General features: G+C 42.8%; 1 protein-coding gene across 1 annotated transcript; it reads left to right on the forward strand.

Annotated features, from left to right (window-relative positions):
• The first annotated feature begins 23,990 nt into the window (after positions 1 to 23,990).
• LOC101596824 (40S ribosomal protein S7-like) lies at positions 23,991 to 24,613 on the forward strand. Its single transcript, XM_045153203.1, has one exon. It carries the CDS (start codon positions 24,000 to 24,002, stop codon positions 24,582 to 24,584), a length of 585 nt encoding a protein of 194 aa, XP_045009138.1. The 5' UTR covers positions 23,991 to 23,999; the 3' UTR covers positions 24,585 to 24,613.
• Positions 24,614 to 72,089: the final 47,476 nt, after the last annotated feature.

Raw genomic sequence — 72,089 nt, forward strand, 5'->3', positions numbered from 1 at the left:
GTGAGCTTCAGGGTTGGGGCTCTTTCTTTCTGAATTCTACAGGAATTAGTCCATATCCAGTGCAGTACTTCTAAAATAAGATATGCAATAATAAGGTATGCAAACACGTCTAAACATGCTGCATTAACCTGATCATAATGGTTGCTGAGTGTGCAACAGTGTGGCATTTCAGGTTATTAAAGAAATATAGCCACGTTGCATTTACTTCTGCCATTGTCACCTGATGTTATCGCCATTTTCCACCTTAAAATATATCCTGTGACCTGATATTATAAATATATTTTTCATTAGTGTATCTCCGTTGCACATGGTACTACAGTACATAAGGATATTTTCATGCAAGTGTATAATGTACAGCTTCCCATTTTATTGATATTGTTTATTGACATTATTCATAAATATAATGTTTATATTATTATAATATTTATATAATATATGGTTTTAATATATGATAGGATATATATATATATATATATATATATATATATATATATACACACATATACATGTATGGTATTGATGATGAGTGTCCTTTCATGTTTTCCAGCATGACTTCCAAATGGCTTTTCCTCATGCTTGCCTAATGACCCAGGAATAACATTTTGATTATACAACTTCTTCTGTTTTCCTCCCTTCAGACCACTTCCATCCTTTCCTCTTCAACTCTCAGTGAGTACAAACACAATGATCCCAATCCCTTGTTCACCATTAATTTATTTGGGATATAGTAATAAAATGGTGGTGGCTGATTCCTAAATCCTGTTTTCCATAGGTTTAGTTTTATTTGAGGCCCATGGGAAACATGCAGCTAAAACTAAATGTATAATACCAAACCGAGATCACTGAAATAGGTGCATACTTACTAGTTTGTAGGGTACTTGATATGTTACAAATTCAGTGACTGTCCAACAGCTGAGCAGCTGGCTGAGGTCACACAGGTATTTAAGGGATGAGAACGAGGACCTCTGAGCTCTGACATACAATGACACCAAAGACCCTCCACATGAAGACACTAATTATGGCTTGATGAAGGACATGTTGTTCATTGGCGGGAGGACATCAAGTCTGTTTTCTGAAGCAGATCGTCTTGTTTACAATCGCCTTTCATTTGTCACCTATTGTTTTGTGGTTTTCTTTTCTTATTCCTTCTTTCTTTTTTATTTTGTGTTGATATGGGAAGTACATAAAGTATAGTTTCTTTCTTTTCTCTCTCTTTTCTTTTCCCTTTCTTTTTTTTTCTTTTTGTTGAGGTAGGGTCTCACTGTAGGCCAGCCTGATCTGGAATGCACTTCATAGTCTCAGGCTGGCCTCAAACTCACAGTGATTCCCCTACATCAGCCTCCCGAGCACTGGGATTAAAGGTGTGCACCACCATGTCCGGGAGAGGGAGAGAGAGAGAGAGAGAGAGAGAAAGAATGGGTGAGCCAGGATCACCAGCCATTGCAAACGAACTCCAGATGAATGCACTACTTTGTGCATCTGGCTTTACTAGGGAATCAAACTTTGCTCATTGGGCTTTACAGACAAGCACTTGAGCTGCTGAGCCATCCTTCAGCCCTAGTTTCTCTTTATAATGATCAGAATGCTATTTATTGCACATTCCTGTGATCAACCAAATCCATGAAGGAGGCCAAGTAATTCCTGCTCTGGAGCAGGCTCAGTCACACTATGTGCATCTTGAGGCCAGACACTGGACCTTAGTGTCCCAAGAATAAATTTGGGTCATATTACAGAGCATGGAAGGATTTTACTTTCCATTAGAAGTTATTTCCTGTTAGTGCTGGAAATAAAAATTTCTAAGATCTCTTACAAATTTCTAAGCATAGTAGCTAAATGTTGCAAAGAATTATCTTCATTTTTATGTGATTCAAACTTATGCAAGTTTGAAAGGAGTGACAGTGATCTTTAGGATTGGATTGGAGAAACACAGATGGCTTTTGCATGTTTTTATCACACTATGCATTTATTTGGTAATTAGAAGAACTTATTTTTATTGATATATAAACATCTCCCAGACAGAGTAAAGTCAGAATAAAATTACAAGTATCACATATTGTGCATATTTCCACAATTGAAATACCTTTTCAGTCCTTTGTATGAAAAAGGAGTGAGGAAGTGCAAGGTCAAAACTTGGTTGGTTGGACCACTGGACCAATGCAGAATCTGTCTAGTATGGAATGATTACAGTGAGTGTGTGTGTGTGTGTGTTAAAAATGATTGGATTAATGCCTAGTAAGGGAATAACTGGATCTGTCGGTAGCTCTATGCTCATCCTTTTCAAGAATCTCAAAATTGATTTCCATAGTGGTTGTACAAGTTTACACTCCCACCAACAGTAGGTGAGAGTTCCTCTTTCCCCACATTCTCACCAACATTTGTCTCTGTTAGATTTTTAAAAAAATATATATTTTAAAGCCGGGTATGGTGGCATATGCCTTTAATCCCAGCACTCGGGGGGCAAAGGTAGGAGGATTGCCATGCGTTTGAGGCCACCCTGAGACTCCACAGTGAATTCCAGGTCAGCCTGGGCTAGAGTGAGACCTTATCTCAAAAAAAAAAAAAACCCACAAAAAATATATTTTATTTATTTGAGAGAGAGAGAGAGAGAGAGAGAGAGAGAGAGAGAGAGAGAGAGGGAGAAAGTGGGAGAGAGAGAGAGAGAGAGAGAGAGAGAGAGAGAGAGAGAGAGAGAGAGAGAGAGATTGGGCATACCAGGGCCTTCAGACACTGCAAACAAACTCTAGATGCATGTATCCCCTTGTGCATCTGGCTTACATGGGTCCTGGAGAATCAAACTGGGATCCTTTGGTTTTGCAGGCAAGTGCCTAAACTGCCAAGCCATCTCTCCAGCCCAGCTGTTAGATTTTTTAAATGATTGCCATCCTTTTTTAAAAAAAATTTATTTTTATTTATTTGAAAGAGAAAGAGGGAGAGAGAGAGAGAGAGAGAGAGAGAGAGAGAGAGAGAGAGAGAGAGAGAGAGGGAAAATGGGTGTGCCGGGCCCTCCAGCTACTGTGCATCTGGCTAACATGGGTCCTGGGGAATCGAACTTGGCTCCTTTGGCTTTGCAGGCATAGGCCTTAACCACTAAGCAATCCCTCCAGTCCCCTGCCCCCCTTTTTTTTGAGGTAGGGTCTCACTCTGGTCCAGGCTGACCTGGAATTCACTATGTAGTCTCAGGGTGGACTCAAACTCTCAGCGATTCTCCTACCTCTGCCTCCCAAGTGCTGAGATTGAAGGTGTGTGCCTCCATGCCCAGCTTTAAAAATATTTTTATTTATTTATTTTCAAGCAGAGAGAGAGACAAGAGAAGAGAGACAGACAGAGGGAATGGCACACTGTGGCCTCCAGCCATTGCAAACAAACTCCAGCTGTGTGTGCCACTTTATGCATCTGGCTTTACATGGGTACTAGGGAATTGAACCTGAGTCATTAGGCTTTGTAGGCAAACACCTTAACTGCTGAGCCATCTCTCTAGCTGCATATATTATTTTTGATATCATAGGAGCTCACAGTTAAAGAGTTTGACAACAGGGCAGTTGCATTCATGACCTCATAGTGATTGTTGTAACTTGAACAAGACCCACAGAATACTGGGCCCATCAACATTCTGTAGCAGATTATGGAGGAGTACATGAGGCTCCCATCCCTCCCTCAGAAGTCATAGGTAGTTAATGGTGTCTGGGGGCTCTGTAGACATTTTATGTAGTGAGATAACCACTGGTATGACCTATACACTCTGGTAAATTATTCCCCACCTGTGCCTATACAGCAGCCCTCGTTAAACACAGTGAGTAACACCTGTATAAGGTAAAAGAAAAAGAAAAGACATCAGAGTAGAAGGGGATTAGTTTGGAAGAAGGAGTCCAGAAGAGGGATAATGAAGGGGATGAAGAGAATATAATGATATGGTATTATGATCAAAATGTGTACATATGGAACATTACCAATGCATTAAAAAGTTTGCACCTGGGGAGTGGAGGTGGGAGGATGATTAGTTCAAGGCCAACCCGGGACACACTGGAGAGAGAAAGAAGAGGGACAGAAACGATGAACAAAACTAGAATACGGGGCTGGGGAGATGGCTTAGCGGTTAAGCACTTGCCTGTGAAGCCTAAGGACCCCGGTTTGAGGCTCGACTCCCCAGGACCCACGTTAGCCAGATGCACTGGGGGCGCCATGTCTGGAGTTCGTTTGCAGTGGCTAGAGGCCCTGACGCGCCCATTCTCTCTCTGTCTGTCGCTCTCAAATAAATAATTAAATTTTAAAAAAACTTAAAAAAATAGAATTATGGGTTGAAGAGATGACTTAGCAGTTAAGGTGCTTTCCTGCTAAGCCTAAGGACCCAGGTTCGATTCCCCAGTACTCACATAAGCCAGATGCACAAAATGGTTAATGTATCTGGAGTTCATTTACAGTGGCTAGAGGTCCTAGAATAACCCTTCTCTCTCTCTCTCTCTCTCAAATAAATAAATAAAATATTAAAAATAGTATTATAACAAAGTCATCTCTTATATTCTACCAAAACATAAACGCCACGAGGCAAAACACAAACACCATGAGGATAGTAAAAATTGTCTTTCTTTTCTTTTGGTTTTTTGACATAGGGTCTCATTGTAGCTCAGACTGACCTGGAATTCACTATGTAGTCTTAGGGTGCCTTGAACTCATGGTGATCCTCCTACCTCTGCCTTCCAGGTGCTGGAATTAAAGGCATACACCACCACACCTGGCTACAAACTGTCTTTCTGATTAATTAATTTATAAGAAACTCCTGAATTTCTAAACACTCTTCTCCACTAAGAGGAACCAGAGCTCCTGGCAGGAATGATCAAAACTCATGAAAGTTCTTAAAAGATTTTATGCACATGCTGGTTAATCAAACCAAATAGCCAAAGCCACAAAGAAGAAGCATCACTGGCCAAATCAAGGCACAGTTTCAGCATGCTTTAAAAAGAGAATAAAATTGAGCATAAAATGATAGTAATAGGGGCTGGAGAGATGGCGTAGCGGTTAAGCGCTTGCCTGTGAAGCCTAAGGACCCTAGTTCAAGGCTCGGTTCCCCAGGTCCCACGTTAGCCAGATGCACAAGGGGGCGCACACGTCTGGAGTTCGTTTGCAGAGGCTGGAAGCCCTGGCGCGCCCATTCTCTCTCTCCCTCTATCTGTCTTTCTCTCTGTGTCTGTCGCTCTCAAATAAATAAAAAAAAAATTAAAAAAAAATGATAGTAATAGATCAGATGCTAGAGATGCAATTCAATGGTTAAAATTACTTGCTTGCAAAACCTGCCAGCCTGGGTTCAGTTGCCCAGGTACCCATGTAAGCTAGATGCAAAAAGCAGTGGATCTAACCTAACCAAGGAAGAGAAGGATCTCTACAGTGAAAACTTTAAAACATGAGAGAAATTGCAGAAGACACTAGGAAATGGAAAGACATCCCATGTTCTTGGTTGGATTAGAAGAACCAATTTTGTGAAAATGTCAATCTTACCAAAAGCAATCTACACATTTAATGCAATTCCCATCAAAATTCCAATGACATTCTTCATGAAAATAGAAAAAAAAAAGAATCCTAAAATTCATTTGGAAGCATAAAAGACCTCAAATAGCCAAAACAATTTGGAACAATAAAAATAAAGCTGACAGTATTTCCATACCTGATTTTAATCTATATTACAGAGCCACAGTAACAAAAACAGTATGGTACTGGCACAAAACAGACATGTAGATAAATGGAACAGAATAAAGGATCCAGATATAAGTCCAGGCAGCCATAGCCACCCGACCTTTGACAAAAATTCCCAAAATACTCACTGGAGAAAAGACAGCCTCTTCAACAAATGGTTCAGGGAAAACTGGATATCTATACGTAGAAGGATGAAAATAGATCCTTATTTGTCTCCATGCACAAGAATTAAGTCCAAATGAATCAAAGATCTTAATATCAGACCTGAAACTCTGAAACTGCTAGAGGATGAAGTAGGGGAAACCCTTCAACATATTGGCATAGGCAATGACTTTTTGAATATAATCTCAGTTGCTCAGGAAATAAAAGCATCAGCCAACCACTGGGACTTCATGAAATTAAGAAGATTTTTTTTATTTATTTTTGAGAGAGGGAAAGAGGCAGAGTGAGTGAGAAAGAGAGAGAGAGAGAGAGAGAGAGAGAGAATGGGGACACCAGGGTTTCCAGTCACTGCAAATGAACTCCAGATGCATGCACCACCTTGTGCATCTGGCTTATGTGGGTACTGGGGAATCGAGCCAAGGTCCTTTGGCTTTGCAGACAAGTGCCTTAACCACTAAGCCATCTCCCCAGCCTTTAAAAAGCTTTTGTACAGCAAAGGACATTGTGAATAGAGCAAAAAGGTAACTTACAAAATAGAAGAAAATCTTTGCCAGCTATACATCTGACAGAGGATTAATATCCAGGGTATACAAAGAACTCAAAAAATTAAATAATAAGAAATCAAACAACCCAATTAAAAAATGGACTACACGGGGGCTGGAGAGATGGCTTAGTGGTTAAGTGCTTGCCTGCAAAGCCTAAGGACCCTGGTTCGAGGCTCCATTCCCCAGGACCCACCTGAGCCAGATGCACAAGGTGGCGCATGCATCTGGAGTTTGTTTGCAGTGGCTGGAGGCCCTGGCATGCTCATTCTCTCTCTCTCTCTCCCTCTTTCTCTTTCTGTCTGGAGTTCTCAAATAAATAAATAAATAAATAAAAACAAACAAAAAACAGATTATGGAACTAAATAGTTCTTGAAAGAAGAAATACAGATGGAATCTAAACATCTAAAAAAATGTTCTATATCCTTAACCATCAGGGAAATGCAAATTAAAACTACTTTGAACCTGGGTGTGGTGTCGCATGCCTTTAATCCCAGCACAGGCAGAGGTAGGAGGGTCACCTTGAGTTCAAGGCCACCCTGAGACCACATAATGAATTCCAGGTCAGCCTGAGCTACAGTGAGACCCTACCTTGAAAAATTAAAACAAAGCAAAAAAACTTCTTTGAGATTCCATCTCACTACTGTCAGAATATCTATTATCAAAAAATCAAACGACAATAAATGCTGGCAACAATGCAGAAGAGGAACTCTTCTACACTGTTGGTGGGAACATAATTTGATACAGACATTGTGGAAATCCGTGTGGAGGTTCCAAAGATAGCTAAAAATAGATTTGCCATATGACCCAGCTATACCATTCCTAGGCATATATTCTAAGGACTCATCTCACTACCTTAGAGATCCTTGCACATCCATGTTTATTGCTGCTCTATTTACAATAGCTAGTAAATGGAACCAGACTAAATGTCCCTCAACTGATGAGTGGATAATGAAGATGTGGTACATTTATACAATAGAGTTTATTCAGTGGTTTAAAAAACCCCAAACAAACAAAATTATGAAATTAGCAAGGAAATGGATGGACCTGGAAAGGATTATACTTAGTGAGGTAACCCAGGCCCAGAAAGCCAAGTGTCACCTGTCACATGTTCTCTGTCATATGTGGATCCTAGCTACAAATGTTTGGACTTGTATGTGAATTGGAATGAAACTCGGTAGCAGGGCTGGAGGGATGGCTTAGCAGCTAAGGTGTTTGCCTGCAAAGCCAAAGGACTCAGGTTTGATTCCCCAGGACCCAGGTAAACCAGATGCACAAGGTGCATGTGCCTAGAGTTCATTTGCAGTGGCTGGAAGCTCTCTCTCTCTCTCTCTCTCTCTCTCTCTCTCTATCAAGTAAACAAAAATAAAATACTAAAAAAACCCACCAAAACCAAAAACAAAAACCTCAGTAGCAGACAGCAGTAAGCTAAAAGGGGCTGAAAAGGAGAGGGAGAGGGCCATACTTAAGGTGATGGTATTGGAGGTCAGAAGAGGAGACTGAGGAAAGGAAGGGTGGTAGATGGTTAATAAAAATCTAAGAGGGTATAAATAAGCCATATGGCAACCTACTTTTATGAACAATGGCATCCCAAAAAGGCATACATTGTGACTAGAGAACTTTTAGTGCCAGGGATGGGATACCTTCCAGGGAGTTTTGGCCAGGAAGGTCCCTGATGCCCCCCAAATATTATAGGTCATTGCCAAGGCTCTTGGTTTCCCACTAGGAATAGATGGTAAGACCCTATTGCTAAATCTCCACATGTTTGGGCTGCAAGATCACTGAGAAATCCTGCTGGAGCTGAGCTGAAAACCTTCTCCCTATAGACCAGCTGACAGAAAGCTGGAAAAAGTTATGTTGCATGTAGCTCCATGGGAGAAAGAGAAGTCTTCAGTGGAGATAAGCAACACTGGACACAGCAAGCCTTAGGTTTGGACAGCCAGGCCAAATGAGTCAACAGGTGCAACAGTGGCCTGTCTGTTGTGGGGGAAACCAGCTGCTCTGTAATTGGATTGGAGGCCCACTCCATGGGAGGGAATACATGCCTGGTACTGAAAACCTATGACAGGGGAGGTCATGAGCCGTAGGGGTGTAATTCCTGTTGGTGTCTGGCTAAATGCATACATTATGGCCACCAAACTGCCTGGTAAGCACTTCTCTTAATGTTCATACCCACATATTAATGCTATTCTCACTTTTGGTTAGAGAAGCTTCTCTTCTCAGATGGTGGTGACCTCTGGGATGACTCAAAAGGCACCTTAGTGCTGAGAAGAAGTGGCAGAGGAGTGCTCAGCACTGAAACATCTCTATCACACCTTCCAAGGCTCAGGGTCCATTGCCGAAGAGGTGGTGGAAAGAATGTAAGGGCCAAAGGAAGAGTAGAACTCCTGACAATGCACTCTTCCACACACAAAATGGCCTGGATACCCATGACCTCACAGTGCCTGACACTACCTACGCAAGGCCCTCGTAATAGGAGGAAAAGATGATGACATCAAAATAAAAGAGGCGCTAATTGAAAGGGGGAGGGGATATGATGGAGAGTGGAGTTTCTAAGGGGAGAAAATCCTGGATGTGGAAGTGCACACTTATAATCTCAGTACTGGAGAAGCAGAGGCAGGCAGACACCTCGTGTTCACTGGCCAGCCATCTGGCCTACTTGACAGGTTCCAGGCAAGTGAAACCCTATCTCAGCAAAGGTGGCTAGAGGGCCGAGGAGAAAGCAGGGCTGGGGAGATGGCCTAGCGCTTCAGAAGGCTTGCTGCACAAACATAGGGCCACGAGGGGCCCTGAGACCATTTGAGTTTGATTTTCTAGCACCCATATAAACAGCTGGGCAGGGCCACACATGCCTGTAGCCCAGGTCATCTGAGGAGAGCCTGACTGGAGAATTGACGGTGCTCACGAAAACTCCAGCTTTGAGTTCTGACAGAGACTCTATCACAAGAAAATATGTAGATTAACAAGAGGAAGCCATCCAATGCTCTCCTCTTGTCTCCACACAACGGTGCATGGGGAGTGCATCTGCACACACCACACACACATGCAAAAGAAGTGTCCAAAGAATGACATCAAGGGTATCTTCTGACTTCCATACATACGTGAATATATGGGCATATCCACTCACATATGCACCTAAACACCCATGAACATGCTCAAATACATAAACACCCCTGTACGTGCAGACAAAAAAAAAAAAAAAAAAAAAAAAAACACCCAGAAAAAAAGAGGGCTGAGAAAATGGTTCGGTGGCTGAAGGGAACTTGCTTTGGAAAACTTGCTGGCCTGGTTTTGCAAAGCGAGTTCCCTAGCAGCCATGTAAAGCCAGTTGCACAAAGAGGCACATACATCTGGAATTTGTTTGTAGCGGCAAGAGGCCCTGGCACATACATGTTCTCTCTTAAATAAATAAATAAACTAATAGTAAAAGAAACTCTCAAGTGAAGAGAGACACAGGGAGAGTGCCAGCTGATGAAGGGTCAAAATATGCAACAATATAACTGAAAATCTTGAACTGCCAAGCTCTGATGGCCCAGCAGCCAAAGAGAGGAAGAGCAAAGACGGATTCTGGCAAGAGTTGCAGAGGTCTCCTTGATTCTGGAATACTCACGTCTAGAACTTCAGACAGTCAGTGTCTGGTATTTTAAGAAACCCAGCGAGGCCACCCATTTGTTACAGCAGTGGCAGGAACTGGAAAGACCATTCCTTAGACTGGTTATTTTCCTGCAGGCTAAGAACGGGCAGTTTCTGGATTACATTCCGTCTTCTACATTGACTTACTGGAATTGTTTGAATAGAAGAACTTCCTCTTGTTCACCAAGGTGATTTTCCTTTTCTTTTTACATTATTTCTGAGAGAGAAAGAGAGAGAAAGCCGGGGGGGGGGGGGAAGAGAATGGGCATATGAGGGCTCTAGACACTGCAAATAAACTCCAGATGCACGCACCACCTTTTGCATCTAGCTTACATGGGTACTGGGGAATTGAACCTGGGTCTTTAGACTTTTCAGGCAATCACTTTAACCACTCAGCCATCTATCTAGCCCAGCCAAGGTGATTTTCAATGCATTAAGATTTATTTACTTGGAAAGATATAGTCTGTGATGACCTTTTTTCTTCTTTTCATTATCAAATTTCAAAGTAATGAGTTGGTACTCTTCAGTGATCTCCATTGAGTTTATTTCAGCCCCCTACCTCATTTCCCCCTTCTAAATGTGTTATGGATTTACAAAGAGAACTTATTTAAAGAAAATGTTCTTAATAAATTGTTCTGGGCCTCTGGGCTTCTCCCATTTGTAAATGAAAATGTTGGACTGGTATCTCACCCTTGAGTAAAATGTTCACCAAGAAAAATGGCCTTGTTAGTATGTCTAAGAAAATGTCTTTTGGTATCCCACTGGGACTCTAATAGCTATACATGTGCCAACAGAGTCAAAGTTAAGTTTGATTCAAATAATTCTCTGAATGCTAGTACAGTATTGCGTATCATTATGTTACTATTTGTTTTCCAGATCAATAAATCTTCTACTCAGAACCATGACCATCTTACTTGGACACAGTTAAACCGAGATGCACTCTTAGGATTTCTTTTCACCTTAAACCCATCATGAACTGTTAGTAGGATCCCTGGCATGGTGGTGCAGATAGGCAGCAGGATAAAATGTTATCTAGGAACAACTGAATGGAGGCTGTTTTTATTGTGACCTTGACTTCAACAGCATATGGATTAGTGTATTGGAGGAAAAAAAGACAGAGGACAGATTGCCTAAAACTGGAAATGTCCAGGAAAATCTAGTTAAATAATCTTATTCTGTTTTTATTTTAAATTAAAATTTATTTATAAGGAGAGAGAGAGAGAGAGCGTGCGCGCGCGAGAGAGATGGAGAGAGAGAGAGGAAGGCAGTGTGAGTGGTGCGCCAGGATCCCTTGCCACTGCGAATCAACTCCAGAGGCATACCCACTTTGTGCATCTGGCTTTATGTGGGCACTGGGGAATCAAACCCAGGCCATCACGTTTTGCAAGCAAGGGCCTTTAACCGCTGATCCATCTTGCTCTGTTTTAACTAAACTCAGGCTCCTTCATGTGTGTAACCTATTACAAGCACTGAGAGTAATGTTCTCAGAGAGTAGGTGCTCAAAAAGGAAATGATTTCAATTAGAATTTAGAGCAATTGAAGTTCCTCAGAAGGCCAATATGTGTTAGACAAATTTAGAGCAATGAACATCATGTGGGAAGATGGAATGGATCCAATTACCACAAAAAGGATATATTATCTGTATACAAAATAACATGGAGGTGCATCAATAACGATGTGTATAATAAAAGCAGGTTATGTCATGACACATTATCCCATTATATAAAGAAAAATAAGTTATATTGCCCTATGAATCATAAAATATCAGAAGATGATGGGCTTTATCAGATGCAATTAAGTAAAAAGAAACAAAATATTTCATTGTAAAGAACTTAACACGGAAAAGCGTTGTGCAAGGTTAGATTGTACGAAATGGCTCTGTGAGTGCTGGAAGGGGTGGAGGATGGGGGATGGACCAGCTGCAGCCCGGGTCATTGCTATGGCGACAAGGACAGGAGCAACAAATAACCGGGAAGTAGAAAAACTTTTTCCTGCCTGCCCCTGTCTCCTGAGGACCGCGAGGCGTGCCATCCCCCAGGAGCTCTCCAAAGACCAGAGCACAGGTGATGCAGGGGCCTAACCGCTGGGGGGCGCTCACAAGTCACCTTTTGTGCACCTTGTTGTTTCAGCTGAGTTCTCCGCCATCTCTCCTGAGATCTTATTCACATACCCCTTAAGGTACTTAAGTCAGCCATTCTTTTTATTCTACTCACCAACTTGCATACTTATCACAACTCATTACAGAATACTTCCAGCAACACCAAAAGAAATCCTGTAACCCTTTTAAATCTACCTAATTCCCTTTTCATCTACCTAATTCCAGCACCTGGACTAGGCCATCCTGAACCTACTTTCTGTATTTTGGACATTTCACATAGATGAAATTTTCTTTGCTTAGTTTCTTGTGCTTGATAAAATTTTATCAAGTTCATCCATGTTGTGGCATGCCTTAGTACTTCATTATTTTTATTTTTATTTTTTTATTTTTAAAGGTAGGGTCTCGCTCTAGCTCAGGCCAACAGGGAACTTAGGTCTGGTTCATATGAATAGGTTCCCTGGTCCTGGCCTTTCTGTTTGCTCTGTAACCCTTCATGACTTCATGACTTGGATCCAATATGCCTCATGTTCTTGTCATTTGCAAGTCTGAATTTTTTTTTAATTTTTATTTATTTTATTTGAAAGCGACAGACACAGAGAGAAAGACAGATAGAGGGAGAGAGAGAAAATGGGCGCGCCAGGGCTTCCAGCCTCTGCAAACGAACTCCAGACGCGTGAGCCCCCTTGTGCATCTGGCTAACGTGGCACCTGGGGAACCGAGCCTCGAACCGGGGTCCTTAGGCTTCACAGGCAAGCGCTTATCCGCTAAGCCATCTCTCCAGCCCTGCAAGTATGAATTTTTAAGTTTATTCTTCTGAGTTTGTTTTATTCTGTTACAATTTCTTTGAGGCAAAGTTGAGGATAATTGAGAACATTCTGTTTACTTATTTTTAATATTTTTATTTATTTGGGAACACACACATATACACAGAGAGAGAGAGAGTGAGAGAGAGAGAGAGAGAGAGAGGGAGGGAGAGAGAGAGAGAGAGAGAGGGAGAGAGAGAGAGAGAGGGAAAAGGAGAGAGAGAGAGAGGGAGAGGGAGAGAGAGAGAGAATGGGCACACTAGGGTCTTCTTCAAACGATCTCCAGACACATGTGCCACTTTTTTCATCTGGCTATACATGGGTACTAGGGAACCAAACTTGAGTCAGCAGGTTTTGCAAGTTAGTGCTTTTAACCACTGAGTCATCTTCCCACATACTGAGTTAATTTTTTCCTGTGGCTATTTAGTTGTTTTGGCATTGTTTGTTCCTACCTCTGCTTACCCCACCCCAAGTTCTGTAAGTAAAGGTGTGCGCCACTATGCCAGGTGTTTTGTTTTTGTTTTTAAAAGAAACTTTTTGACAACCTCCATACATGTAGGCAATATGCCATGATCCTAAGTCTGTCCCCTATGCCTCCCTTTCTCCTTCCCAGGTACTCTCTACTTGGAATCATTTCTTCCCGACTAGTTTCTTTCCTGTTTTGGAGTCATTTGAAATATATATATGTATGTATGTATTTGTAGGGTCTCACTCTAGTTCAGGCTGACCTGGAATTTACTGTGTAGACTGAGGGTGGCCTTAGACTCATGGTGATCCTCCTACCTCTGCTTCCCGAGTGCTGGGATTAAAGGCGTGTGCCACCATGCCTGGCTTAAAAATATATTTTAAAGTTTGGTTTATTTTGAGAGAAAGAGGCAGAAAGAATGTGTGTACCAGGGCCTCTGGTCACTGCAAAGGAACCTTGTGCATTTGGCTTTACATGGGTACAGGGAAACTGAACCTGGGTCCTTAGGCATTACAGGCAAGCACCTTAACCACTAAGCGTCTCTCAAGCCTGATGTCATCATTTCATCCTCCTATTATGCAGGTCTTATGTAGGTAATGTCAACCACTGTGAGGTCATGAATACCATGGCCACTTTGTGCCAATTTCAGCTTTTATAGAGCAAAATGATACAGTCAAAGCAAGCCAAAGGGAGCTGTATTGTACTGGTGAAAAAAATAAAAGAAGAAAGTAGAGTGACTGAAAGTTAAAGTGAGTGTGCACAATGCAGTCTGGTCTGATGCTTATGGAAAAGGAGAGATGGGATCAAGGGTCAAGGCTCCTGTGGGGAGCTGGGCTACAAAGGGTCTGGAATACAAAGTGGAGAGTGGACATTTGGCTGAAGGGAGGCTGGGATGGGAAGCTTAACCCATCTGCCCAGTTCTTGACAGGGAAGCAATGAAGAAGGTCCTTGGCTTGTTTCCCATTGTACTGGGGGACCAGATTGGAAGCACTCCAGGGCAAGGCTGCTTACCCGGTGTGAGAAGAGATGAGAGCAGCTGCAGACGGTGTGAAAACCTTCCACTTAGAAGCCATCACTGTGCCATTCACCCTTGTTAGGCTGGCCACGGGGATGGCCCGGGAGGGAAAGAAAATGACCCGCAGTGGTCCCTGACAGGCTGTGGGGCAAGAAGTGAGTGTTGGACAAATGGCTGCGGGTCGTGTGGGCAGGCTCTCTGACTCCCAGTCCTGCCCCTGTTCTCAGCGCTGGAGAGCTCACACCTCCTCAGGGTCTCTGGGCTAAATTACAAACAGAAGCTTTCCTGCTTACCCCATGCTAACAGCGGAGACTGGCTTTTAGAGCTGGTTCAAATTCCCCTTCCTTTCCTCCCTTTATTTTCCCCCTCCCTCCCTCCCCCTGTTTATCTCTCTCTCCCTCCTTCCTTCCTTCCTTCCTTCCTTCCTTCCTTCCTTCCTTCCTTCCTTCCTTCCTTCCTTCCTTCCTTCCTTCCTTCCTTCCTTCCATTTCACTTTCAACTCCATATTTTCCTTTTAAAGTTTTTATTTATTTGCTATGTATTGTCAGGGTGGCCTCGAACTCACGGAGATCCTCTTACCTCTGCTTCCCGAGTGCTGGGATTGAAGGCATGCGCCACCACACCCGGCTTAAAGTTTTTATTTATTAACTGTTAAAAATGTTTTACTTTATTTATTTATTTGACAGAGAAAGAGGGAGGGAGGGAGGGAGAGAGAGAGAGAGAGAGAGAGAGAGGGAGAGAGAGGGAGAGAATGATGTGCCAGGGCCTCCAGCCACTGCAGATGAACTCCAGATGGGTGCGCCCCTTGTGCATCTGGCTAACGTGGGTCCTGGGGAATTGAACCTGGGTCCTTTGGCTTTGCAGACAAGCACCTTAACTGCTAAGCCATCCCTCCAGCCCAATATTTATTGATTTTTGAGTGAGAGGGGGAGATCGAGATAGAGAAAGAGGCAGATAGAGACAGAGAAAGAATGCGCATGCCAGGACCTCCAGCCACTGCAAAGGAACTCCAGACTAATGTGCCACCTTGCTCATCTGGCTAATGTGGGTCTCACTCTAGCTCAGGCTGACTTGGAATTCACTATGGAGTCTCAGAATGGTCTTGAACTCAGGGTGATCCTCCTACCTCTGCCTCCCGAGTGCTGGGATTAAAGGCCTGCGCCACCACTCCAGCCACTGCAGACGAACTCCAGATGCATGTGCCTCCTTGTGCAACTAGCTAACATGGGTCCTGGTGAATCAAACCTGGGTCCTTTGGCTTTGCAGCCAAACACCTTAACCACTAAGCCACCCCTCCAGCCTTGTGTGTGGTATTTTTGAGACAGCATCTCTCATTGTGCCTGGAGCTTGCCTATTTTGCTAGGTAAGCCGGTCAGAAGGCTCCACAGCGCTGACTTCCGGATCCTGCCAGATGGAACGCAGGTGCTGAGTACCGATGGTCAGGCTCTCTCGCCTGCTTGGCAAGCACCTCACTGATGGAGCCTCCTCTGCAGCCCCACTTCCACGAAATTTAAGTTGAACTCTGGCACATAAGCTTGCATTCAAAGATTTTGTTAAAAGCCTATGCATTTTCCCCCAATCTTAGGAAGATTTTGATGCCACAAGGAAAAAAAAAGTCTCATTGTGTCTTATCCTTCCATAGAGTGAGGGTAAGGATTAAATAGCGTTATCCCCATTTTACTGGTGAGTTGGATTAGAGAGGGATCTATCCTAAATACGCATGCTACATTATTTTGTGTTCAGATACTGAATTTTGTTGGCTCTACCACTTTGCCATCAGGAGGAGTAGGAATGGTGGAAATGGGAGGTGTTGTTTATGGGGTTTTAGGGATCATGCTCTCATTCTATCTGGCTCACCTGGCTGGGAAGTTTTCTCTTCTAGTTTCTGCCCAGCCTGTGAACTCCTGACACTATTTTTTTTTTTGGAGGATTCTTATTCAGGTACACCCTCTGGGATTATTTTGCCACGTTGGTCTTAAATTGTGCAGCTAAAGGTGTCGATATAAACTAATGGTGCAGAGCTGGTAAATGACCGTAGAAAGTGAAGGGGGACTTGCCTCGCCCCTTCCAAGAGCCAGCAGGAAGACACTGAGGCAAGAAGCCAGGTACGAACGCGGTGACAGAAGAGTGACTGATATTGTCATTATGTTTCTGAGTTGCACCTCCTTGCCACCCAGCTGTTTTCTAATGACATATTTTTCCTCTTGATTTCCTCTACCTTCTGCGTGGAAAACTCAGTGTGAAGTGAAAGCTAGGGTCCAGCATCTCATTTTGAACAGAAATTTTTATTATAAATTATATTTGTACTTCTCAAATGGGCATTTCTACATATATTGCTCCATGCTTTAAATGATTTATATTTATGAGAAGCATTATTATTTTAGTTCTAACCTTTAAAGCCCCACCAGAAAACAGTTGCAGTATCTTCTTGTGAACACACGGGGGCAGTCGTGTTACATGTAAAAAACCTTGTCTACCACTTTCTGAACAGATGGCACATTTGTTAGACTTCATTGGATGTATTTTTCCTTTATTGAAGCACAGGGGAATTTCACATTTGCAGGTAGGATGGGGGAAAGATAGTTAAATTTTTATACCGTATTTTTATCTCTTTGTTTATGCTGATAGAGGTGGCAGAGACAGCTGATTTATCCTCCTTGTGGTGTTTTGAGGGATTGGTGTGCTGACAATCCGAGGTGTGTGTTCTCCATCGCCCCGACCCTCAGAGGATAGGCTGTTGGTTTTTGCATTTAATTGGAAGTGTCACAGAGATAATGCAAACACCCGTCCTCACCCAAACCCTCCAAGTCCCGTTTAGACGAGACTCAAATCCTGTTGTTCCGGGACATCCTTCCATTTCATCGCTCTGCACCTTTAAGTAGCTAGAATCCAGCCAGCTTCCTCTGAGAATGGAACCCGTGAGACCTTTCTTAACCTCGTGATCATAGAAACTTTGAAGTGTCCCTTTCACTGACAGACCCAAGTCCTGCTGGGTTCCTAATATTCCTGTGCCCGCCATGGGTCTTACAGGCCTTAACACAAAGCTCACCAGCTCCCTCTGACCAAGGAGTAAAGGTGACTACGGCATAAAGGCCTAGAGGGTGGGTGGTTTTTTTTTTTTTTTTTTTTTTTTTTGCATTCTTGCTGTGGGCATCTGTGCAAGCTTTTAACACAGGCTGTCAACACTTAAATGGGATGCGTTTTCATTAACGATCCAGATCTCTTGCTTTTCTGGAAGCATTAGCAGTGTAGCATTGCTAGCCCCGGAGCAGGCGGCCAGGGTCAGGCAGCTTCTTTGTGGCAGAACGTGCGCGCAGCAGCCTCCCACCCCTGGTTTCGGGACACAAAAGAGACAAGAGACGTGCCTTTGTCATCAAATTTGTACTGTTCTTGTCAAATAAAAAAGGAAAAAAAAGTATTGAAGATTTAATACCCACGTCTTTCTCAAAGTAGAACAAATGGAAGATAAACAGTGAGAGATTCGCAGGCCTTGGGGGAAATCGAGCCTTGGGCTGCAGACCCCCGTGCGTTGCAGAGTTTTAGAGAAACCGCGCGGCGGCTCGGTCAGCGCTTGGATTTCGGCACCGCACCGCGGAGAGTTTCTTCTCGGGCGACCGCGAAGGCTTCGCGTGGGCCGTGGGTGAGAACGAGCCACCCGAGGCCGGCCACGCCCTCGCCTCTTCCGACTTCCCTCCTGCGAGCTCCGGCTTTGCAGTCGCCCTGGCCCTGGGAGCGGGAGACCCGAGGACCGCGGGACGCGACCCCGCGCCGGCCCGGGCTCTCCACCGCGCGCGCAGCGGGGGAAACGGACAGGAAATCCACCCGCGCACGTCCGCGCCACGGCCACAGCAAACAGCAGAGGAAGTTGGCCTTAGAGGACACAAGCTCAAGATTGGGCTCTTCCCAAGCCTTTGTTTACCTGCCGCGGGGGGGCTGTTTTTCTATCCCAGACTTGTGTCCTGTGCCAGGTGCCAGCCGCAGGCTCTGGTACAACCCCACCTCCTTGGAAGGAGAATAGGTTCCATACCCACTGAAGAGCCAGCGTGCTCACCCTGGACCTCCATGGGACCAAATTTGGAAAATGGGGAGTTGACCAAACAAACAAACAACCACAAAAAAACATCCTGAGACCTGAAGAATTGAGAATCACCTCTGGACTTAGGTAACTGAAAAGGCAACTGAAGCGAGCTTTCCAGAGGCTGAGGCAGGAGGATTGCACGAATTTGAGGCCAGCCTGATCTACACAGTTTTGCAAACAAAACAAAAAGTTAAACTGACAAATGCCAGCCTGGGGCCATTACCATGCACAAAGGTGCTAACATAGGTGTCCCAAAGAGTACAGGACATCTCAGATCTTGCCAATGGTGCGGTCAAATCTATCACATGGACAACATCCAATATTATCCCTAATATTGACATGAAATACCTATAATAATAGTGTTTGAAAGAAAAATGCTACCCAAAGATGGAATTTGGTGAATTTTTATTTTTCTAATTAATTATTTATGAAGAGAGAGAGAGAGAGAGGAGAGAGGGAGAGAGAGAAATGAATGAGAATGAAGGTGGCAGAGCCTCTTGCTGCTGCAAACAAATTCCAGGCACACGAGTTATCTTGTGCATCTGGCTTTATGTGAGTACTAGGGGATCAAACCCTGGTCGTCAGGCTTTGCAGGTAAGCACTTTTAGCAACTGAGCCATTTCTCCAGGCCTTGGTTGAATTTTAATAAACAATAGTACAGGTCCTAAGTAACCTTCTGTTGTGATAAAGCCTTTCCTGCATGGGCAGATCAGAGATCCAGAGGCAGTAAGGGAGCGCCGTGGGGATGTGGGCAGAGACTGACCCTGGGGCAGAGCACACCTGGTATTGATGCTGTCTAGCACACCTACATTGATGCTGTCTAGCTGTTGGGCATGTAACGACCTCTTTAAAACTCAGCTTTCCTTTTGCTAGTAAAGGGAGAGAGGCCATGCCCCTTATTTACTCAGGAAGAAAATGATAGGCCTGAACTTCAAACAGACATGTAACAGCTTTCAGAACCTTCCCGCTTTCCAGCGCTGGAGAGATGGTTCAGCAGTTAAGACACCTGCTGACAAAGCCAAAGGACCTAGGCCAGGTTGGATGCCCCAGTACCCAAGTAAAGCCAGATGCATAAGGTGGCACATGCATCTGGAGTTCATCTGCAGTGGCTAGAGGCCCTGTCATGCCCATTCCCTCCCTCTGCCTCTTTCCCCCTCTCTATTAAGAAAATAAATAAAATATTTTTTAAAAGCACAGGCTCCCTCTGGTTCACCCTTCCTAACCCTCTCCCCGGGTGCGTATTTTGGGAGCTGGTAGGCCCGGTGCGTTCTGTCTTTACTACTTGGTCTGTGTGGCTCCTTCTGTAGGAGACACATCTTTCTTTCCATTGGGGAGCTTGTCAGCATTCTCAACTACAGTTCCTGGCTAACTTTGCTTTTCTTCATGCCTTGTGTTTCAGGCTGTCTCTCCACGCTTTCTGGAATACCTTTCTTTGTTCTGCAAACTACAACACACTCTTCTGTCCTTGCATTCCTCTAAACTCCCTTTTTATGTTTTAAGAGATTTTATTTATTTATTTATTGAGAGAGAGAGAGAGAAAAAGAATATGGATGTGCCAGGGCCTCCAGCCACTGCCAATGAATTCCAGATGCAGGTGCTACCTTGTGCATCTGGTTTATGTGGGTACTGGAGAATCAAACCTGGGTCCTTAGGCTTAGCAGTCAAGTGTCTTAACCGCTAAGCCATCTCTCAGCACCTAAACTCCTTTTTCCCCAGAATGTCCCCTGTGGGCTTCAGTAGTCCAAAATTGCTCACTTGTTTAAATGAGTTGTATGCTAGTGTGTATCAGAATGTGTTCAAAGCGTACACATGCATACAGAGTTTCACCAATATTTGGACCTAGGAATTTATTTTTTTCTTTTTATATAGTTATTATTATGAAATATTTTGTGTGGATATATTATGTGTTAGTACCCTCCTTTCCCTCATCCCTGCTCCCATTCCTTGGTGGGTTTGCAGGTATTCCTTATGGGATGGTGGATTATGCATTGTGGGAGCAGTAGTTATTTTTGGGGGGAGGGAATGCCTCTAGGCATGATGTCTCAACCTGTGGCTCTTATAATCTTTCTGTCCCCTGTTCCGCAAAATTTCCTGAGCCATGGTGGGTGTGGTGGTTTGATTCAGGTGCCCCCATAAACTTAAGTGTTCTGAATGCTAGGATTCCAGCTGATTTAGATTTGGGAATTAATGCCTCCTGGAGGCAGTGTATGGTTGGGGATGGGCTTATGGGTGTTATAGCCAGTGTCCCCTTGCCAGTGTTTGGCACACTCTCCTCTTGCTATGGTCCACCTGATGTTGGCCAGGGGGTGATGTCCACGCTCTGCTCATGCCATTGCTTCCCCTGCCATAATGGAGCTTCCCCTCAGGTCTGTAAGCCAAAATAAACCTCTTTTTTTTTTTTTTTTTCCCCACAAGCTGTTCTTGGTTGGGTGATTTCTACCAGCAATGTGAACCTGACTACATCAGTAAAGTGATACCAAGAGTGGGATTGCTGCTAGACACCTGACTGTGTGGCTTTGGCCTTTTGGAGCTGACTTTTAAGAGGAATGTGGAAGGATTTCAAACCTTGGCCTAAGAGATATCTTGTGGTACTATAAGTACAGCTTGATGGACTATTCTGGTCAGAGTTGAAAGACCTGAATGCAGTAAGAACTATGGACTGTGAGGTTTGGCTTATGAGGGTGAGAAAGAGCTTTTCTTGGAGTGGGCTAGCAGTTTGTGTGAGAGGCTTGTTGTTATGCCCTTGTCCTGAGAGTTTGTGCAGGGTTGCATTGCGTAGAAATGGACTGGTGTGAGCAGAGGGATATGGCACAGAAAAAAAAAAAGTCTGTGTGAAACTGCTGCCTGTTCATCTGCAATTGAGAGAGTGTAACCTTTGAGATTGGGCCTGCTGACCTGCACTGGGGCAACAGGAAAAATGTAGACTCTTTTGAAGGGGTCTGAATGCTTAAGGAATGTCCTGTTCTTCAGAGTCTGGTTTATCCCCCTCCCTCCCATATTAACAAATTGGTACCGCACCTGGTATTGTGGAGTATAAGAAATACAAGAAAGAGAGGATCATTGAATTTGCAACATGGTCTTGTGTTTTGGAAATGGCCATGGGCAGTGTGAAGCAGGTCTTCTGGATGCCTGCAATGGAGACCTGATAGAGTCATGTGGAAGAACTGTGAATTACAGTGAAGACCCAGTGGAGAGGCCGGGACCATGAGATGGCTGCTTAGTAAAGCTGCCGGCCCCAGATGAAGTTTTCCAGGACTGTGAGTAGCCTAGCTGGAGAGGCGGAATTGGAACTCCAGAGACTTGTTGCTGGTTAGAATTATTGGACTTGGAAATTTGTCATTGACTAGAATTGTGGGTCTTGAAGCTACAGAGTTTGATGTTTGCCCTGGTTGTTTTAAATCTTGTATTGGTTGAATGTTTTTGCTATGCCCAATCCCATCCTTTGCAGTGTGAATGTTTATTATGTGCCATTATGCTTTTTGGGGGGCTTTTTTGGTGGTATTATGGTTCAGTTAAAAGACCTTGGATTATAGGGATGTTTGAACATCATTGGGATTGATAAAAACTATGGGGACTTTTAAAGTTGGACTGAATGCATTGTATTTTATATCATGTATGGTTATCAGTTTATGGGGGCCAGGGGTGGAATGTGGTAGTCTGATTCAGGTGTCCCCCATAAACTTAGGTACTCTGAATGCTAGGTTCCCAACTGATGGAGATTTGGGAATTAATGCTTCTTGGAGGCAGTGTATTTCTGGGTGTGGGCTTATGTGTATTACAGCCAATGTCTCCCTGCCAGTGTTTGGCACACTCTCCTCTTGCTATGGTCCACCCGATGTTGGGCAGGGGGTGATGCTCACCCTCTGATCATGCCATCACTTTCCCTGCCATTATGGAGCTTCCCCTCAAGTCTATAAGCCAAAATAAAACCTCTTTTCCCCTACAAGCTATTCTTGGTTGGGTGATTTCTACCAGCAATGTGAACCTGACTGCAACAGTGGGTGAGTTTTAAGTCTACTTCAGTGATGAGCTCTTAGGAGCCTCTGGATGTCTGCTTTGGTAGGTGTTGAGTGTCCTCAGGGTCTGTCTCCTGCAGCCTGGTACTGATTATCAGGCTCACCATGGAAGCAGCACTCTTGCTCATTTTCCCCAATTCCTCTGTGGTTTCAGCTGTGGCTTGGCCTGAGTGCAAGAAAATAGTTGATTTCCTTGGGTCTCACTCCCTTCTGAAAAAGAAGAATACATTCTGTAAAGGAGAATGAAGTTACCACAATTTACATGAGATAAACATTATTAATTTAGGAAGAATTTGATATATGTAACCCTTCTTTTAGTCAAAGACTAGTGAGTGGACCTAGGTATTTAAAACTTACCTATGCATCCCTCCTTCCTTCCTTTTTCTTGTTTTCTTCTTTCATCCTTCCTCTCCATTCTTTGTTTTACTTTTTTTTTGTTAAAAAATATTTCATGGGGGTGGGTGGCTGGATAGATGGTTCAGTAGTTAGTTAAAGGTGCTTTCTAGCAAGGCCTTCAGGTTTGATTTCCCAGTACCCATGTAAATCCAGATGCACAAAGTGTCATATGCATCTGGAGTTCATTTTTAGTGTCAAGAGACCCTAGCCCACCCATTCTCTGTCTCTGAAAATAAACAAGCAAGCAAGCAAACAAAAAAACATTTCATGGCACTTGAACACCTTAGCACCTATTTTGGAGGGTGCATTATTTTTAAAAAATATTTATTTATTTATTTGAGAGAGAGCAAGCGAGCGAGAGAGAGAAAAAGGGAGATAGAGAGACAAAGAGAGAAAAAGGGAGAGAGTGAGCGAGAGAGAGAGAGAGAGAGGGAGAAAACGAGTGCACCAGGGCCTTTAGCCATTTCAAACGAAGTCCAGATGCATGTGCCACCTTGTGCATCTGGCTTATGTGGGTACTGGGGAAGCCAGGTCCTCAGGCTTCACTGGCAAATGCTCTAACCACTAAGCAATCACTCTAGCCCAAGGGTGTGGTTTTGACTGTCACAGTTAAGATTACTGAAGTCCTTAAGTAGGACGAGCTCAAGGCCAGGGTCTGGGTTGGCTGTGCTCCTTGCATGGCTGTAATGATGACAGTGGTCAGTTCAGCTGCTGCTTGGCAGAACTCAGATTTGTCTTTTAGAATTGTGCTGTTATGTCTCGCCTTGTACCCGAGACCTTGCCTGTGAGGTGGCCCAGTAAGCGAGTCCCAGCTTTGGTCTCTTCTGCATTATCCCAACCTTTTTGTTCCGATAGACAGGTCTGGCATCTTACCCTGTTCGCAAACCTGACTCTGGATTGCTGCTCTCCCTATGGGATTGCTTATACCTACCTTGGTTTACTCTCAAGTTGCTTTTCCTGGTGAGCCAGGGTAGTACCCCATTCCACATTCTTGGTTCTGTGCGTTTCTGATACATCTTCGTGCTTTATCAAATATTTGGGATAACGTAGTTGTCAAAAATACAATGTAGCTCTTTCTAAGCCAGCGCTGCTCAAGGACAAAGCCATGTTCAGCTCGAGTGCCAAGATTGTGAAGCCGAATGGCGGGAGACCGGACGAGTTCGAGTCGGGATTCTCCCAGGTGCTGCTCGAGCTGGAGATGAACTCGGACCTCAAGGCTCAGCTGCGGGAGCTCAACATCACCGCGGCCAAGGAAACTGAAGTTGGTGGTGGTCGGAAAGCTATCACAATTTTTGTTCCTGTTCCTCAACTGAAATCTTTCCAGAAGATCCAAGTTCGGCTAGTGCGTGAATTAGAGAAAAAGTTTAGTGGGAAACATGTAGTTTTCATTGCTCAGAGGACAATTTTGCCTAAACCATCAAGAAAAAGCCACACGAAAAATAAGCAAAAGCGTCCCAGAAGCCGTACTCTGACTGCTGTGCATGATGCTATCCTTGAGGACTTGGTTTTCCCAAGTGAAATTGTGGGCAAGAGGATCCGCGTGAAACTGGATGGCAGCCAGCTCATAAAGGTTCACTTAGACAAAGCCCAGCAGAACAACGTGGAGCACACGGTTGAAACCTTTTCTGGTGTCTATAAGAAGCTCACAGGCAAAGATGTTAATTTTGAATTCCCAGAGTTTCAGTTGTAAACAGATGACCAAATAAAGTTATTCACAATTAAAAAAAATACAATGTAGTTGTCAGAGATTCCAGGCACGGAGGCCAGACCAACTGAGTTCAGATCCTAATCTTGCCATTTTACAGTTGAAAACTTTAGCTTTAAACCTCCATTTAATCATCTGTATAACACTTCCTTCACCATTTTTTTTTTTTTTTTTGAGGTAGGGTTTCACTCTATCCCAGGCTGACCTGGAATTCACTATGTAGTCTCAGGGTGGCCTCAACTCATAGTAATCCTCCTATCTCTGCCTCCCGAGTGCTGGGATTAAAGGCGTGTGCCACCACGCCCAGCACCAGTTCTTTTATTTATTTGTTTTGGTTTTTCCAGGTAGCATCTTGCTCTCCCTCAGGCTGACATGGGAATTCACTATGTACTCTTAGGGTGTCCTTGAACTCACAGAGATCCTCCTACCTTTTCCTCCTGACTGCTGGGATTAAAGATGTGCGCCACCATGCCCAGCCTCTCCACCAGCTGTTATCAGGGTCAGTGTTGCACAGAGCATGGGAAATGCTTCTCAGACCAGTTCCGACAGAAAACAAGAACGCTAGCAGTTAACGGATTAGCTAAATATCTAAGGCTTCCTTTGTCCATGTTGCCTACACTGAGCTTTCTGGCCTAAATATCTCACCCTCAGCTTTTGATATTAAACAAGATTTAGTGACGGTACCCCCTTTTGCATTTAGGTTTAATTTTGAAAATCTTGTGTGTAACCTTACACATACCCAAAACGGAGAGAACAGTGATAGCCTAATCTGCCCCCACTTGTCACCAAACGGGGACTTTAATAACAGCTGTTTTCTCCTGGTCTTCCTCTACCTTTAGTGTGAACCATCTCCTGTGCCTGAGGATTCACATACCTATGTTTCTGCTCAGTCTTTCTTGGAGGGTGGGACTCTGCCACCCGCCCCCCCCCTTCCTTTTCTTCCTCCAAGGACTAGGGAGATGACAAAATATGCCTGCAATGATTGTCCTGTTTCCTAGGGAGAGTGCTTCGTTTTCTGAAGCTGTGCTTGTCTCCCCTCGGCAGTCCCTCAAGGGCTTGAGTTGTGTTCATTTGTAGTTTTATATCCCAAACCTCTAACAGAGACTGTTGCAAAATAATGTTTGAATGACTAATCTCTCTATTTTGTCTAAAGTGTTATTAGAACTGCTTTCTAGCATCTCATCTGAACCCCAGTTCTAGACCTTTGAGGCAAAATATAAAAATAAAAAATAAAATAAAAACTGCAGACAAAAGAAGCCAGATCTGAGAGCTACATTGGCCCCCATCCCCAGTCTCTCAACACAGGGCGACGGACATCTGGGGACACAGCATATTGACTTCTTTTAGAATGTTGAACAAAATGAAAACTGTTTGTAGGAGGAAACACGATCCTACATTTGTTCACCGAGACTCTGACAATGTCTTGGGGAAACAGATGTGTTGTACCATAATTCCTCTTGATGGCAGTGGAGCCTTAAATATCACTGCGAGTCCGGTCTTTCACATTCTAAATCCTATTATCTAGGTTAGCTCATCTGTATTCAAAAGATCAATGTTGCATTATTACAACGATCCTTTCAAGTGTAAAAAGGATGGCACTTCATTACAGAAAGTAAAAGAAACTAATCAAACTTTCTTGGTGAAATCATTGACTTTTTTAAGTAAAGGGCAAATTTAAGAATTTGAAAGTCTGAGATGCGAGAGAACTCCGTGGTTTGGGCTCACTCGGGCACGCATCTGGTGGTAGCATGTGGTGGTGGATAACGTGGGGAAGAAAGACGCTATCTCGAAAGAGCCTCGGCGCCCCCAGCTGCTCTCATTTCTTCTTGGTTGTGTAGCTTGGAAAAGAAATGAGCTGCTGGTAGGAAGTCCCGGAGAGAACCCATGATGTGTGCTGGACAGGTGACGCTGAGGTTGACATTGCTAGGCAAAATTTGTAACTGTTACCCATTCAGTTTTTCTCCGGGGTTGAGGCCTCGGTCAGGTTAGACTCACAATGCACCACCACCCCTTGCACGGTCTCCATTCTTTTCTTCAGCACACAGCTCCCATCTAATCTCCAGGAAGAGTTATCTAGTCTGCATTAACGTGTGGAGTTTTTTTTTTTTTCTCTTCTTTTTATATTGAGGGAGAAAAAGAAGCTGATACAGAGAGAATGGGCACATCAGGACCTCTAGCTCTGAAAAGGAACTGCAGAAGCATGCGCTTACGTGGGAACGGGGGAATCAGACCTGGGTCCTTTGGTTTTGCAGGCGAGCCCCTTAACTGCTAAGTCATCTCTCCAGTGTGACACGTGGGATTTCTACTGGGGAGTGCTTTTGGAATAAGCACCAGTGGAAATGAAAGCGGGGGCAGGGGGGTGCTTGGTAGGCCAGAGGGAGAGGTTGACTGAACTCGCTTGCCCAAGAAGACCTAGATAGACTAGGGAGAGAAACTCGGGACCCAGACTAGCCTTTCCAAGTTGTTTTCCGTCAGGAGCTTCCTGGGCAGTTACTGTACTGTAAATGTTACCACTTACTTTCCTTGCTGTTGTGGCCAAATACCTGACAAGAAGCAACACAGGAGAGGAAGGGTTAAGACTGGCTTACAGTTTAAGAAGGAACATAGACAGGAAAGGCGTGGAAGCAGGAACACGTGTCTGGCCAGACTGTATTTACCATCAGGAAGCAGAGAGCAGACAAAAATTGGAGCAGGGGTATCAAACCTTGAGTTTCATCCTCAGTGACACCCTTCATCCAGCAAGGTTTCTACCACCTGAAGGCTCCAGGACCTATGGGTGACATTCACTTGTCCAACCACAGCAGGAAAACTGAAAAAGCACTGTGAGGCATTGCTTTTCCAACTTTATTCTTTTTAAAATTGCAGTTCTAATTTTAATTCACACATGATATGTGTATATTTATGGGGTATATATGTGTATATTTATGGGGTGCGCTGTGACACTCACACATGTCATGTGTCAGCTGAAGGTAGCTAGCAGACCTACCACCTCAGACTGTAGCCATTTCTTTGTGTGGATGAGATTCAAAATCATCTCTAGTAGCTATTTCGAAATATTTGATGAATTTCTGTTGATTGTGGTTTTCCTCTGGGCTCCAGAATAGTAACTGCCCCTGCACCATCAACCATCCTGTCTCCGTCCCCTCCACGTCCCTTCTCTTGCACAAGGAAATTCTCTACTATTTTGAGAGTAACATTTTAGCTTCTGCGTCAAGGGAGATCAGACAGCATTTGTCTTCCTGTGGCTGGCTTATCTCACTTAACATAATGTCCCCCCGAGCCATAAATGTCACAAGTAATAAGACTGTTCCTTTTGGCTGAGTGGTATTCTGTTGTACTTACATTCCTCATGTTCTTTTTTTCTCTTTAACTTTTTTATTGACAACTTTCATATGTATAGACAATATACCATGATCATAATCCCCTTTTACCACCTTCCCTTTTTCTTTCCAACTTGACTCTCTCCTATTTTGATGTCATCATTTTCCCCCTTCCTATTATGCAGGTCTTGTGCAGTTAATGTTAGCCACTGAGGAGTCATGAACATAAAGGTCACTTTGTGCCAGGAAGACAGTATTGCAAAATACTTCTCCCTTTCATTTGGCTTTTACATTCTTTCTGTCCCTTCTCCCACAATGGCCTCTGACCCTTGGAAGGTGTGATAGCGATGTCTCAGTGCTGAACACTCCTGTCACTTTTTCTCAGCACTTGGACGAGTTTTGCATCTCCCCAGTGGTCACCCCCACTTGAAAAGAGAAGTTTTTTTTAAAGAACAAGCTTATATACTCCAAGTTTGTTATTCAAAAGAAAGAACTACCAAACTATGCCCCTACTAAGCCAGCTTTTCCTTCTCCCGATCCGACGAAAAGAAGCTGCCTGTGAGTTACTCTCTTGTCCAGGTGGCCCGCTGGCTGTCCTGGTGGTGCACCCAAAACTTGTATTTCCACTTTGCTTTGTGTATGCCTTCTTCAATTCTTTGAACAAGGCACCAAGACCTTGAAAACACCAAAACGGACATCTCCCATAATAGTTTTGATTTTCCTGATTATTGTATCTCTAGGGTAACCAGAGAGAGATGATCTTTAAAGACCACTTGCTGGTTGGCACTCCCAGCAGCCTTTGTAAAATTTCAGTTACTTCCTTTAGTAGAATATGGGCAGCACACCACAGTGTCCACAAGCCTGAATCTATTAAAGTGAAATTTTTACTGATGTTTTTCTATGTATTAGTCTATGATAGGCACTGAGGCTTATAGTAACTAACAGTCTTGCCTTCGAGGCATTTCTTCTGGGTTTCTTATTGCTAAATTTTCTTGTTAGTTTGGAAGTCTGGGTACCATTTCAAGCACTGTAATTGTATTAATGAACTCAACCCACTTAACCCTATGAAATACGTAGAAGACTTACCATTATGTTACATATGGGGAAACTGAGACACATGATGGTGACATTTGGGAAATGTTCTGCTCAGAATTCATGGCCATGCTGATACATTACTTTGCAAATATTGTCATTGCTGTGAGGTCAAACTCATTGCTCAGGTTCTTGTATCTGAGTTAATATAATGTCTACTTGTTAATATAGATGTAGAATGGCCATTAGATTAAAGTGGCATGGTCCACTAATGTTAGCCACTAGCCACATAAGTCTGTTGATCATCTGCAATGTGGAAAGCACAAATTGAGATGTTGTTGAGGGAAAAATACACAGTAGATTACAAAGACTCATATGGAAAAAAGAATGCAAAAGTAAAGTTTCATCAAGTTTTGATATTAATTGCATGTTGGAATAACAATATTTTGGATATATTGGGTTACATAAAAGGATATTTTTTAAAAAAAGTTTTTTTGTTTATGTATTTGAGAGCGACAGACACAGAGAGAAAGACAGATAGAGGAAGAGAGAGAGAATGGGCACGCCAGGGCTTCCAGCCTCTGCAAACGAACTCCAGATGTGTGCGCCCCCTTGTGCATCTGGCTAACGAGGGACCTGGGGAACCGAGCCTCGAACCGGGGTCCTTAGGCTTCACAGGCAAGCACTTAACCGCTAAGCCATCTCTCCAGCCCCATAAAAAGATATTTTAAAAATTGATTTCATGAGCTTTTACTTTTTAATGTGACTTCTGGAAAATTTGAAATTACATATGTGGTTTGCAATTTATTTCTCTTGAACATCGTCGAGTTAGTAGATCCCAGATTTTTTCAGTCAGCCTGTATTTCTTTTCTCTCTTACACACAGAAAAACCTGATTTAGTTTGGTATTGGGATCAGGCTCTTTTGATATGCTTCATGTAATTTGTATTTATTAATAGGGATCCCATCCACCGGGTAGCGGCTACTTGCAGGTTGTTTAGTGATTGTTGAAAACTAGTTAGAGGCAGCTGGAGTGAGATGAATTAAAGTTCTATTGTTGTAGGGGAACAAGGTCATCAACTTGAAATTAATCAACGGATTTCAAATCACCAGAATGGGATATTTTACCCTCAGCTTTACAGTTTCAGCATGTAAATTGCTGTTTAGAGGAGAGCCTGTGAAATCAATCCAGTCTTTCTCCCTTCAGAAATTAAAAGCAATTTATTTTTGTTTTTGGCAAATCCTGGGCAAAAACTTGTTTGTCCAACTCCTCCCTGACACCACCTGTGTTGCATGCTTTTTGGACCTTTCAACAAGGTGGTGGGAAATCAACTGCTTTTGTGTCCCGTAAGATTTGCAGAAGATCTCTCAGAAGGTCCCTGTGTGGGAGCCCATCTGTGTTTCTTCATCTAATACATTTTATTTTAAATGAGTCAAAAACGCTGAAGCTAAACTTGGCCAAAGTAGCATGTATCATGTGGACTCCACCCAGAGCCATATAAATCATCCCTAGATCACACCAAAGTTGGCCCCCACACTGGGCACAGATTTTTCAGTCTGGTTCTGGAATTTGCCAGAAGCAGGAGGACCACAGAGTTGTGTGGGAAGCATCTGGCTTTTATCCCAGCGTCTGTGGTTAGTGGAGCTCTTCTGATTTGGGACTGGAATAAACACAGCCGGATACTTGAAGACACCAGGCCACCTTGAAGGATCATTTCTGTCTGCAGAAAGCACCTCCACAGGCACCTTTGTAAACTATTGCCCAAGATGTAGAGAAGGCTCATGAATCTACAGGTGGCAAGTGACAATTAAATGCTTTATAATATCACTACTTTCATGCAAAAAGGACCCAAGCTAAGTCCTCAAATGAATGAGTTTGTATTTCTTTCGGATGGATATGTAGATGCTGTGTGTCAAGCTTTTAAAGATAATGACAGCGAGTTTCCTTTATTTCTTATTTATTTTTATTCATTTGTTTCTCTGATTATTTGCGTGTGTATGGTATGTGTGCGTATGGGTGTGAGTGTGAGCATGCATGTGTCATGGTGCATATGTGGATGTCAGAAGACAACGTGGGGTGTCAGTTCTTGCTGTCCACCTTGTTTGAGGCAGGGTCTCTTGTTCATCACTGCTGCATGAACCAGGCTAAATGGCCTGCAAGTTTCCATGAGGTTCTCCTGTCTGTTTCCCATCTTGCCATAGCAGGAGTGGAATTATAGACACTCTTAACTGAATTCCGGCTTTACATGGTTTCTGGGGATCCAAATTCAGGTTAGTTGGCTTGCATAGAAAGCACTTTTAGGCACTGAGCTATTGCCTCAGACTGAGTTTTGTTTAGAAATCTAAGGCAATTTCTTTGAAGATTTCTTGTTTTTAAAATTTTTTTTTATTAAGATATTTTATTTGAGCTGGAGAGATGGCTTGGTAGTCAAGGCACTTGCCTGCAAAGCTGAAGGACCCAGGTTCGATTCCCCAGGACCCACGTTAGCCAGATGCACAATGGGGTGCATGTGTCTGGAGTTCCTTAGCAGTGGCTGGAGGCCCTGTCTCACCAATTCTCTCTCTCCCCCTCTTTCTATGTCAAATAAATAAAAATAAAATTTTAAAAAGATATTTTATTTATTTATTTATGAGAGAAAGAAAGAGAGAGAGAGAGAGAAAGGGTGTACCAGGGCCTCTGGCCAGGGCAAACAAACTCCAGATGCACGGACCACCTTGTGCATGTCGTTTTATGTGGGTCTTGGGGAATTGAACCTGGGTCCTTTGGCTTTGCTGGCAAGTGTCTTAACCACTAAGCAATCTTTCCAGTCCTGTTTTTTTTTTTTTTTAATTTTTGTTTTTTTAAGTTTTTCGATGTAGGGTCTCCCTCTAGCCAAAGCTGAGTGGAATTCACTATGTAGTTTCAGGGTAGCCCAGAACTCATGGTGATCCTCCTACCTCTACTTCCTGAGTGCTGGAATTAAAGACATGCACCACGACATCTGGCTTTATTTTTATTTTTAATTTTTTTGTTCATTTTTTTTTTATTTATTTGAGAGTGACAGACTGAGAGAGAAAGAGGCAGAGAGAGAAAGAGGCAGATAGATAGATAGATACAGAGAATGGGCTCACCAGGGCCTCCAGCCACTGCAAAGGAACTCCAGACACATGAGCCCCCTTGTGCATCTGGCTAACGTGGGTCCTGGGGAATCGAGCCTCGAACTGTGATCCTCAGGCTTCACAGGCAAGTGCTTAACTTCTAAGCCCTTTATTTTTATTTTTAATGGTAAAGAACACTAATGACTCGTTTCATCATTTCTTGCTTTCCTTGATTCAAACTGGGAAGGGGTTGCTTGCAGTTTCAAAACCTGTTCCTGTAAACCATCACTGCATAAGGAGAGGCTCTTCAGTCTCAGTCTACTCTACTGTCTTTCTGCTTTTCCTAACTCAGCAAATTAACAATCATTTGAGAAACGAGATAAAAGCATTTCTGGAAACAAAGGAACAAGCTTCCCAGAGTTTTTTAGTTTCAACAAAGTGACTATCATGAGTATGATGCTTTCCATCTGCCCAGGCAGTGTAGACGGTGGGGGTGAGAGCTCAGCACTTGCTGCCTACATGTTCGAGTAGCTTTACTTAACCTCTTTATGCCTCAGTTTCTTCATCTATGAAACAGGAACATAAACTAACAGGATATAATGAAATATAAGACTCTATCTTGCAGAATTTTATGTAGCATAAGTAAGTGAATACTGTGAACCAGCTAGCATCATTTCTGGACTGTAGCGAGATCCCAGATGGTAGGAGGTGGTTGGCAGAGTGGAAGTGGAGATTATCTCTCTGTCTTAAAGCTTTTCCATGTAGCTGTTTACTTAAATATTGGAAGAGGTTCCTAACGGCACGTGTGCAATCTGCTTCCATGAAAGGCTTAGAAATTGAGTGCATGTCTAAGATGCATCTCTGAGCCTCGGATTGTGACAGAGATGTCTTGCTTGGAGCTGAAAAAACTACTAGCATTTCTTCTCAGCACTCTGGTGCGTGTTGAGTTTCCCTAGTGGTCAACACCATCTGTAAAGAAAAACTTCTAGGCTGGGGAGATGGCTCAGTGGTTAAAAGCACTTGCTTGTAGAATTTGATGGCCTGGGTTTAGTTCCCCAGTACCCACATAAAGCCAAATGCACAAAGTGTGTTTGCAGAGGTAAGAGGCCTTGGCCCACCCATTCATATTCTGTCTCTCTGCTTGCAAACACAACAAAATATCAAAAAAATTTGTTCTTGAAGAGAAGCTTCTTTAACCAAAAATGAGATTAGTAAATTAATAATATGGAGATAAAAATATGTATTTAGAGGGCAATTTTTTGCTTTAATTTATTTATTTGAGAGTGACAGAGAAAGAGGGAGGGAGGGAGGGAGGGAAGGAGAGAGAGAGAGAGAGAGAGAGAGAGAGGGAGAGAAAGAGAGAGAGGGAGAATGGGCACGCCAGGGCCTCCAGCCAGTGCAAATGAACTCCAGATGCGTGCGCCCCCTTGTGCATCTGGCTAACGTGGGTCCTGGGGAATTGAGCCTTGAACCGGGTTCCTTAGGCTTCACAGGAAAGCACTTAACCACTAAGCCCTCTCTCCAGCCCTAGAGGGCACTTTTTTTTTGGCATAATGTATCCATTTGGCCAGACAAGAGTGGTTGTTACCCCCTAGGGTTATGCCTTTGCAGCCATTAGCTTTTGACTAGGTTTTTGGTACCAGGCATGAATACCCTCCTTTGGAGTGGGCCTTAAATCCCATCAGAGAAACAGTTGGTTTTCCTCATAATAGACATGCCACTATTGCACCCATTGGTACATTTGGCCTGGCTGTCCACTTGTAGAGCTTGCAGGGTCTACTGCTCATTGAGACCATTGAGCCTCTAGTCTCTGGAGGTTCATTTTAAAACGTTGTCTCGTCAGATGTCCCCTGAACAAACTTGAACATGTCCAGAGAAAGTAGGGGTGCTGTTTGCTCTTCCGTTCCATGCTGATCACTGCGGATCACTGGGACATTCTTCTTTCTGGGACCCTGTTCCTGCCTACTTCACAGCTGGCATGGTCGCAGACTAGATCTGTCTTTTGGAGAAGAAAGCTCTTTTTTTTTTTTTTTGTACACAGGCATATATTTTCAATATTTGAAGGTGGCTATTACTTCTTTCTGGAAGGTTCCTTTTTCCAGGCTGAATCTATGCTGCTTCCTCAACCATTCTTCATGTGGTAGGAAATATCCCCTGAAGTAGGAGCCCCATGCTCTGGTTATGCAGTGGGGTGTAGCTCACTTGCACAGCCCTTGTCTCAAATGCACAAGACTTTATGGTTGGTCCCCAGCACCACAAACCCAGTCAAAAGAACCAGTGTCCAAGACCACATATGATCACAAGGATTTTTGCTATATGTGATGCAATAACATGCATGATGTTGCTATCGTTATGGCTCATGAATCTACAGACAGATTAGAACCAATTGGCTTGTTCTTGCCTAGGTGTCTCACGTGGCCACAGTCAGATCTTCAGTGTGGGCTGGTTTGACTTTGCTTAGCTTTTCAAAATGGTTTCATTGTCCACACATTTGGCTTCTGGTCTGGGTTCTGGTGCATGCCATAGACAGGCGTTTATATTTCCATGGGGCATCATTCGGCATCTTGGCTTCTTCGAAGGGTGGTAGTTTCGTGGAAGCTGGGCATTTTCATGGTGGGCGAGTGCTCTGCAAGAGAAGCTGGGCATCTTCCGTGGGGGGGCGAGTGCTCTGCAAGAGAAGCTGGGCATCTTCTGTGGGGGGCGAGTGCTCTGCAAGAGAAGCTGGGCATCTTCCGTGGTGGGAGAGCGCTCTGCAAGAGAAGCTGGGCATCTTCCGTGCTGGGAGAGCGCTCTGCAAGAGAAGCTGAGCTGCCAGTACCTGCCACCCTGGGCCTGGAAGCGTTCAGGGAGCCAGCTGCGTTTGGCTGGTCCGGTCAGTCCGAGAGCTCATTCAAGCCAAGGGGTTCAGTGCATAGAAGCAGGAGAGACATTTATGGTTATCCGAGTTTCCACTCGATGACCTGAGACTGTCTAAACCTGCCTCTTAAAACATGGCTGAAGGGCTGGAGGGATGGCTTAGCAGTTAAGCGCTTGCCTGTGAAGCCTAAGGACCCTGGTTTGAGGCTCGATTCCCCAGGACCCATGTTAGCCAGATGCACAAGGGGGTGCACACATCTGGAGTTCATTTGCAGTGGCTATAGGCTCTGGCGTACCCATTCTCTCTCTCTATCTGCCTCTCTCTCTCTGTCACTTTCAAATAAATAAATAAAAATAAACAACAAAATAAAACATGGCTGAAGGGCCTCACTTAGGAACTAGGACATTATACCCTATCAGACTATCAGAGGCCAGGAGATTAAAATCAAATCCAATGGCATATCACTGCAGTTTACATCTTCGACTAGCTTTTCTTGCAGATAACACTCACTGTGGGTGCTTTTAGGTATTATTAGGTATTAGGCAGTGGTCTTGTATTTGAACATATGAATATCCTCTTGAAATCAAGAGGCAGCATTTGACTTTTGCTAAGGGAGTCTTCATCCCCTTAATTCAAGCTGGCTATTGTTTCAGCTGGTTGCTGCCTTAAGGACTCACATGCAAATTGCAAAGTGTGGTCATGGCCCTAGTGGACTTTTCCTCCAGGTTTTTTTTTTCAATCTTCTGCAGCTGAAGCGAGTGTCCTAAAACACCAGGAGAGTTACGCTTGTCAGCTGCTCAGCGGTTTACTTGGACATGGAATCTCAGTCCACTTAGAAGGGGGAAAGGTCCACTGTGGCTCACGGTTTCAAAGGTCTCTCTCACCGGTTGCTTGGCCTAGTTGACCTTGGTCCTGTAGAGTGGCAGCCCATCCTGGCAGAGCACATTGTGGAGGAAGCCTGCTGCTAATTGTGAGGAAACAGTGGAGAAAGCAGGCATCCCGCAATCCCCTTTGAGGGCATGCCTTCCTCCCGCTGGGCACTAGCTCTTAGATGTCCTAGTCACCTGCCCATAGCACCAAGCTAAGGACCAAGCCTTTGACACGAGGATTTAAGGGAGCATTACTGATCCAAAAGAGCACAGACCTGAGATGTCCTCAGAACAACATTGATTTCTTTGACATGAATTAGAGGGTCTCCATTCTTGTCAACTGATTAGAGTCTCATGCCCACTTTCTTTTTTTGTTTTTTCTTTTAAAAGTAATTAAAATTTTTTTATTATTTATTTATTTGAGTGACAGAGAGAGAGGGAGAGAGGGAGAGAGAGAGAGAGAATGGGCGTGCCAGGGCCTCCAGCCACTGCAAACGAACTCCAGACGCGTGCGCCCCCTTGTGCATCTGGCTAACGTGGGACCTGGGGAATCGAGCCTTGAACTGGGGTCCTTAGGCTTCACAGGCAAGCGCTTAACCGCTAAGCCATCTCTCCAGCCCCCACTTTCTTTTTTGGCTGCAAGCAAAGGAATAGCATATTTTCTTTTAAAATCCTCAAATTGTTGTTACACTAGAATACAGTCTTAAAAAAATGGTATTAGGGCTGGAGAGATGGCTTAGCGGTTAAGCGCTTGCCTGTGAAGCCTAAGGACCCCAGTTCAAGGCTCGATTCCCCAGGTCCCATGTTAGCCAGATGCACAAGGGGGCGCACGCGTCTGGAGTTCGTCTGCAGAGGCTCTCTCTCTCCCTCTATCTGTCTTCCTCTCTGTGTCTGTTGCTCTCAAATAAATAAATAAATAAAATGGTATTATTTCTAGCAAGATTCCTGATTCTTTGTATTTGCTCTACTCAGTTTTCTGTAAAACATTTTGGATTTTCCTCGTGCGTGGATGACACCACAATCATGAGTTGTGACGTCATCTCTTCCTCGGGAATGTGTATGCAATGCATGCGGTTTATCTCTTATTGACTTGTCTTTCTTCCAGTTCAGTTTCGAATAGAAGTTGTGGTTGGAGAGCTAGGGCTCATTTCCCTCTTGAAAGGAAACATTTCTGACTTTGTGCCATTAAGTATTCTGTTTGCTGTTTGTCTGTTTGAAGGCACTATTTATCAGGTTTGGCAGTACCTTTCTCTCCTCTCCTTACTACTTCAGGTATGTTTTTAAAAATTTTTGTTATAGCTGAATTTTGGGGTACAAAGTATTATTGTGGTTGTTTTGGTGGGTGGGGATGGGAAGACAAAGTCTCATTGCATAGCTCAGGTTGGCCTGAAATGTTTTTTATTAAAATTTTTTTTTTTTTTCTAGGTAGAGTCTCACTATAGCTCAGGCTGACCTGAAACTTGCTGTGTAGTCCCAGGCTGGCCTCTCAAACTCATAGTAATTCTCCCACCTCTGCTTCCTGAGTGCTGGGATTGAAGACATGCACCACCATACCTGGCCTGTTTTAAACATTTTTTTTTCTTGTTTTTTTGAGGTAGGGTTTCACTGTGGCCCATGCTGACCTGGAATTAATTTTGTAGTCTCAGGGTGGCCTCGAACTCACCGCAATCCTCATACCTCTGCCTCCCTAGTGCTGGGATTAAATATGTGCCACCATGCTGGGCTTCAATTAAACTTTTCTTGATTGGCAACTTCTGTAGATAAAAACAATATACTATAAATATAGTCCCCTCCCACCACCCTCTCTTCTGCCCTTCCAAGACTCGCTGCATTGAATCCCTTCTTGTTTCCAGCTAGTCTCTCTTCTATTTTGAAGTCATCATTTTTTCTTTCTTATTATGCAGGTCTTTTGTAGGCAGTGTCAACCACTGTGAGGTCATGAGTACCACAGCCATGTTGTGTCTGCAAGACTTCATTGTAAGCCATCTTCTCCTTCCTTTGGCTCTTTTTTTTTTTTGGTTTTTGAGGTAGGGTCTCACACTAGTCCAGGCTGACCTGGAATTCACTCTGTCATCTCAGGGTGGCCTTGAACTGACAGCGATCCTCCTACCTCTGCCTCCTGATTGCTGGGATTAAAGGCATGTGCCACCACATCCGGCCTTCCTTTGGCTCTTACAGTCTTACTGCAACCTCTTCTACAATGATCCCTGAGCCTTGGAGGGTGGGATAGAGATGTCTCACTTAGTGCTGTATAGTCTACCCTCTCTTCTTCTCAGCACTTTGGTGAGTTTTGAGTCACCCCAGTAGTCACTGCCATCCGAAAAGGGAAGCTTCTCTAACCAAAAGTGAGAGTAGATTAATAGATGGGTGTAAATACCAGTGTTTAGAGGGAAGTTTGGTGTGCATAATATATCCATTTAGCCAGACAACAGCAGTAGTTCTCCATTAGGCTGTATAGCCTCGCAAGCCATAGGCTTTTAATTAGTTTTTCAGTACCAGTCAGGGAATCCTTCCTATGGAGTAGGCCTCAATCAGAGAGCAGTTGGTTTCCCCCATAACAGGCATGCCACCATTGCACCAGTTGGTACATTTCACCTGGCTGGTAAGCCATAAAACTTGCAGGTTCTGCTGCTGGTTAAGACCATTGATGACTTTTCTCCCCCAACAGGCTGTGTAGATCTTTTTTGACCTACAGATTTCTTTCTTTTTTTAAAAAAATAAATATTTTAATTTTTATTTATTTATTTGAGAGAGAGAGAGAATGAATGGGCATGCCAGGGTCTCCAGCCACTGCAAATGAACTCTAGATGCATGCTCCAACTTATGCATCTGGCTTACATGGATCCTGGGGAATCAAACCCAGGTCCTTTGGCTTTACAGACAAATGCTTTAACTGCTAAGCTGTTTCTGCAGTCCCTGACCTGCAACTTTCTATAGAGTGTAGGCTTATCTGGAACCCAGGATTTTCCTACTTCAGTTTCCTAGTGATGAAGGGCCATAGCAGGCATGCACCATCATGCCTATCTCTGTTGATTTTTAAGTAGAATGCATAATAAGCAAATCAAGCCAATACAACCATGTGATTAACTTGCTACATGCATGGATATAGTATTTAAATTTTTTAAAAAATATTTTATTTATTTATTAGAGAGAGAGAGAGAGGGAGGAAGAGGCAGATAGAGAGACAGAGAGAATGGACATGCCAGGGCCTGTAGCCACTGTAAATGGACTCCAGACACATGCGCCCCATTGTGTATCTGGATTATGTAGGTCCTGGGGAATCAAACTGGGGTCTTTAGGCTTTGTAGGCAAATGCCTTAACCACCAAACCATTTCCCCAGCCCAGAAATTTAAAACTTTTAATGAATCTACAGGTGATCATGACTCCCTACTTCAGTCAATAATATGGCAAGATACAGTATATATTCTTATAGCTAACTCTGTTATTTATTCCTTTTTATTGTTGAGTAATAACTTGCTTTGATATAAATTATAAATCAATTACTCACTTGTTTATTAATGGACATTTGTACTTTTGTCCAGAAAATGATAATTATTATAATTTGTGAAGATTGGCAGGTACAAGTAATTGCTAAATTGTTTATGTCAAGATAGGTACAAAGTAAACAGAGAGGAAAGCTAACAGGAAGATCAACTGGACTTCAAAACCGTGGTTGATTTTGATCAGTGCTGTATCTTAACATATTAATTAGTTAATATTAATAACTGAGATATAGTCACTGTCCATCATGGTTGTGACATACAAGCAAGTGACCAGTAGGTTCTGGAGTCACCATGGTGAGTTACATATTTGGGGGTTTGAATGTGAATTGTCCACCTTAGCCCATGTGTGTGTGATTAAGCCTCATAGTCCATCCCCAGCTGGAGGAGCCTTTGGGAGGTTTCTTACTGGGGCCAGATCTTGAGATTCACCAGTGTAGCCCACTGGTTGTTCAGAGCTCACTTACTCTTGCTACTGCCTTTGAGCCATTGTGAGAATATGTGATGTCCAGCCTCTGTTCTACCACGCTGTCTTTGTAGTGATGAAACGTCCCTTTGAGAGATGGTAAACCAAGGTAAATAACCAAATAACCCTCCTTCTTCCTATCAGCTGCTTTGGGTTTGGTTCAGTTTGGTTTGTCCCAGCAAGGAGATGGTAAAAAGTAACTACAACAGGTTGGCACAGCTGCTTGCTGTCACCAAGCTCCAGTGAAATAGAAATCAATGCACACACCTAAACAGGAGAACAGGTAAGACGTTGGCCATGTGTAACTACACACCACGTGTGCATTTACACTTAAAGGGAAGGTATCAGGTCATTGCTATATCGATGGCATAACTGTTATACCAGTCTGTCTATTCAGCTTTTGAAACCTTGCGGAATTCTGGAAATTTCCACCAGAAGGTAAATTTTGTTCTTTCTCTGCTGTGGGGGGGAGGAGGGCAATGTTCTTGTTCCAGGACACTGAAGGTACTGTGGACAACCACAGATATAACCACTCAGGGATTCTGGCAGCTTAGATATAGTTATTATTTTTTTGGCAATTATATTTAAACCACTATTTTTAAGCTTAGGTAATCCCTAAGATACCTTGCTCTTTAGAAACAATATTTAAGTTTCAAGTGCTTTTAGATTTTGCTATATCTACCAATGCATTTTTGAATTAACAAATGAGAACATTTGACTTTCTGATTTTCCTTTTATCCTTAGCAGCATAGTATTTCTAAGCATGTTTATAACTATTAACCTGACTTCTTGCCTTCTTTTCTCTACCCAGCCTCTCTTCCTCTCTTCCTCCCTCCTTCTTTCCCTCCCTTTGGTCCCTCATGTTGTTTTCAGACAAGTTCTCATATACCCCAGGCTTGGCTTCAAACTGGCTATGTAGCCATGGCTGGCTTTAAACTCCTGATACTTCTGTCTCCAGAAGAAGTGTTGAACACTCTGTGTAGCTGAGGGTGACTTTAAACTTCTGATTCTCCATGTTCTGGGGATTAAAGGTATGCACAACTGCACATGGTTTATGTAGTATTGGGACCCAATCCAGTGCCTTATGCATGCTAGGCAAATACACTCCTAACTGAACTTTATCCCCGGCCCCATGCCTTACATTTTACTTAACTTTATTCACTTAGTGATATAACGTGGTCTTTCCAGGTTGGCACCCACAGTAAAAGGCTGCCTCATTCCTGAATGGCGGTTGAGTAGTACTGTGTTGAAGGTCTGAGCCACTATGGGATCTTCCACCCTTGTATCAATGGACCCTTAGGTTTATTGCCTGACCTGATGTTACCTATATAGACTCGTTTAGTTCTGGAATGTTAATGCAGATAAAATGTTTTTACATTCATGCAAATTACACTGTGCTAAAGGGACTAAATAAAGGAAATCAGCTTGGCCCCAAAGGGGAAAAACACAGCAATTTCAAAGGCATTTGAACAACAACGCTAAAATAAAATTAATTAACTCCCTTTTAAACAATTTCTTTTAAGTTTTCATGGCAATCGGTGCCTGTGTAAAAATTCTTGGCATGGCTTCTACAGGGAGAGCATTTATTCTCTCTAAGGGTTACAGACAGGAGGAAAGAGAGACATCTCCAACAGGAGAGAGGAGAGAGAAGGCACTGCTGACACAGGACAGAGGAGGGGGTATTCTAGCTGCACGGATGTCTGCTGAGAGAGCCTTGAAGCAAGCTGACACCCTGCAGTGCTAATCCCACTGTAATCCCTGCCCCCAGAATGTTAAGATATAGACTGGCTAGTGATTGAGTCATCACATACCAAACAGGAAGTGGCTGAGGACCCGCGGCAAGTTCAACACTGCTGGGAACATGGACTCTGAAGGGGGATTGGTAGTGGCTGATTCTTACTGCGGGCTGGAAGCGATGCAAAATTCACATCTGCCCCAGAATCTTGAGTTATGGATACAGCATATGATCCTCCCAACATGCAAGAAAAATGCTAATAATCTTGTCAATCCACTGTGGAGATTATTTTAATATTGCTATCTATGTTTATATAATGCATATATATGTATACATGTACAAGAATACAAAGCTATATGTGCGTGTTCGAGGAAGGAAAGGGTTTATTTCTGACTTAGAGTTTTGAGCAGGAGTTGCATCATGGTGGGGAAGCAAGGCAGGAGCAGATGGCTGGCGTCACATGATCACATTAGCAGGTAGGGGTGTGTGTGTGTGCATGTGTGTATGTGTGTATGTTTTGTTTGCTTTGAGACAGAGCCTTGCCATGTAGCCCATGCTGGTCTAGAACTCATTATGGAGCCTAGATTAGCCTCAAACTCATGGAAATCCTTCTTCCGTAAACTCCTGAGTTCTGGTATTAAGGTGTGAGGTGTTTTGCCTAACAAAAGTACACATTTTTTTATTTAGATAAATTACTTATAAAATTATTTATTTATTCATTTGTTTTTGAGACAGGTCTGAGAATGCTTTGTCACCAGAAAATAAGGCATAAAACACTAATACTGATTATTTTGTAAACTTGTTGCAAGGATGAAATTAAACAAATGAATGCGAAAGCATTTTAGTTAATTAACTTTGGGGGCAGGGTTTCACTCTAGCCCAAGCTGACTTGGAACTCATTCTGTTTCTCAGGCTGGCTTCAAACTCATGTGATCCTCCTGCCTCAGCCTCCTTAATGCTGGGATGAAAGGCATGTACCACCACACCCAGCTTCAATGTGAAAGTATTTTGTACACTAGTGTGATAGCAAGATTATGTCTCATTACTTACTGTTACAATGTTCTCAAACTTTAGTGTGTGGCAGAGAATCACTTGTGCTTATTAAGAAAATCTTTTTTTTTTTTTGATTTTGAGGTAAGGTCTCACTCTAGCCCAGGCAAACCTGGAATTCCCTCTGTTGTCTGAGGGTGGCCTTGAACTCACAGCAATCCTCCTACCTCTGCCTCTCATGTGCTGGGATTAAAGGCATGTGCCACCACACCCAGCTAGGAAATCTATTTTTTTTTTTTTTTAAGTAATTCCTAAGGCACAATTGCCTAAGAAAGTCTCCCACTACACAACTCCTAGAGATGCTAGAGAAAGTAGAGCTAAGACCATTATGAATGCAGCACTGAGTCTGTGATCATGAAAGGAAAACTCCTTAGGGCCAGAAGCTGGTTGTGTTGAGCAGCACCTTGGAGAGTAACCGGGAGCTCAGACCACGCTGCTCTGTTGGTGAGGGGATACTTACATACCTGACTGATGCTAGAGGAGGCATGAGGTAAGGTGTGGAACTCACCTAAGGTGGGGACTGTGAGTTGTGCCCATCTATTCTAAAGGGCTTTTGTCCTCATTCAAGAGACTAAAAGAAAAATCTCCCATTGGCAGTGGGAAGTGGCATCGAGATAACTCTTGGGCCAGAACTCCACAAGGCTGCCATCTTATGACTTCATGCAGCTTGCCTAGTCCAGAGAGGCCAGGCTCTAGCACCAACATCAGTACCTGGGCCAGTGGGCCTGAGGCGTGGAGGGCAGAAGCTGAGACATCTTTGCTTGCAGGGCTGCTGTCCCCACACAGTTGTCCCTGGGTTCCAGGTATCAAGCCCACTTAGGCATGGCTCCTATTCCCAAATCCATCTGTATTAAGACCAGCAGAAATGCAATCTCCCCATTACTACAGATACTGAATATAAGACACAAAATGTCAGTATGTTTAAAATGTTTGAGAAACACAGATTCCCATGTCCTACTTTCACTCCAGTGGGTCAAAGCAACTGCAGGTAAGACAGGCGCTTCCAGAGGATCCATGGGGAAAGTCAGGTTGACCATTTTCTCAAAAACTAACTCAAATTTTGGCCACTTGAAATCCTGAAGCTATTTATCTCTACAGTGGGGGGTTTAAATAGATAGATACCTGTCTTCTTTTTCTTCTTCGTCACTTTTATGATTTGAATTGAAAAGAGATAGCTTATTTTTAAAATTTCTTTCTCTTCTAGAATGAAAAAGTAGTAAATCAAAACAAGACCTCACCATTTCCACAGAAAAGAAAGACAGATAGAAAGAAACAACGATACTGAGCTATCATGGAGGGCCAGGAGAGGGGCTGGCATTCTCTTCCTTCTTCTGCCCTGCTTCCCCTATAGTGTGGTTGCTGAATCTGGTGAGGTTGGAAAGTCCCCTCATCTTGTTATGACTCACAGAGGCCAATGTGCTACATAATGGGACGTTGAGGCAGATGGTGACATTCTTTGCTGTTTATGGTCTTTCTGCATTGAAAACTTGTAGTCTCTCCAGATGTGTTTTGACTTTCAGAGGGGGGCAGGGGAGGGATGAGGGAGGGTTAGATGAAGGTCTCCAGGGAACAGCCGCCAGGAAGGTTTTGGTCCTGGTTTTCCATCTTCCCTTTCTTTGCTGCCGTTTTATCTATTGAACTCAACATGAGAGGGGTGTGCTTTTGAAAGGCCTATGTAGGAAAGAGTTGTTTTTCCTGTCTTTGAGCTGTTCAGCCATCTGTCCCAATTTCTTCCTGGTTTCCTGTTATTTTCATTCTGCCTTTTATAAAGATTAACATGCGGCGCAACCACATATTCTATTAAGCTTGTCTCCTCACTACCTTATCTCATTAACTGCTCCATCACTGTGAATAAAAATAATCTTCCATTAAGTCACAACTTCAAACGTCCCTGAGACTTAGATCAAGCAAACCTTCAACAGCTTAAAAAAAAAATCTCTTTAAATCCAAAAGGTTCACTTCAAAGGAAAACCTATGGGTGTTCTCAGCCCAACTGGCAGGTAAACAGTCATTTGTAACTAAAGCTATGTAAGTGTGAAAGCACTCTGGAGTTTGTAGCTTCTCTTAACTTCTCTGGTTAAGGCAACTTAAAGCTGGTCCCAGGGTGGGCTTGGCTTAGTTCAAACAACATCCCACACATGAAGATGGCCAGCATCGCTAGAGGAAGGTCCGCTCTTCTGCTCTATTCTACACCAGCCATTCTTTTTTTTTTTTTTTTTCTTCCCTGCACCTGTACACTTTCTTTAGCAACACATACTCCATACAAAGAACTATTTTGGTCAATTTGGTATTCTTGACTAGATCTAAGTAACTTTTCTGTCACCCAGGTAACTCATTATTATTATTATTTTTTTCAGTGTGCTCTCAACCTTAACAAATGTCGGAGACAGTCATCGTACAAGAAGGAAAGGTTTGTTTGGGCTTACTGTTTTGGAGGGTGCAGGTAGACCCATTGCTGGCTCAGAGGCAGGCAGGCACATCATGCTGGGAGCACGTGGCTTGGCAGAGTTGTTCATCTTGTGGTAGAAAGCGAAAGAGAGGAAAAGGGAGGCGTTGGGATCTCACTGTCTCCTTTACAGTGGTGACCACGGTGACTTGAAGACCTTCTGCTGGGCTCCCACCCAGCCTAGTCTGCACCATCCTTCAATAGCGCTCACCACCATGACCCCCCTCCCTGGAGAACAGGATGTGGGCCTATGAAGGACATTCAAGATCTAAACTACAAGACTTTTCCTTTTGAATCATCTCATTCCTGATCTCCCTGACTGGTCTCTTTCTGTAGGTGGCTCTCCTTGTGCCAATCACTATTGTCTTTTCCTTTCGGTAAGATTTTTGATTGTCCCACTAGACTGGGAGTGACATAATGGTAAGGGCATTTCCAAGGTTTAGCAAGGTGCTTGATGCACAGTACTGTTTGGTAAAGTCAGCCCTGTAAGATTTTCCATTGCAAGCAAAAACTATTGCTTGGTCAGTGTTAGGGTTTGTCTGACAAATGTTCTCCTATAGGCTCATATGTCTGAACACTTGGTCCCAACTGATGGAGATGTTTGGGAAGGTTGTGAAACCTTTAGGAAGTGGGGCCTAGCTGGCGGAAGTGTGTCACGGGGGTTTGGGTCTTGCTGATTATAATTTTGCCTTGCTTCTGGACTGAGCTAGCTGCAGTCTGGATGGCTAAGAGGCAGATAAACCACACGGCAGGCTCCCACTACTGCAGGCCAAGACACGCAATACTGTCCCCACCATGATGGGCTGAGCCCTCTAACTGTGACCAAAGCAAATGTCTCCTCCCTTATCTTGCTTCTGTCAGGCATTCTGCCACAATGACCAGAAAGGTAACTAATACTGTCAGCTACAGTTTAACCTTGAGGTCACTTATTGGTTATTGAAATGGATTAATGAGTGTTGGTATGAAATGGCTTTGCCCACATCTTTAGTTACTTTAGGCTATTTCCTCAGAATAGAATTAATAGACTAGAGGGTGTGGAACACTCTAATCTTTTCGTTACCAGCTGTCTTCTGCAAAGATACCAATTACTACACAGTCCCTAGGAGAATTTCCTATATCATTGCCAAAACAGTCATGGTTGAATTTTTTTTTTCTGTGACTTACTATTACTACTACTATTTGATTTGATTTTAATTTTTAAAAAATTTTTATTAGCATTTTCCATGATTATAAAAAAAATCCCATATCCCATGTTGATTTTAATTTTTAATATATTTGCAAGAGAGAGAGAGGGAGAGAGAGAGAGAGAGAGAGAGAGAGAGGGAGAGAGAGAGAGAGAAAAGGAGAACGGGTGTGCCAGAACCTCTAGCAAGTGTAAACACATTCCAGATGCATACACTACTTTGTGCATCTGGCTTTACCTGGTTACTAGGGAATCAAACTCAAGTCATTAGGTTTTGCAAGCAAGCACCTTAACTTCTGAGCAATCTCTCCAGCCCCCTAATTATTATTATTTTTAAACTTGTACATATATCTTTCCATGTTTACAATAATAATTCTGTAAATTAAAACTTTTGGTCATGCATCACATACCTGTCTGCCTGTCTGTATGTCTGTTTCTCTATTATCTATCTATCTATCTATCTATCTATCTATCTATCTATCATTTATCTATCTATCATGTGTGTGTGTTTTCTAGTCCATTGATCTAAATTTAATTTTTTTATTTTCACAATTTTTATTAACATTTTCCATAATAAATTTAATTTTTAAAACTTTTCCAATTTGTTTTGCTCAGACACAAAATTCTTTACATATATATATATAACTGAACAATTCCTTAGCCTTTTTGGTTGTTTCCCCTTTGTTGCTTATCAATTGTTCCCAATGCTAAGGTGATATAAATTGCTCAGAAGAAAGTAAGGTGAGTACATGTATATACAGGGTGAAGAAACTGGATTAGTCTGAGGATGTGTTCTGGTAAGCTGGTCAGTTTTCTGGAGGGGAGAAAGTTATTCTTATATAACACCTTGCATCAAAATATATTCTAGATGGCTTCCAATCAAAATGATAAAGAATTAGAAGAGTGCTGCAGAGATGACTTAGCAGTTAAAGTCATAATGGCCCAGGTCTGGCTCCACAGTACCCACGTAAAGCCAGATGGACAAAGTAGTGCAAGCATCTGGAGTTTATTTGCAGTGTCAGGAGGCCCTGGCACAACCATTCTCTCTCTCCATCTGCTTCTTTCTCTCTCTCTCAAATAAATAAATAAAATATGTAAAAAATTAGAATATTGGCGAACGGGTGATTCTACTTAACTTAATGTGCATATGTGCGTGAGTTCACAAGTAGGCCAGTGGTGACTAGGTCTCTGAAGTTCGTCTTTTCCTGAGCTCCACTGACAATGCTTCTCCAATTTGAGGCCTGAGCGGCATCAGCTGCATGGAGAAGAGATGAGAGCACACACTTGGAGTAGGGAGGAGAGTGGCCAGTCCTGGCTTCATTTCATCCCAAGAGCATCTTGGGAGAAGTTCTTTTTTTTTTTTGTTTGTTTGTTTTTTGGTTTTTTGATGTAGGGTCTCTAGCTCAGGCTGACCTGGAATTCACTATGTATTCTCAGGCTGGCCTTGAACTCACAGCGATCCTCCTACCTCTGCCTCCCAAGTGCTGGGATTAAAGGTGTGCGCCACCATGCGCGGCTGGGAGAAGTTTTTTAGAAAAGGAATTTTAGCCATGCATGATGGCGCACACCTTTAATCCCAGCACTTGGGAGGCGGAGGTAGGATGATTGCCATGAGTTCCAGGCTACCTTGAGACTACATAGTAAATTCCAGGTTAGCCTGACCTACAGCGAGACCCCTTACCTCACACAACCAAAAAAAAAAAAAAAAAAAAAAATTCAGTTTATTCATTTGGAGGAGAGAGAGTAAACGAGTATACCACACAACCAGCCAGCTAGAGCCTCTTGCCACACTGTAAACCTTAACTAGTGAGCTCTCTCTCTCTCTCTCTCTCTCTCTCTCTCACTTTTAGGTATGGTCCATTCTAGCCCAGGCTGACCTGGAATGCACTATGTAGTCTCAGGGTGGCCTTGAACTCATGGCGATCACCCTACCCCTGCCTCCCGAATGCTGGGATGAAAGGCGTGCATCACCACGCTCGGCTTCAACTTTTTCTTTTTTTAAAATTTTTATTAGCATTTTCCATGATTATAAAAAAAATATCCCATGGAAATCCCCCCCCCCACTTTCCCCTTTGAAATTCCATTCTCTATCATATTACCTCCCCATCTCAATCATTGTACTTACATATATACAATATCAACCTATTAAGTACCCTCCTCCCTTCCTTTCTCTTCCCTTTATGTCTCCTTTTTAACTTACTGGCCTCTGTCACTAAGTATTTTCTTTTTTTTTAATTTTATTTATTTATTTATTTATTTGAGAGCGACAGACACAGAGAGAAAGACAGATAGAGGGAGAGAGAGAGAATGGGCGCGCCAGGGCTTCCAGCCTCTGCAAACGAACTCCAGACGCGTGCGCCCCCTTGTGCATCTGGCTAATGTGGGACCTGGGGAACCGAGCCTCGAACCGGGGTCCTTAGGCTTCACAGGCAAGCGCTTAACTGCTAAGCCATCTCTCCAGCCCATGTCACTAAGTGTTTTCATTCTCATGAAGAACAACTTTTTCTTAAATATTCTCCTTACCTATAAAATAACACAAGGATTAATTATGTAAATTTCAGAGTTGTTGGGAAGACTAAACCAAATCTTTAAGGAACAGAATACTGTGTAGGCAATACTAGTATAGTACAGTATTCCTAACTCTCCTACAGACCAATTCATCTTTTAAAGTGTTTATTTATTTATGAGAGAGAGAAAGAGAATATAAATGAATGGATGCATCAGGCCTCCTGTTGCTGCAGATGGATTCTAGACACATATGCCACTTACATGTCTGGCTTTTCATGAATCTGGGGAATTGAACCTGGATCCAGAAGGCTTTGTAAGCAAATGCCTTTAACTGATGAACCATCTCTCCAGTCCCAGAACCATTTCTTTGAGAGCAATTTTGATCCCCCATTCCCTGCACTTAAAAATGCCTCGCACAATGGTTTTACTTAATAGCTTATATTTTCCAATAATTAAAAGCATTGGAGCCAGAGTCCTAATGGGTTTGGTTTGAACCCAGTTTCTGTCATTCCTGTTGCTGTGACCTTGGGCAAGTTATTTAATTTCTTTCAGTTTCAGCTTTCCCACCTTTGGAAAGACACAGTAATAACAGCTACACCAATAGTCAGGCTCTTTGATTATGCCAATAACTCTTTTGCTGGAGCACAAGGGGAAACGTGGTAGCTAATCCATCTCTCTATTTTTGTCTGTAGACAGGACTCAGCTTCTCTCTAATCTAGCCATGCTCTCCTGGGACGGGAGCAAAGGTCACATCCAGGGACTCAAGCTGTGATCTTCCCCCTTCTTTTGGTTTGGTGGTTCTTTTTATTTTCTGCTTGCTTTTGAGGTAGGGTCTCTCTGTAGACCAGACTGTCCTGGACTTACTCTATAGCTCAGGCTGACTTTGAATTTAACTTCCTGAGTGTGCTGTGAGTAAAGGCACGTACCACCACGCCTGGCTTTGGTTTGCTTTTTTTTCCCATTTGTTTCAAGGTTGGGTCTCATTCTAACCAAGACTGATCTGGAAGTCATTCAGTATAGCCCAGGCTGACCTTGAGATCACAGTGACCATCCTACCTCTGCTAGGATTAAAGGCCTGTATCACCATGCCTGGCATGCTTCTTTTATATATTTATTTGAAAAAAAATTATTTATTTATTTGCAAGCAGAGACAGATGGAAGAGAAAGAGAAAGTTGAGAGAATGGGTGCTCCTGGGCCTCTAGCCACTATAATTGAACTCCAGACACATGCACCACTTTGTGCATCTGTCCTTTTTTTAAAAATTTTTTTAAAATTTTATTTATTTATTTATTTGAGAGCAACAGACACAGAGAGGAAGATAGATAGAGGGAGAAAGAGAGAATGGGCCCGCCAGGGCTTCCAGCCTCTGCAAACGAACTCCAGACGCGTGCGCCCCCTTGTGCATTTGGCTAACGTGGGACCTGGGGAACCGAGCCTCGAACCGGGGTCCTTAGGCTTCACAGGCAAGCGCTTAACCGCTAAACCATCTCTCCAGCCCATGCATCTGTCTTTACATGGGTACTGTGGAATCAAACCTGGACCATCAGGTTTGGCAAGCAAGAGCCTTAACTGCTGAGCCATCTCTCCAGCCCTGTATTCTTTTCTAAAAAACATTTTCATATATTTGTGCGTACATGACAGAGAAAGAGAGAGAGAGCGAGAGAGCGCGAGAGTGAGTGAGGAAGAGAGAATGTGCATGGGCATGCCAGGACCTATTGCCACTACAAAGGAATCCCAGATGTGTGCGCCCACCACTTTGTGCATCTGGCTTGAATGGAAAATAAAACCCAGTAAGCAAGTGAGTTTAACCTTTGAGCCATATATTCTGGTTTGGAACAAGATTGTATCCATGTTAGAACTAGTGCTATGACTGCCCCTCCCTCCATCCCTTCCTCCCTCCTTCCTTCCCTCCCTCCCTCCTTCCCTCCTCCTCCCTCCCTTTCTTCTTTCCCTCCCTCCCTCCCTCCTTCCCTCCCTCCCTCCTTCCCTCCCTCCCTCCCTCCCTCCCTCCCTCCCTCCCTCCCTCCCTCCTTCTTCCCTTCCTCCCTCCCTCCTTCCCTCCTTTACCTCTCTCCCTTCTTCCTTCCTTTTTAGAAAATTTTTAATCATTTATTTGAGAGCAACAGACAGAGAGAGAAAGAGGCAGATATATATAGAGATAGAATGGACACGCCAGGGTCTCCAGCCACTGCAAACGAACTTCAGATGCGTGCGCCCCCTTGTGCATCTGGCTAACGTGGGTCCTGGGGAATCGAGTCTCGAATGTCTCAAACCGGGTTCCTTAGGCTTCACAGGCAAGTGCTCAACCACTAAGCCATCTCTCCAGCTGTCCCCCCCCCCCACTTTTGAGGTAGGGTCTCACTCTAGCCCAGATGGATCTGGAACTCGCTCTGTAACCCTAGGCTGCACTTGACCTCATAGCCACACTGTTACCTCAATCTTCCGAGTGCAGGGACTATAGGTATGAGCCACATACCTTGTGATCCCCACTGTATTTGTATCAAGTTCTCTAACTTGAAATTAAATGCTTCAGTGACTTAAGGCAATCATGATGTTGCTTGCCTAGCACACACAAGGTCCTGGATCTGATCCTCAGCCCTGAAAAAATAAAAAAAAAATGAGGAAATGGTGTGAATGGGTTCTGCTTGGACCATACTGCTGGTCTGGACTAATCATGTGGTCCTGCACATGGACACTTCACGTTATGTCGACCATGGTCTTTGGTACTAGGACTGGAAGTGATGCCGCCATCATATGACTGGACTCTAGGAAGAGCAGTTCATCAAAGGGAGGAGCACTCCAGGCTATGTTCACAGTCAGATATGTTTGTTCATAATCAATGTGGAACCTTTTGGTACCATTGTCTGGTGCATAGTCAGTGCTAACAAAATATCAAAAAAGGAGAAATAAATAAGCTAGATTTTATTAATACTATGTATGGAAAAGTAATTAGGTATCTTGCAAATATCAGTCACCTTCAGAATTATGACAGTTAAGCAGCCCTTGAAGAAGTTTATTATAAATATCAAGGAAAGATTTCCAGCAGGTCACACGCACATTAAGAGGATTAGGACAGGGGAAGCAAGTCGCCTATTTTGACTTGCTACTCATAACAAATGCTCACTTCCAATGGCAGTGATGAGTAGGGTAGCTTCGAGTTTCCAATGTTTTTCTAAGTCAGAGGATTGGTCTCAAATATGATTAAAGTGTTCTTTTTTCTTCCCATTGGTAAATCTGATACTCTGAGATTTTTTTTCTTTTTCTGCTTAGGTTTGGATTTATCTCAGGTTTGGGTTTTCATTTTAGTTCGACTCTGGTTACAGCCATGGAGCCCAGCATTCAGATCGAATGAGAAATGGGTTTAGTGGCATTTCTTGGTAGGCGCTGCTCCTTTTGGCGTGGAGCCCTGGGCGCACAATTCTAGGTCAAGGACCATCAACTTAGAAGTTAAGCATCCAACTGGCATCCAGCGTCAAGGCAAGCAGGTGAACCTATTGAAATCAGCCCAATTACTCTTTTCCTCAAGACAGACATCCAGAGACATAACAAATCATGTGCAACAGGATATATTTTGGGGGCAATTTTACTTAATTATAAACATCACCTCGATGTACTTGTCTCTAAAGCTTCTGTGAAGATGAGTTCAAGTGAATAAATAATGTCTGCGCCTCACGATGTGATTTTAATTTCTCCACCTTGCCTCCTTAAGGATGACAGCCTAATGTGCTATCATTGAAAATATGAAATATCTCTATTTTTCCATGATCACTGAAAGTTCAAGTTGGATTGTAAGCTCAGATAGAACTAATCCGAGACTTATCAGCACTGAAGCAGTGGAAGTTCCTGAGGATAATGGGGAGTCACTCAGGAGAAAACAGTCTTCGGGGGCTGGGGAGATAGCTTGTTTCATATACTGCTTACCTCCCAAGCACGAGGATCAGAGTTCGATTCCCAGAATTCATGTAAAATAGCTGTGGGGAAAGTGGTGGCGTGTACTTGTAATTCTGGCATAGCGAGGTGGGAACAGTGTGAATCCCTGGGACTGGTGGGGCAGCCAGTGAGGTACTCCAAGCCAAAAAGAGACCCTGTCTCAAGCTGGGTGTGGTGGCGCACGCCTTTAATCCCAACACTCGGGAGGCAGAGGTAGGTGGATCGTCAGGAGTTTGAGGCCACTGGGCTAGAGTGAGATCCTGCCTTGCAAAACAAAGGGAGGGAGGGGGAGAGAGAGAGAGAGAGAGAGAGAGAGAGAGAGAGAGGGAGGGAGAGAGAGAGAGAGAGAGGGGCCCTGTCTCAAAAAAGCTACATGCTGTGGGGTGGGAGGGGTGGTGCTGGCAAGATGACTCAGTGAGTAAATCAAGCATGAGGACCTGAGTTTGGAACCCCAGCACCCAGGGTGCGGTGCCTGTAATCCTAATGTTAGCGGACTCCCAGGAGCTCATTGAGCAGCTAGTCTAGGTGAAGCGGTGAGCTCTAGGTTCAGGGAGAGACTGTGCCTCAGAGAATAAGATGGAGAGTGATGGAGTCCATCAGTGGCTTGGACAGATAGAGAGGACACTGCGCTGTGATCTTAGCCTAATAAGGTTTGTTTGATGGAGTCTCTCAGGCTCTCATTCGCTCCAGAAGAGGATGGATATGGTTTGAACACGAAATGTCTCCCCAAGCCTCATATGTATTGGGGGATTATTTACCAGCTGATGGGCTTTTGGGGAGTGATTGATTCCCGGGGGTTCTGAGTTGACCAGTGGACTAATTCCTTAAGGGATTTATAATACGAAACCATGACTGGGAAGTGGCAACAAGTAGAATCTGAAAGCAGTTAGGTGATAGGCTCTGTGCATTTGTCCCCTACTCCCTCTCCTGTTCACCACGAGGTAAGATGCTCTCTTCTACACCTCTGCCCTTCCCACACTGATGGACTGAAACATTGGGAGCCATGAGTAAAACCAGCCCTTCTTCCTTAAGCTGTTTTCTCAGGTGTTCTGAAAAGCCGACCAGCACAGCTAGCTGAACCTGGCCGTGGTCTGACAGTAACCCTACTTCATTTGCCGGCCCTCTCTGGAACCAGCATCATGGCTCAGTGAAGCTCCATTTTCAAAACCAAGGAAGTCAAAGGAGGGCTGGAGGGAGGACTTAGTTGTTAAGGCTCTTATCTGCAAGGCCAAAGGACCCAGGTGCGACTCCCCAGGACTCACATAAGCCAGATGCGCCAGGGGACACATGCGTCTGGTGTTTGCAGGGGCTGGAGGCCCGGGTGTGCCCATTCTCTTCCTCTCTTTCTCTCTCTCTCGCTCTCTGTGTGTGTGTCATAAATAAACAAATAAAAAGAAAGTCAAAGGAAAGGGAGTTGAACAGCCTTGACCGAAGTGGTGGTTGCAGGTTAGTGAGATTCTGGGCTTTCCTCAGTTGGCTAATCCTCCTTTTCCCAAAGAATCAAAGCTGTCCTGTGGGGGTAGCAGCGCGTTCTCCCATATGGTGTTCTGCTCTTTCTCACCCTTTTAATTTGGCTCATTGTTCAATCTTAATTTGCAATTGTCACAGCTGCGATTACATTCTTGACGTCCCACCAACTCCAAAAACCCTTGAATCTGAACCCTTGGCGGTTTTAATTTTATTTTTGTTGAGCAAGGTTATATTGTCACAATGGGCAAAGCTAGCACTTCAGGAAGGGAAAACATTTTTTTTTTTTAAGGAAAAATGTAATTCTAATTTAGTATTAAGCCTCAGAACGGGCTTGCAACCGCGGAACCTCAAGTGCAGGGGAGTTGACAACTCAGCCATAATCAAGCTAACTGAATTGGACGGAGCAATGTGAGACATAATTAGCAATTCCGTTCAGCGAGCTGTCTCCTGAAAAACTTAAAATACCTTCCCTGCCTCATGCATATTCAGTGCCTCATTTGCTATTGTTTTTATCCAACAGGTTGAAATTCAAAAGGGAAAAATTCAGAGTTGTCTATCTCACTTTCATCCTCCTCATTCCCCTTTTCTGCAGCCGTCTCCACGCTTCCCCTGCCCCCAGCTAGCCCCATTTCAATACCACAGGTCACTCTGGTGCCAACTGCATGGTGACACATACAAAATACTGTGAGCACGTTCTTTTCTGTTGTTTGTACCCCTGTCACCCTTCCTCTCAATTAGATAAACTGAGCAGGTCAGCCTGCCCAGGGGAACTGTGATCACTTGATTGTGGTGGTCAGGCTTCCGAAGGCTGGAAAGTGAGAGCGTGGCATTCTGTCCTTCCCAGGGCAGCTGGGTCACGGGCAGGTTCACGGTGAACTGGAGATTGATGGATGATCCTGGGCTTTCCCTCATGATCTCTGTCTACCTTGGTGGGTCAGGCTTTCACTCTCTTTGATGGCCCAGGCAGTTGGGCTGCGGCCTGTGGATGTGCAATAGACTCCTAGAGGTAATGTAATGAGAAGGGAGGGAATCATCAGGCATGTTCTCCTGTGTTCATTGTATCATTTGGATTTTTTAAAAAATGTTTTATTTATTTATTTGACAGAGAGAAAGAGGTAGGGGGGAGAGAGAGAGAGAGAGAGAGAGAGAGAGAGAGAGAGAGAGAGAGAGAGAGAGAGAGAGAAAGAGAGGGAGAATGGGCATGCCAGGGCACTCCAGCCACTGCAAACGAGCTCCAGATGCATGTGCCACCTTGTGCATCTCGCTAATGTGGGTCCTGGGGAATCGAACCTGGGTACTTTGGCTTTGCAGGCAAATGCCTTAATCACTAAGCCATCCCTGCAGCCCTATCATTTAGTTTTTACCTCACTTAGAAGTAGGTTTGACATCTGAATGGTGTTGGGTGTGACTGGCAACTCTGGAGGGACATGACCAGGAATTACTGGCTGTGTGTTGTACAGTGGAAGATGAGAATCTGAGTTGTAACTAATGTAAAAATCCTGATTCTGTATTTACCAGCTAGCTTGAGCTACAGAACTACTATGGACTGAGTGGCTTCAACAACAAAGATCCATTTCTCATGATTCTGGAGGCTGGGAAGTCTGAGGTATAGCCAGTCTGTGGAGGTGTGTTTTCATGTGTCCTCATGTGAAGGAGACTAGAAAGTAGTAGAAATCTCTCCTTCCCCCACCCCCTCTTCTCTCCAGTGATGGTGATTGAACCCCAGCAAGATCTCTACTACCTAAGCTGCACCTCCAGCCCTCATGTCTCTCCTAAAGGCACTAGTCTCGTTCACAAAGGCTTTCCACTCATGATCTGATTTCTTCCCAAAGGTCCTACCTGTTAATTACTGTTACACTGGTGGTTGGGCTTCCAGTGTGTGGATTTGGGAAAGGGTATTGAGGCAAGTATAAGGAATCACTTAACCCCAGGGACACTGCTTGTCTTGGGCATTAAACATACCCTTTTCCTCATACCCTGTTTCTCGAACAACCTGCTGTCAACTTAGACCCCTCCCACACCTGCACCAAACTGCACAAACCCCACTCCTAACGATGCTTTCTCCTCCTCTCAGCAGTCACTCTTAGTGATTAGTTCCTATTCAAATATGTTCTTAGAGAGACCTGGGATCAGTACAGTAAAGGTTCATCCAGCCTGGACTGATGTGGGGTACATGTGCATTAGTGCAAACTGTGTCCGCTGACTGAACTTTTAGAGAGAAACCTCTATTTACCATCTTATGTCTGTGTAACATGTGTGATAAAGAAAATGCTATAAAACCCAAACCTGTCAATCAAGCCAGAGTACCACTCAAACTATGCCCCTAGCAATCAGTCCATTCTCCTCTAAAAGTTCTACAAGGAGAAGGCCAAGACCCCTTTCCTGGGCCCTTAAGTGCTCCGCTCTTGAGTGGCCGCTGTCTTTCTGGCAGTGTGTTCAAACCTTTCCTATGGCTTTGAGCTTACAAAGTTTCATGCTGCTTCACTATTTGCGTGTGCCTTTCTGCAATTTTTCAAAATGTATTTATTTATTTATTTTTTTTAAAATTTTTTTGTTTATTTTTATTTATTTATTTGAGAGCGACAGACATAGAGAGAAAGACAGATAGAGGGAGAGAGAGAGAGTGGGCGCGCCAGGGCTTCCAGCCTCTGCAAACGAATTCCAGACGCGTGTGCCCCCTTGTGCATCTGGCTAACATGGGACCTGGGGAACCAAGCCTCGAACCGGGGTCCTTAGGCTTCACAGGTAAGCGCTTAACCACTAAGCCATCTCTCCAGCCCTCAAAATTTATTTTTATTAGTTAAGGAGATACTTAGTATGTAAACAGCACAAGTTGGTACCATCCTTTCCCTCATCCCTAACCCTTTTTTGAAGAGGCCCTCCTCACTGGAGATGCTGGTCAACCCCACGGGGAATGTGGGTCATGCATTGTGGGGTAGCCATCAGTTATGGGGATGAGGCAAGTGTCTGTGCATAATGTCCCAACTTGTGGCTCTGACAATCTTTCTGCCCCCTCTTCTGCAAAATTCCCTGAGCCATGTTGGGTGAGTTTTAGGTCTACTTCAGTGATGGGCTCTTAAGAGCTTCTGGATTGCAGGTTTGGTAGGTGTTGAGTGTCCTCAGTGTCTATCTCCTTCACCCTTGTGCTGATTATCAGGTTCACGGAGAAGGCAGCCTTCTTGCTCATCTCCCCAATTTGTGGTTTCAGCTGGGGCAGAGCTGAAGTGTGATGTGTTGTTTATCTCCTCAGGCCCAGCTCCCATCTGAAAAATGGACAGTGAAGTCGGCACAGGTTAAATAGGATAAGCATTATTAATTTACAGAGAATTTAATGGCTATAGTCCCTCTTGTAGCTCAAGATTAGTGGGAACTTGATATTGGAGAGCAAAATCATTATCTGGATACGATTCTGACTTGTTTCCCAGTTATAGATATGGTTTCTTTCCACTAAGTGGATCTGTTAGCCAGTTCAAAAGCAGTTGCTTACCCACCAAGGTTGTGCGCCACTATTACATCTGTCCAACCAACTCAGGGTCTAAGTTACTTGGAAGCAAACAACCTGATGTGATATTCTCCAATTTTTTTGAACAAGACTCCAAGAATCCAGCATACCTAGACAGAAGCTACTGGTAACAGTATCACAAACACTCAGTTTAGAGCTGGAGGGATGGCTTACTGGTTAAGGTATTTGCCTGAAAAGCCAAAGGACCCAGGTTTGATTCTTCAAGATCCACATTAGCCAGATGCACAAGGGGGCACAAGTGTCTGGAATTTATTTGCAGTGGCTGGAGGCCCTGGCATGTCCATTCTCTCTCTCTCCCTCCCCCTCTTTCTCTGTTGCATACATAAATAAAACCAACTAAATTAAAAAAAAAACACTCAGTTTATAACACTGACTGAATTCCCTTAACTCTCCCATCTGGGAGTGCTTCATCTGTAAAATGAGATTATAACCCTGTGTGCGGATATTGCTTTGAGAGTTAAGTAAGAATATATAGGGGAAATTTAGTGAGTGTCTGACACATTGTTTGTGAGAAATAATTATGTTTTTTTCTTTAAAAGAGCATTTCTGTCTCATTTTTTCTTTTTTTCTTATAGTATGTATATATGTATATATGTATGTATCATCTATCTATCTATCTATCTATCTATCTATCTATCTATCTATCTATCTATCTATCTTCTAGGTAGGGTTTCACTTTAGCCCAGGTCGACCTGGTACTCACTGGCTAGCTTCAGTGATCCTCCTACCTGTGCCTCTCCAGTGTTGGGATTAAATGATGCATCTGGAGTTTACTTATAGCAGCCGGAGGCCCTGGTGTTCCCATTCTTTCTGTCTCTCTTCTATTTCTCTCTGCTTTCAAATAAGTAAATATTTAAACAAAATAAGAAACACATTCCAGCAATTAGTAAATGCTGATTTAAGTTTCATCAGCTTTTCTCATTCCTCTTATTAAGTAACAGAGGTAACTAGCCAAAGGCAAACCATTGAGTTTAATGGGAATTTAAATATTTTTCTAGTCCTAACTTCATGGGAGCATGCTCCATTCCTCACTTTAAAATAATCTTCTTTGAATTGTAGCTTTCCCATTTGAGGAATATTAAAATAAGGAAAAAAAAGAACATGTTAAAATTTTGGTTTGCTGACTTACATGCTGAAGGAGTGATTTTATATATCTTTCAACCTGGAAAGCCAGAAGCTAAGGCTTCCTCAGGCTTGTAAACATTTTAGGGGAGGCTGAGATATACCCTAAATAAAATGATGCATCCAGGATGGTCATTTTTATAGAGCTTCAAGAGAAATAAAAGGATAAAAGTCACCACAGTTATAAGACAGAGGAGAAAACTTGCTAGTTTGATTATTCTCCCCAGGTTAAACTTCCTAGAGCAAGTTGGCATCTGAAGGAATTCATAGGCCAAGAAGTGAATGCAAGGTCTGGACTAATTAGGAACATTCCTCCTCTGGTTCCTGAAAGTGGATTTTATTAGAAGAAAATAGCACTTTTTTTTTTTTTTTGGTTTTCTGAGGTAGGGTCTCATTCTAGCCCAGGCTGACCTAGAATTCACTATGGAGTCTCAGGGTAGCCTAGAACTCATGATGATCCTCCTACCTCTGCCTCCTGAGTGATAGTATTAAAGGCATGTGCCACTACACCCAGATAGTACATTAAAAAAATATTTATTTATTTGCAAGCAGAAAGGAGAGAAAGAGAGAGAGAGAGAACAAGTGCAATCCCAAATGGGCATGTCAAGGCCTCCTGTCACTGCAAATGAACTCCAGATGCATGTGCCACTTTGTGTATTTGGCTTTACTCAGGTACAGAGGAATTGAACTTAGGTTGTGAGGCTTTGCAAGAAACTGCCTTTAACTGCTACACCATTTGCCAAGCCCCTCTATCTTTTATTTTGATTGCATCATATTCTGTCATCTGTTTCCCAACTAAACACCTGCTTTCAAAGTATTATTATTTGAATAGCAGGGTCATCTCACATTTATATATTTTATATAGTTTCCCAGTTCCTAGATTCAAGCATTTATCCAGCAAAAAGTCCTTGTACACTGGAGACAGAATGAAAGGACATGCCAAAAAAAAACCATCTCCTGTTGCAAAGTTCTTCACTTTATGAATTTTTTCAGACATGTTTGGAATAAGCCTAGGACTTGCCATGCTCACAGGATTTCCAGGAGAACCAAAGAAGAGGAGTCTTTCAGAAGCATATGTTGACCCCAACAATGGGAGGAAGTAAAAAGTGGGGTATAAGTGAATAAGAAAAGATGGTAGAGATTTGCAGTTACCCAGCTCCCATGGGGAAAATTAGGACCCTAAACAAATTCCAAAGCTTATTTCACGTTATAAAGGTGGGCAGACAGGGCTGAAGATGTTCTGGGAATAATGACTGCTTTGGACATTCTTAGGACTTCACAATAGCCTTATTTGTCTTCCAGGCAATGCCTGATAGAAAATCGAGGAAGCCTGTAATGCCAAGAATGGGCACAAAATAGCATGTAGGCACATGATGCTGAACGAGAGGTTGGCACGTTAACAGTAGAAAATACCAGCCTGCACCTCCTTGTGCAAAAGTTCTCAGAGTTTTGAAAGGAATTAATATGGTGTTTCTACTTTAACATCAATAGAAGCCTAAACCCTGAAAAGTCTCTGCAAAAAGTATATTTTGTTGACAGGTTATTGTATAGGGTATAACCTCCCACAAAAATCTTGTCTAAACCCACCAGAATGGCGAAAATGAATGATACCGTATCAAAGTCATGGCCGTATTTGCTGCATGGCCTTCGATTTTTTTTCTTCTTTCTTTCTCACACTTTCTCTTTTTTTGAAAGCAGTGAGTCTATTGAGAAATCTTATTAAAAATCACAAACTGAACAGCACACTTTTTTTTTGCGAACCAGAAACAGATTTTAAATGACAAAAAAAACTCCTTTAATCTTTCTGTAACATCTTGACAGTTGTGCCAGAAGATGTCTGCTTCTGCCTTCAAAATATAATTGCTTTTGGTCTGAAATAATTCATTTCCCACTCCTTTTCCTCTTCTATAAAACCTTGCCCTTTCAGCTGGGTATTTTTTCTTAATTTTGTGGCTTCTTTTTTTGGAGGGCGATGGGAAGGGTTACTGAAACCAGGAGGCTAAGGAGATCAGAATGAATGTCCCCTCATACATGTTTTTTTTTTTTTTTTGTAAAGGCATAGCACGGGATAAAGTGAACATTTGTGAGACAAGGAATGAAAAATGAACACATTTTATCACAAAAAAATGAGGTTAACATCACAGTTTTGAATGTCTTGTGCCATCAAAGGTAGTTGACCTTTGAAAATCCATCAGAATAGGTTTCTGGTTGTTGTGTTTGCAGTAACTCAGGGGCTCCTTTCAGTTTAAAACCATTTTAGCAACTAGGGTCTTAAAGATCTCTCATCTTGCACTTTCTCTGAAGGATTACTTTACAAATGTTGGAATGAGTGTCTTCAGATTTCCATAAAGTCTGCATTCATGTACTTTTTATAAGAAAATGCTTTTAATCTAGAATATAAATCTTTCAGGAACTAGAAGGAAGAGCTCTTGACAAGACAGGGAACTTTTATGGCAGGGCTTGGGATCTAGGCATCAGTGAGAATACATTACTACAAAATGGAATGGCATTTACCCATGCGCTTATGCCTTGAATCATAAAGCATAGGCAAGGAAAGATAGGAAAGACAGTCATTAACTATTGCTATACACCTAATAGCTTTAGGCTCCTTGTAATGCAATGTATGTATTTCTCATTTATTTCTGTGAAGGTGAATGTGTAGCCGCTCAGCCTTTATTTATAAATGTTGGGTGTGTATTTTCAGCCACTGTCATTAGAGCCCTGGAAAGGACCCTGAGCTGATGGGATTAACCAACTCTCTGAGGCCAGAGTGCTTTTTGCTTTCACAGTATTAACAAAAGGAAACACATACAGAGAAGGGAAATGGAATTCTAGTCTCTGATATAGGACTTCCAGGAAACTGGATCAGGGACATTGTTACTTCCACCCTATCCTGGGGCTGCTTAGTTATTGGGGCTTCAAATTTTGGTAGGGAGGGACTGGAAGTGCATTTGAAAAAGAATATTAAAAATTTTTCTTATGAAAAGTGTGGGGAAGAATAAACACACCTTTATTAATTTTGTTTCTTTATTATTTTTGAGACCTTTTTTGTTTGTTTGTTTTCACAGCAGGGTCTCACTCTAGCCCAAGCTGATCTGGAACTCACTCTGTAGCCCTAGGATGGCTTCAAACTCATAGTGATCTTCCTACCTTAGCCTCCTGAATGCTGGGGCTAAAGGCCTGTACCACCATGCACATAGCTGGACCTATGTCCCATTCCCTATCAACACTGGGTTACCATTATTCTGGGGAGTATCAATTATGTTAAAATCAAAGTCATGTACACTGCTATATATTATTATAATCTCTAATCCTAAGAGGAGGGTTAGAACAAAGACTCAATCTAACTAGTTGAGTCTAAGACCTAGAAATGAGATAGGGACGTTTCTCTTTAGGTTTTCATTCCTGTGGTCACATGCCATGATAGTTATTGTCACCCATGACCCAGTCCCCAAGGGTGATTCTTTTCATTTCTCTATCTCAGTTCAAGACCTGAGATGCTTTTTGATGTCATTTGTTATTTGATGTTATATGTCCTTCCTGGGAAGGGGAGTCTGCTCAGTCTTCACAGTTCTATTTCCAGGACCCCTCCTGCAATATTACTTCTAATCCCACTCTTTCTTTTGGGGAATATTGCTTGGATATCTTATGTTCTTCAGAGATTCAAGTGGTTTTATGCAAACTATGCAACACTAATCATTTTTGTTATCAGGAAGTCCGGTATTTCTGAAAGGTCAGTTTTCTCTTAAGACTAGATCCATCTTATTTTATCCTTATAATAGCTTTGTAAGGTGTCGACTATCATTGTTATGTTCAAGATGAGGTAACAGAGGTCTAGGGTGTTAGATAATACATTGAACTCATATAACTAGTAAATGGTAGACCCTTAGTTGAAGTTGAATACTTGTCTGTATGGATCTACTAGATCTATGTTTTTTTTTATATTTGTGATCTCTTAAACTAACAAGACTACATGTTGAGGAATTATAAACTGGAATCTGCATAAAAAAGACTGGGCTGGGCATGGTGGCACATGCTTGTAAACTGAGAACTTGGGAGACTGAAGCTGGAAGAGTATGAACTGAGGGCCAACCTCAGCTACATGGTAAGATCTTATGACAACAAACAAGTGAGTTCAAGACTATTGCTTCTTGGGCTGGAGAAATGGCCTAGTGGTTAAGGCACTTGCCTGCAAAGCCAAAAGACCCCAGTTCAATTCCACAGGACCCACATAAGCCAGATGCACAAGGGGGTGCATGCATCCGGAGTTTGTTTTCAGTGGCTGGAGGCCCTGGGGTGCCCATTCTCTCTCTGTCTACCTCTTTCTCTCTCTGTGTTAAACAAAAAACTAAATAAAAAATATTTTTTAATAAAAGGCATGTGCCACCACATCCAGCTTTTATAAAAAAGAAAAAAAAAGACCATTGCTTCTTAAAATACTATGATGAGTGATTCTATGGTCCTGTCAACACTGAATAGGTGATGATGTTGGGAGTGATTGTTATTGCCTGTCATTGGGATATGATGTGTAACTTTACCAATTATTCATAGTTATGACTCATGTTAATACTAGGACAGGGAGATATGATATTTATGAGCTGGAAACCAACTGAAATTCTGAGTTTGCAGCACATTTAATTGCGATATCTTGAGAAAAATTATTCAACCTGTGTCTGTTATTTCATTCTCCCAATGAGGAACAAGATATGTACTCTGTGGTTATCATGAGACTTCAATGGTACAACGCATTTATAGCACAAAATCTAATACTTGGCAAATATTGTGGAAACATACAACAGAAACAAAAGTCATGATGATGGAAGCTTAATTTGATAGAAAACTATTTTCTAATTTTTCTTTCTTGAATCTTGGATTAATTTTTAAAAATACCCAGTTGTGTTATTTTTCAGAGTGACTTAAGTGAATCATATTCTTGTTTGTTTCTCTGGCAGATTTTTCTCAAAATAAGATACATTAATTTGGCTAACGGATTTAATCAATTGGGAGTACACTAATGTTGAATAGGAGATTCTGTAAGACATCGTGTTCCCAACTACTATTGAAGGCAAACTACAGTTAATAGAATCAGGGTGACTATAATAATTTTAAGGCACCAAGTAAGGGTCAAGGTAGAGAAAGCTCTGATGCCATTGGTTTGGCAAGAGATGATCACGCTTTTTCTAGATACAGTTTTCTGTCGTGTTGCTGTCCTGTGTGGAAAGAGTAATACAACAGAGATTAGGGAGGGGTTGAAGCTGACAAATGAAGCCACAAACTGCTATTTCTTGTCCCAGTTCCATTAGCACCACACAGTCAAGTGCTCTGGTATCATGAGTGTGCTTCCGCTGCTTGTAATTGCCCTGTGCTTCAGTCAAGAGATGGGTAATTGCTCCTATGGGCCGTAGATTTCCTGCTCGCAGCATCTGATTGAAGCCAGCCATTTATTGTGGTTAAAAACCCCAGACTTGCTACAGTGTTTACAGATAAACCTTCTGTGCCACAGTCATTCACTCTACCCAGCCATCCACATATTAAAAATATTACACACTCTGCCCTGGTTTTTTCTTCGTAAAGGCAGAAAAACTATTCTTTCTAGCTTGATTACGTTTCAGAAGGTAGCATTGGCACTCACATCACTGTATGTTACATTTTAAATAAAGATGCAATTCTTTGGAATTAAGTTCTGTATTGGAGACATTTGACATATTACAGTAGTGGTAGATAGATACTTTTGCAAACATGTCCCCCCCCTTTTTTTCTATTCCGTTGATAAGTGAAATACAGATACCAGCCTAAGATGACTGTTGGCAACTTGGAATGTGACAAAAGCAAGCCATTTACTCCTTAGCAATGATACGGCTTGAGCTTTCTGGCTAGCTGAAAGAGGACTGTTTCCAAATCTGATGGCTCCTGCATCTTTCCTGGGTACAGCCACAGAGTACCACGAGGCAGGCAGCACTTTCTACCTGCACTCCAGTTTTCAGGATTCCCGTTCCTCTACTTCTGCAACTCCATTAAACTTAGGATTTAGGAGCTGAAAGAACAGTTGGACATTTAAGTATGATCCAAACCTGAGTGGATTTAATGTAACTTCTGAATTGTAACCTTGGCAATGTATTCTACTTGTTCCCTTTACTCCTGTGCCAAGAACAAAGAGATGCTCAGGGATTGACTGGTGGGAGATAAATGGCTAGGTATAAAGCATCGTTGCTCAGGGATGTGAAAGCATACGTCCTCACTGCATCATCCTTTTCAACTGCTCTGACACACATGGACACTTGGTTGGTATTCCTGAGTAATTTATGTTCCTCTATAGGAAAGAGTAGGGTCACCTGGTCATCTTGTGTGAGGTCTTTAGGTTGATTGACAGTAAAGATGATGAATACAAGTTTTATCCAAGTGAGTGGGAAGGGTGTCTACTATCGCCATGAAATTAACCTTGTCCAATTGACAAAAGAGATGAGACTTTTGTATTGTCTTTTTTCAGTCAAAGTGCCATGGAGTAAACCCATAGTCTCACATAGGCAAACATTCCATCACTGAGCTGCCTCACCAGGCCTTTTTTTTCCTCCAATTTTTTGCTTATTTTTATTTATTTATTTGAGAGTGACAGACAGAGAAGGGGGGTGGAGAGAGAGAGAGAGAGAGAGAGACAGAGAGAGAGAGAGAGGGAGACACAGAGAGGGAGAGAATGGGCATGCCAGGGCCTCCAGCCACTGCAAAGGAACTCTAGGTGCATGTACCACCTTGTGCATCTGGATTATGTGGGTCCTGGGGAATCAAGCCTTGAACTGGGGTCCTTAGTCTTCACAGGCAAGTGCTTAACCACTAAGCCATCTCACCAGACCTTTTCATCTTCACCCTCTTCTCTTCCTTGCCCTCTGTCTTTCCTAGCTATGTGAGGCTGGCTGATCAATTTACTTGTAATGCAGTGTCAAATAATATTCTATATTTATTTATTTATTACTTAAGACAGAGAGAGAGAGAGAGGGGAGAGAGAGAGAGAGAAAGAGAGAGAGAGAAAGAGAGAGAGAGAGAGAGAGAGAGAGAGAGAGTATGGGCATGCCAGGGCCTTTAGCCTTTGCAAACAAATTCCAGACACATGTTACACCTTGTGCATCTAGCTTATGTGGGTACTGGGGAATCAAACCTGGGTCCTTAGGCATTGTAGACAAGTGCCTTAACCACTAAGTAATCTCCCCAGCCCCTGAAACAATATTTTAATTAGGATTCTCAGAACTAAGTCCAAGTTGGGGTTCCTGGAACTTTAGACAGGGACCACTTATCTTCCCTCCAAATTCTGATTTGAGCAGAAAAAAAAAATCAAAAAGCAAAACATGGCAGCAGAACTAAGCAAAGAATACTGTCAGTAGTGCACAAATTCTTGGACTTGGTCCCTTCATAACAGTGGATGGGTGGTTGGTGTAGGTCCGGGTGTGTAAGACCTCTGCAATATGAAAAGACATAAAGAACTTTATTCCTAGCTGGGCGTGGTGGTGCATGCCTTTAATCCCAGCACTCGGGAGTCAGAAGTAGGTGGATTGCCTTGAGTTTGAGGTCATCTTGAGACTACACAGTTAAATCCAGGTTAGCCTGGGCTAGAGTAAAACCCTACCTCAAAAAACCAAACCAAACCAAACAAAAGAACAGCTTTGTTCCTGGGGTGACACTGATGTATAAAACACTTTAGCCTATCCAATTTTAGCATGAGGATTTATGGAGTAATAGTAACAGTTGCATAATAATTGTTGGTTAAATCCAAGAATTAATGGATGCTTTTGTATAGATCAAACATTTTGTTTATACCTTCTCATTTATTATTTATTTACTTTATTAAGTAGGCATTATCTATTTTTGAGTTTTAGAAAGATTTTGTTATAGAGATTACAGATAGAACTTAAGAAATGTGAATAAAAGCTCATGAAATATTAAGAAGGAGTAATTTGACAACCTTAATGTTTTTTTAAATATTTATTTATTTGCAAGGGAAGAGAGAGAGAGAGTGAGACGGGGAGAGAGAGAATGGATGCACCAGGGCCTCTGTAGCAAACTCCAGATGCATGTGCCACTTTGTGCATCTGGTTTTACATGGGTACTGGGGAATTGACTCTGGGTACTTAGCTTTGTAGGCAAGTGCCTTAACCACAGGGCAATCTCTCCAGCCCATGTCTTATTTTTTTTTTCCCCCTGAGGCTCTATGTGTCTTGACTTTCTTTTCTTTTTATTTTGTTTTATTAGATATGGACATATTTTTATGTAAACAACACTTGTTGATACCATACTTTCCCTCCTCCCTGCCCCTTTTCTGAAGAGGCCTTCCATGATGGGATGCAGATCAACCCCATGGGGATTGTGGGCCATGCATTATGGGTGGGGGGAGGCAATGTCTCTGTGCAAATAATGTCCCCACTTGTGACTGTAACAATCTATTCACTCCCTCTTCCACAAAATTCCCTGAACCATGCTGGGAGCATTTTATATCTACTTTAGTGATGGGCACTTGGGAGCATCTGGGTCTCTGGTTTGGTAGGTGTTGAGTGTTCTCAGTATCTTTATCCAGCACCCTTGTGCTGATATCAGATTCATTAAGAAAGCAGCGCTCTTGCTCATTTCCCTAATTCCTCTGTGGTTTCAGCTGGGGTCAGGGTGGAGTGCGCTGGGTCACTTATCTCCTCAAGTCTAGCTCCCATCTGAAAAAGAGAAGCAGATTCTCCAACAGAGAATGAAGTCAGCACCAGTTAAATGGGATAACCATTATTAATTTAGGGAGAATTTAAAGGGTGTAGACCCTCATATTCTAAGGTTAGTGGGGGCTTGACGATGGAAAGCAGAATCACTATCTGGATATGATCCTGACTTGTTTGCCAATTCCAAATATGGCTTCCTTTCCTTGAGTGGATCTGTTAGCCAATCCAAGAGCAGTTGGTTACCCACCATGGCTGTGTGCCACTATTGCACTTGTGTGGGCGTCACATCAGGTTGCTTGCTTCTGAGTTGCTTAGGCTTTGAGTTGCTTGGACAGATGTTGGCCACTTTCCCCAGTAGCTCTTGTAGCACCTTCCAGCACTAGATGCAGCCCATATTTAAAAAAAAAATTGGTAACTTTCACAAATATAAACAATATACCATGTTCATAATCCCCTTCCACAATCTTCCCTTTTGCCCCTTCCAAAGTCCCTCCTCTGCTGAATCCATTCTTCTTTCTAATTAGTCTCTTTTCTATTTTGAGGCCATCTTTCCCCCCACCCCCTTCCTATTATTCAGGTCTTGTGTAGGTAGCATCAGCCAGTGTGAGGTCATAACTGTCAAGTATTATAAGCACTCCTCCCTTTCCTCTGGCTCCTATCTTCTTTCTGCCACCTCTTCCCCAGTGGTTCCTGCCCCTTACAGGGTGTGAGAGAAGTCTTACATAGTGCTGAAGACTCCACTGTCACTTCTCAGAACATAGGTGATTTCTGAGGCACCTCAGTGGTCACCACCATCTGAAAGAGAAGTTTCTCTAACCAAAAGTGAGAGTAGCATTAATATGTGAACATAAACATAAGTACTTCTAGGGCAGTTTGGTGGTCATAGACTGGGTTATAGCTGGGTTCTCATTCTAACATTTCATAGATTATAAATCAAACTCCAGGCTTCCAAACCTATGGAGTGAGGGTTTATTTGGGAGTGGGCTCTGTGGTTGAAAGGACCACTTGCTAATAATGTCAAATTATGGCTTTCCAGGCATGGTAAACTTCAGAGAGAACTGACTACCTGAAGCTTTGGAGCTGACAGCAGACTGTATCCCTCCAGTTATTTTCTGACCCGGATTGGTCCAGGCATTGCCCGACACTGGCAGCTGCTCTCAATGACTTGCTTTGTGGTTGCTGTTAATACGCTGACCTTTTCTTTGTTTATTGCTTTTTTTTTTGGAATGTGTGGGAGTTTATATAATTGATGGGCTCGTGTATCATAGTATATTTGGGAATTTATTGGTGAAATACTCCAGTGTCTGAATGTTCAGGCTTTCTTTCTTTCCAACCTTTCTCCTGATGTCAGATAGTCAGCATCCTAAATGGTGAGTTGATATGGTAATACAACTTTCCTTATCTTGTAAGGAAAAGGTTTAGGTCAATCAGAGTCACCCAGGGTCAAACTGTATTAGAAATTTCAGCGTTTTGTTGACAACCTCTTGAGTGCTAACATAATACTTGAGTTGCAGTTTCTATATATTTCCGAATAGAAATCCACCTCTGCTTTTCTTAGGTTGGCTAGGGGTTTGGAATGTACAAATGGTGAAAATGTTTTTGCTTCAGAAAAATAACTGGTAAATGGTTTAGTATAGGTTTTTGGGTAATACTTAGTGTTTAATTTGATTTAATAAATCATATAAATCATAGGTGGTAGAGAAAGACACAGGATATAAAAATGCATTAAAACATATGAGATTACTTTTTTTCTTTTTGTTTTTTCAAGATAGGGTCTTGCTCTAGCCCAGGCTGACCTGGATTATTTTTTTTTTATTAGTTTTGCACTCAGTGTATAGAATCAAGTTGGTACCATCGTTAGCCTCCTCCCTGTCCTTCTCCCTCTGCAGGGACCCTCTTCATTGGGGAATATGGGTTGTACATTGTGGAGTTAGCCATCTGTTATGGGGAAGAGGCAGTTTCTCTGTGTATAATGATGCCAAGTGTACCTCTGACACTCTTTCCATCCCCTCTTCCACAAATTTCCCTGAGCCATGTTTGGTTCATTTTAGGCTCTGTGTCTCTTTATATCTGGTTTGATAGGAGTTGAGTGTTCTGTGTGTCTATCTCCTTCACCCTTGTACTGCTACCAGGTTCACCAAAACAGCAACATTTTGTATCAAATTATATACAAATAAATATAATATGAGACAGAAAAACACCAGAGGATTTGTGTTGTAACATTTGTGTTAAAAAGACTTTCAGTAACATCTCTCCCTGCATTGGAGTATGGTTTTTTTTTTTTGTATTTAGAAAAGTTTAAGAGTGCAGGGTAAGGTGGCTTACACTATAATCCCAGCACTCAGGAGGCTGAGATAGGAAGATCAATGAGGTAGCCTGACCTACAAGAATGAGTTCCAGGTTATACTGGGCTAAAGTGAGACCCTGCTTCAAGAGGAATGTAGAAAAGTTTAAAGTATAGGCCTTGTTTTGTTTACCAGTGCAATTCGAAATCCTCTAATGTGAAGATAGGCAGAATGAGAAAATATATCTTATAGGTATAGTTCAAGTAAAGTTGTTGATTGTTCAAATGGCAGGGCTCATCCTGTTTCTTAGTTATCATCATAAAGTAAACTTCCTTGGGTTTCATGCAGATGACTATCTTCTGTTTTGGCACTGAGCAATCAGGCTTAGTAAGTCACTACTTTCATATGCTTTGAGATCAGGCAAACATGAAAAACACTTCGACTAGTTTTAGGAAATGATATGCAAATAGACGTATTTGCAGATAGCTCTCATTTACCTTTGATGCTAGCCATAATTGTCAGTATATGTCTTCTCACCTGCCCTGCCAGTAAGTCAGCCTACCAGATAGATAATGATTAAGAGCAGTTAGTACATTAAGAGAATGAATATTTACTATTAAAAAAAAATAAAAAAGAGGAGCTGGGCATGGTGGCACATGACTTTAATCCCAGCACTCGGGAGGCAGAGGTCGGAGGATTGCCATGAGTTCGAGGACACCCTGAGACTCCATAGTGAATTCCAGGTCAGCCTGGGCTAGAGTGAGACGTGAGACCTTACCTCAAAAAAACCAAAAAAAAAAAAAAATAAATAAAAAAAAGGAAAAACAAAATAGAAACTATTGTTCCTGCCCTCAGTGTGCTTTGGAAAAAAGTAACCTAGCGTAAATACTGAATTTTATTGTGTAGATGTATTTTTATTTATAGAAGAAGGGAGACTCTAAAATCACTCATGCTTCAGTATTTCTGAGATGTGGTCTAAAGCAGGATGTAATTACTAGGCAGTGTTGTGATTGAATATTTTATCAAGGGGATGTAGTTAATCATTAAGCATCTCGTTTGAAAATCGTTGTAATAAGGACCTCACAGCAGCTGTCATTACCTGCATAAGACCTGCATTAAAATAAAAGACCTGCATAATGTTGGGTCTGTGAATAGGGTGCTGTGGATGAAGTAGGAGGGAATAAAAAAAAAAGAGTGGGTTCAGTCGAGGGAGATGGGGGCAAAGAAGGGTAGTGGTTGAGGATTATGTAATTTTTTTGAGACAAAGTTTTTATTTTAGTGAAATAGACATTTAGGGGGCTGGGGAGACTTAGTGGTTAAAGGCACTTGACTGCAATGCCCGTTGGCCTAGGTTCAATTAACTAGTATTCATGTAAAGCTGGATGGGCATTCAGTTGCAGTGGCAAGAGACCCTGACACACACACACACACACACACACACACACACACACACACACACACACTGCACCCCTCCCCCCATCTTGTTTGGTGCTCATTCAGCAACCATTCCCTTAGAATATCCACAGTTGAGACTTCCCTTGAGTTGTGTAGATTTGGTTTGGAAACCTGAGGACAAGGGTTAAAGTATTTCATTGGTTCAAAGGCCTTCTCTGGGTGGGAAATTTTAAGGGTTCCTGAGCATTCTGTGAAGTTGATTATGTGTTCTCCTTTAAGTGGACTGAAAGAAGGAGTTTGAAAGGGAAGGAAAGCAACTATTAAGCAGTGATGGGGACAAGAGAAATCCTAACTGGGAGTTCATCATGCTGCTCAGACACTTAGATGGGCCAGACTAAACCCAAGTCACTTGGAAGTGATAACTCTGTGGGAGGGCAACAAGAAAGGGATGCGAATGCAAGTTGTCACAGTTCTTGGGGCTGCCACTTATTCCTGTTACTAAATGTATCTGCTGGTAGTAAGGAATCATGACATCTGATAGCAGGCATAAACAAACAACAATGAATATGTTGAAAAAAAAACCTATGGTAGAATTTTTTTAAAGTCAATTTCCTGGTGTGTGTGTGTGTGTGTGTGTGTGTGTGTGTGTGTGTGTGTGTGTTTGTGTGTGTTTGCACCTAAATCTCTTGCAACCACAAATGAATGCCTGTCCAGCTTTACATGAGAGGTTGAGGAATTGAAGCCAAGTCAGCAAGCTTTATATGCAAGTGCCTTTAACCACTGAGCCATCTCTCCAACCCCAGAAAATTTAAAAAAAAAAAATACTTTTTCTATATCCCTAGTACATATAGGTATTTCATCCACTTTTACTCTTGAAATACTTATTTGCTTTACTCTCCTGGAAGGTAGAAGGAAAGGCATGATTGTAACTTGGCATTTTAATTGATAGGGGACAATTATAATTTATAGAACTTATTGAGAGTTTGTGGTTGACTTATGGATGCTTTGGAGAGACATCTTTTGCCTATTTTTT

Source organism: Jaculus jaculus, chromosome 6 (assembly GCF_020740685.1).
Source record: "Jaculus jaculus isolate mJacJac1 chromosome 6, mJacJac1.mat.Y.cur, whole genome shotgun sequence".
NCBI lineage: Eukaryota > Metazoa > Chordata > Mammalia > Rodentia > Dipodidae > Jaculus > Jaculus jaculus.

What these genes read in the sequence shown, in the direction of transcription:
- LOC101596824 (XM_045153203.1), top strand. Translation starts at nt 24,000, where the DNA reads ATGTTCAGCTCGAGTGCCAAGATTGTGAAGCCGAATGGCGGGAGACCG.